Source organism: Lissotriton vulgaris, chromosome 7 (genome assembly GCF_964263255.1).
Source record: "Lissotriton vulgaris chromosome 7, aLisVul1.2, whole genome shotgun sequence".
Taxonomy (NCBI): domain Eukaryota; kingdom Metazoa; phylum Chordata; class Amphibia; order Caudata; family Salamandridae; genus Lissotriton; species Lissotriton vulgaris.
The window spans coordinates 1,587,248,005-1,587,320,093 of NC_141695.1; positions in this window are offsets into that span (position 1 = coordinate 1,587,248,005).

The window sequence follows — 72,089 nt, forward strand, 5'->3', positions numbered from 1 at the left end:
GCGTGACTCTGTGCATAGATGTGTAAGCAGTTGATTCACTAGGAGTATGAGTTCAAGAGTGCATGTGGAAACAGCTATATGAGCGGTTGACTGTGCATGGGTGTGTTGGTGAGTGAATGGATTTCTCATTGCTACATGTGCAAGTAAGTACGTATGTAAAACACAATACATGTGAGAGTTGAGATATATAAATAACTGAACATAAGAGCCAGTGAATGTGTGAGTGGCTGTATCGATCACTGTGAGCTTGTATCAGGGATTATATAAGAGAGTAAATATGTGTTATTATATGTTTGAATAAGTAAGATGTGTATAACTGTATAGTTGAGGAAATGGAGGTGTGATTGATTCTTTGCATGACTGACTAGGTGTGTGAGTAAGTCCATGGATGAGTGACAGTCTGTGAGTGTCTGTTTATACTGAGTGTATGTAAGGTTATATTAGAGTCTGAAGAGGTTCATTGTATTATCACATGAGTGATGTGATCAGTGATGACAAATGAGATGTCATCAGTGATGTCATTTGAGTTGTCATCAGTGATGTCATTTGAGATGTCATCATTGATATCATTTGAGTTGTCATCAGTGATGTCATTTGAGATGTCATCAGTGATGTCATCAGTGATGTCACTGACCATGTCATGAATGATGTAATATGTGACATCATCAGCAGTGGATTGCGGGTGCGCGATATATAGTTAGCGCTTATAGTTAGCTAACTATATATGGAATTTCAATGGTTTTATGCGAGTAAAATAAGGTTTTGTAAATGCTAATTCCTAACTATATATGGCCTATAACCTATGGTTTTTTCATTGAATTTTCAAGGTTTTGTAAATGCAAATTCCTAACTATATATCCACTATAACCTATGGTTTTTTCTGTGAATTTCATTGGTTTTTTAATAGCAAATATGAAAAGCTTTAAAATGTCAAGTACGTGATAGATAAAAACATTTTCGTATTTATGCACGCTGATGTGCTTTGAACGCTGCCCCCCCCCTCCCCTCTTTTGCCTTTGTTAGTACTCTCTCTTTGCAGATACAGAAGGGTAGTTAACGCAGGCCTTTACCCCCGTTGTAATCCGTCGTACCTCCTTGTCTCTCCATTTGATTGATTGTTGTCCAAGCATTTACTGTTTTAGAATTGGTTCTCTTTGGATCATTCTCTATTTACAAACAAGCACAAAGTCGCAATACTCTGTTTAGTCTTTGCAGATAGTGAAAAATCGTGTAAAAAAATAAAAGTAATCGAGCAAAATCAGTAGGCCACTAATTGGATCTCTTTTTGACCTCGCTAAAATAGAAATATTAGGAACAACCCTTCTTGAGAAATACGAAAATAGTGAGATGAACTGAGCTCCACACCATGAGGGCTGCAAGACAGCTCGGCTCCATCACCCATCCCGCACAAAATAATGACAAACCCTATGCAAATATTAAAAATATAGACAACACACCAGCAAAGAAATAGGGTAAAACATTTTATTAAAAAACTATTTACATAACGTTGGTTTATAAGATGATGTCAGTAGTGGACCGATGTGTGAATAGATCGAAAACAGCACAAGGCTCCAAGATCCGGATAGCAAGCTCCTGGATGTTGGGTGCCATAGTTTAGAGTTCTGAATTTCAGCCTTTTTCAATGCCTGTGCTTTGTTGAATCAAAATGGCGGCTTGACACAAAGCTGACTCAAGCGTTGTTACTGATGCTATGCAGACCAAAACTGGTTTTCAGTTTGTACATTTTTCTAGATTTTTCAATCCAAGTTTGGTTGACTTTGTAGAACGATGGCTTCAGATTTTCAACATACGGTGTGGTGGCGCTGACTGGGAGGGGGCGCTTCGCTCCTGCCCCCTCCCCAAGTAAGATTTTCATACGTGAAAGTACGTTAATGGTTTTGGTCCCCGAGATGCTTCGATGTCACTACCATTCTCAAATAGCATAAGTTCTGGATGTTGGGTGCCATAGTTAAGAGTTCTGAGCAGCGCTTGTAACACTGTCTGAAGCTTATTTCCTCCTACTGCAGCTTCACTATTCTCAAAGTAAGTGAGTGTCGTTTGTGGACCTGACTGCATTAGAAAACAATATGATATGTTACCTTCCTAAACAGCTTGACGGAGGCCCCTGAGGGGCGCTGTGATGGCCATGGACTCGGAGAAGACGCTTGGCTCCGACACCCTCCCCAAGTCTTATAGCACTGGTGTAGCCTGAGATCGCCCCCGACATAGGCGGCCGGCTCCCGGGGTCCGGCGGTACTTTTTGCCTTTTGATGACTCTTCAATTCTGGACCTTGTCCCACAATCCGTTTGACCTGAAGACAAGCTGTAGTGAGGCGCCCCTTTATCGTTTTAGTTGCCATTCCGCCCGCTTTTGCTACACTGTGCCTCTTCCGCCATTCAGCTGTTTTCCGCCCGCTCTTGCGACTACAGCGTCTCGCTCACCATGTAGTTGAGATGCGCCCGCTCTAGCGGTGCAGCGATAGGCGGCTGCCACAGGACTCTCAAAATGGCGGCCGGCTCTTCGGTTTTGGGCCTGGTCCACTAAAATGGCCCTGGGACACCTTGGAACTCGGACGCTTGTCTGCTAGGGCTTGGATCCCATTCTCGAAAAGCGTCCCCTCAGCCGTGAAGATTCTACAAAAGTCATGGGGGCCTCCGACTCCCGCAGGCTTCTGGTGGGGAGCGGCTGCCATGATTGCTCGTGGAATGGCCACGACGGAGCTACGAGATGGTAGTGGTCTCATGCTGACGCCAGCTTTAGTCTGAAACATCCAGAAACACTGTAGACTACCAATTCGATCAGTTCCGGTAGCGCCCCAACATGACCCGGAAGAGAAGAACTTGCCCTCCCCTCTTTGACTGATGGTTCTTGTTGCCTGTCCCCTCTGTTGTCATTTAACAGAACTTTTTGGACTGCTGAAAGGGGTTGTGTTCTGAACGCTGGTTGGTGGAGACATTTAGACTATATTCTTGACCTACGTTGTCGCGTAATGCGTTTTATGACACGCCGCGTTAGCGCACCCGGAAGTGATCCGAGGCGCGGCGCGCAGCGCGTAACGTAAGCATAACAGGTCATGTGACTTGTTAATAAAACTTTTCATTGGTTCATTTTACTTTTGTTAATTTAATGATGAAAAGCTTGGTCATATGACCTAAAAATTACGCTTTTTATTATTTTCGAACAATATTTTTTTTTCAAACATATGTTATAATATTCCAGGCTAATGTACTTTCCCGGAAAATTTACAACTGTCTTGCAAGTAAAATATATTCCTTTTTCGAGAAAGAGGGCGTTTCTTCCTTCCATGACGGAGCCGTTGAGTAAAAGAGATTCGGCCTGCTGTCTTAGTCGCCGATGCGCCTGATTATCAGATTCTTATCGATCACTTTATGTTGCAGACATGAAAAACACAACTGCCCTTGACCATTTATCTTTACTGCGTTCCTACATATTATACCTTTTATCCGTCATGTAATTGGACTGCTTTATTTCACTTGCCTTTTACTGATTCGAAAACAGTCACTAAAAGTAAAAACTTTACAAATGAAAATACTACTACCGTGTTTTGTTTTAAAAACCTTTATTGTGAAAATGTCAGTATACAAATACGGGCCTATAACCACGTGGGCCGGCCACGGAGCAAACTCAAATCGTATATGATGAGGAGACATTTACACTGTAGAAGAACGTAACGAGCGGGCCATTAGGTGACAAGAACAAAGGTGTCTAACAGTTGCGGTATCGGTGGACGTACATTTTGTAATTAAAATACGACAGGGCCACTTACAATAACATTTTCTAGATATACATTTGCGGGCAAAGAGTTACGAGTCCCATTTATACCGGCGCCATTTTGGGCGAGGCCGGGCAGGTCCAAGATATAGTCAAAATGTCTCCACCAACCATCGGCCAGACCAGAACCCCTTTCGGCCCTTTATGTTACAAGATGATGTCTTCCATTCAGAAAATATTGGTGGCAGCATTTTGAAAGGAAACAGAAACAGCCGTTCTCCTAGTGAGTTTCACATTGTTACATTTAGGAAGAATGTTGAAGAGTAGTATGTGGAAAATCTGAAGCCATTTTTCTACAAACTCTCAATCAGACTTGGATGGAAAAAAAAACCTGAAGAATGTACAAACTGAAAACCAATTTTTGTCTGTATAGCACCAACAGTAACGCTTGAGTCAGCTTTGTGTCAAGCCGCCATTTTCATTCAATCAATAGCGTCCCCCTGCACACATTCAGGGACCTGGTCGTGTCTTCAGATGAAACGCATTGTAGGAAAAGAAGCAGAAAGGAAAAGGAAAAAAGTTCCGCCGGACCTAGTGAAGCTGCAGCAGGTGCAAATAAGCTTCAGACAGTCTTACAAGCACTGCTCAGAACTCTCAACTGAGGCACTCAACATCCAGGACTTGCCATTCGGATCTTGGCGCCTTGTATTTTTGTTTTGTTTTTGATGGAAGGGAAAGAACAAAAAACAGACATTGAAAAAGGCTCAACAGTGCAGGGCGCCTTGTGCTGGTTCCGACCTATTCACACATCGGTCCGCTACTGACATCACCTCATAAACCAACGGGGCACCCCACGCCGACTTTCGGCGCAGCATTGTAGGATGGACACACCAGTGCGGCAATTTGATGGACACCACCTCGGTGCCATCCAGATCTCGGCGCGTTCATTCATTCAATAGCGTCCCCCTGCACACATTCAGGGACCTGGTCGTGTCTTCAGAAGAAACGCATTGTAGGAAAAGAAGCAGAAAGGAAAAGGCAACAAGTTCCGCCGGACCTAGTGAAGCTGCAGCAGGTGCAAATAAGCTTCAGACAGTTCTACAAGCACTGCTCAGAAATCTCAACTGAGGCACTCAACATCCAGGACTTGCCATTCGGATCTTGGCGCCTTGTGCTGGTTCCGACCTATTCACACATCAGTCCACTACTGACATCACCTCATAAGCCAACGGGGCACCCCACGCCGACTTCCGGCGCAGCATTGTAGGATGGCCACACCAGTGCAGCCACTTGCTGGACACCACCTCGGTGCCATCCGGATCTCAGCGCGTTCGAGTCACTGTGCCGGAAGAGTGACCGGAACTCAGCTGAACACGCCGTCTTTCGGCGCAGCATTGTAGGATGGCCACACCAGTACGGCAATTTGCTGGACACCACCTCGGCGCCATCCGGATCTCGGCGCGTTCGAGTCACTGTACCGCAACAGTGACCGCAATTCAGCTGGACACGCCGTCTTTCGGCGCAGCATTGTAGGATGGCCACACCAGTGCGGCAATTTGCTGGACACCACCTCGGTGCCATCCGGATCTCGGCGCGTTGTGCTGCCTTCGGCCTATTCGCACATCGGTCCGCTACTGACGCCGCCTCACGTGCCAACGGATTTTCTACGCTTTTTGTAGCCCTATGTCGCATAACAGGTCATGTGACTTGTTTATAAAACTTTTCATTGGTTCATTTTACTTTTGGTTTCCTAAAGATGGAAGGCTTGGTCATATGACCTAAAAATAACACTTTTCATTGGTTTAGAACATTTTTTTTTCCCAAACGATGAAAGCCCCACCTTGTTTCTGGATCATTCAGACTGAAGCTGGCGTCAGCATGAGAGCACCACCATCTCGTGGCTCCGTCGTGGTCATTCCGCGAGCAATCATGGCAGCCGCTCCCCACCGAAAGCCTGCGGGAGTTGGGAGCCCCCAAGACTTTTATACAATCTTCACGGCTGAGGGGACGCTTTTCGAGAATGGAGCCCAAGCCCTAGCAGGCAAGCATCCGACTTCCAAGGTGTCCCAGGGCCATTTCAGTGGACCAGGCCCAAAACCGAAGAGCCGTCCGCCATTTTAAGAGTCATGTGGCAGCCGCCTATCGCTGCACCGCAAGAGTGGGAACAACTCAACTACATGGTGAGCGAGACGCTGTAGTCGCAAGAGCGGGCGGTAAACAGCTGAATGGCCGCCACCTGGGGAGGCCCGTTCACGCCGCCTCCCCCCCCCCCCCGGGCCGCCGCACGCCAATTTTTGGAGCAGCATTGTAGGATACCAAAACCAGTGCGGCAGTTTACTGGACATCACCTGGGTGCCTGTCGTACATGTTGTGTCAGCCATGTGACACTGGACACAGACCGCTACTGACGAGGCCTCCCCCCGCACCACCCGGGACGCCCCACGCTGTTTTTCTGTGCTGCATTGTAGGATCCCTAAACCAGTGCGGCACCCAGGCGACATCACCTGGGTGCCGTCCAGAACTCTGCACGTTGTGCTGCCTTGGGACTATTCGCACAACAGACCGCTACTGACGAGGCCTCCCCCCGCCCCACCCGGGACGCCCCACGCCAATTTTCGGAGCAGCATTGTAGGATCCCTAAACCAGTGCGGCACCCAGGCGACATCACCTGGGTGCCGTCCAGAACTCTGCACGTTGTGCTGCCTTGGGACTATTCGCACAAAAGACAGCTTCTAACCATTGTTGCTTTTTGTGTTAATAAATGTTTAAATGTTTTTAGTTTTTGTTCTGTTCATTATCGTTAAAAGTTAATAAAGTTTTATAACCTTACTTTGTTGGAGTGTTATCTATTTTTTGAAAAACGGGTGAATGGGGCCTTGAATCGGGTTATTGTCATGTGTGGGCTTTGGAAGTGTGCTGCTGCAGGATCGGACATTTCAAACTCAAATGCACGTTCTTTTTCTTACCTTTCCGAAGCATGGAGCGCAATAGCAAGCAGAGAAAGGGTGATGCACGTGTTGAACACTACCTGACCTGGCAAGTTGCTGGCAGTGCCCCCCCGCCCGCTCCTGAAAGAGGGCACACACACACCGCCGCCCCGAGTACTTCAGAAATCTTTAAAAGACCATGCGCTTGTTCATGAGGCTTAAATGGTTTATCACCTCTTCTAGAACCCCTGCATCGACCCTCTGACGTTTCATGGAAAAATTACCATGTAACACAATACCAAGCCCTATCAGCTGAAACCCCCAAGGAATCGTGGGGCATATTAGCAAGGGGGTTTATCTCCGCTTTTTTGGCTTTAAAAACCATGAAAGCGGAGATAAAATTATTTCCCTATTATCAAGCTGTCGCTAACACCAGTTAGTGACACCTAAAAGGAGATAGCGACCATCTTGGGCCCGGCTTTGCATGTCAGTGATACTTATCACTAATGACATGCAAAGTGGCGTGCCAAGATGTTAGCGACTGGAAACAGTCCCTAACATCGCTACCTTCTATTACCAACTTTTGGAGATATTCGCACTAAGCGCGAATATCTCCAAAAGCTAACACCTGCCCTGAGCAGGTTTTAGCCATGTTATCCAATGGGAGGTGGATAACATGGCTAAGAGCATTAGGTCGATAATACATGAATATCGCTGACTTTTCTGCGATAATAGCAAGGTTTATCTGCGATAAAAATCGCCGATGTGCGGCGATAATTTTTGTCTCTAAACAAGTTATAGACAAAAATTATCGCTAGTTGTTAGTAATATGCCCCCGGGTTTTTGCTTGCAGAAATCGGGAGGCGGGAGACTAGCACTGAAATCAGTACTCACACGCCTGAATCAGGAGGATTGGCATGTCTGAATTCTCTACAGCTGGGGCCATAAACTACATCCGCAGGGGTAGGTGATAGCCTGGGACCAGCCTGGCATCTAAAATGGCTGCCGTGCACGACAAAATTGTGGCATTCGAAAAAAGGCAAGATGGCGCAGCCGCTGGAAGAGATATATCAACATATATCAGCCTCCTCAGCCACCCTCAGGAAACATAGGGGATTAGGATATGTCTCCCGCACCCCCTTATACCTAGTACTTTAATTAACGAAGCACAAAATGGCGAATTCCCGTTTCGCTACCAGTTTGCGGCCCAGTTCGCGGCCCGTGAAGCGCTTCTACCGTGAAAAATCATTTTTTTTTTATTTTCCCCACGGGACCCTTTAATAACCCCAACAACATTCCTAGGGGGTCAAGAGGGGGATACCTTGCCCCCTTTCATTAAATTCCCCCTTAGTTTTTCACCTTTTCTTCTCTCTCGATCCTACCGAGAGACAAGATGGCGGCCGCTCCGGACTGTCACGCAGCAAAAAAAAAAAAAAAGCTCACGCACAGCCGCTGGAAGAGATGTATCAACATATATCAGCCTCCTCACCCACCCTCAGGAAACATAGGGGATTAGGATACGTCTCCCGTACCCACTTATAACTAGTAATTTAATTTACGAAGCACAAAATGGCGAATTCCCGTTTCGCTACCAGTTTGCGGCCCAGTTCGCGGCCCGTGAAGCGCTTCTACCGTGAAAAATCATTTTTTTTTTCTTTTCCCCACGGGTCCCTTTAATAACCCCAACAACATTCCTAGGGGGTCAAGAGGGGGATACCTTGCCCCCTTTCATTAAATTCACCCTTCGTTTTTCACCTCTTCTTCTCTCTCGATCCTACCGAGAGACAAGATGGCGGCCGCTCCGGACTGTTTAGAATGTTGACAGACACCGGAGAGCCAATCAGCTTTCTGCGCGCAAAGTTCCGATAAGCGAAAAGTAAGCGGACCGGATCGCTGCCCAGAGCGCTGTTACAGATATATATCTTGATTTAAACGTTAATTTCTCAAAAACTACTGGAGCACATATATTGAGACCTAGCAAAGGCACATCGGGCTAACAGTCCCTACAATTTTGCCAAGTTTCGTGCAAATCCATTCAGCCGTTCGAGCTAAAAGTGAGTCCAACCGCCCTATGGAAAACTCAATGCAAAAAACGCGTTTTGGGACCCCCCTTTTTTCTCAGCCCCCCCTTGACGAAACCCCACCAAATTTTCAGGAGCTGCTCAGAAACAAAATGTGCCATTTTCCTGAAAATTTCAGCCGATTCCATCCACAAACGCCAAAGTTATTAGACATAGAATTTTCAAAAGTCCCATAGGGAATTTATCCTAACTATATATACCTACTGGCGAACGCCAGTAGGTAATATATATATATATATATATATATATATATATATATATATATGTATATATATATATATATATATATATATATATATATATATATATATATTACCTACTGGCGGTCGCCAGTAGGTATATATAGTTAGGATTTTTTCTCTATGGGATTTTTGAAAATTCTATGTCTAATAACTTTGGCGTTTGTGGACGGAATTGGCTGAAATTTTCAGGAAAATGGAACATTTTGTTTCTGAGCAGCTCCTGACAATTTGGGGGGGTTTCATCAAGGGGGGGCCGAGAAAAAAGGGGGGTCCCAAAACGCGTTTTTCCCATGTTAATTTCCATAGGGCGGTTGGCCTCACTTTTAGCTCGAACGGCTGAATGGATTTGCACGAAACTTGGCAAAATTGTAGGGACTGTTAGCCCGATGTGCCTTTGCTAGGTCTCAATATATGTGCTCCAGTGGATTTTGAGTAATTTAGGTTCAAAAAAAGATATATATCTGGGCGGAGCCTAACCACACATCTGATCTGATTGGCTGTCAGCACTTCATCCAAGAAGTGTTGGCAGCCATCTTGGGACCAATATACATGATAGCACCTCATTAAAAAGCATTGTAGTTAATAGAGGGTTTTAGGACTTTAGTTACATTATAAATCATTTGTTGATGGTACCATACTCGTTTTAGGAATTGTGGTGGGTTCTAAGGTGATTTTACCATGTGAAAAAACCTTCTGCTGTGATATCATGAATATTGTTTGAAAGAAAACTAATATCTCATGATTTTCCCACAGTGGTTTGGAAGGGGATCTATAAGCTAAACTGAAAGCATATTTTCTGTAAATTCACATTATCTTTCTCAGTCATGTGAAAATGAAGTCTGACATTCTCAGTAAAACATGTACATCCAACAAGGACAGAGACTGTCAGTTGATTCCTTTGTGTTCTACTGTAGCCTCCTAGAGTGTTCTAAAGAACAACTAGAGCGCTAACAGTCCTACTTATTACAAAGGTATGGCACACCTGAAGCCATCTTGATTGGAATAAAGTGGTAACTCTTAAAAAATTTTATTTAAAAAGAAACAACATGAGGGGGTATATTTTGCCATAGAAAGTATGATTAGTGCTGCAGAATGAAAAATTAGGGCACATTTTGAGTGACTTCTCAAATCCTTTTCTATTTCATTAAAACATTCTGACATGCAGTCTCCCAAAATGGCCACCAGAGACAAAAGAGCCCAAATGTAGCCCAAATATCACCCAGATGTAGCCCAAGTATAGCCCAATGACAGAATGTCCCAGAGTGTTCTAAAGAACAACTAGAGCGCTAACAGTCCTACTTATTACAAAGGTATGGCACACCTGAAGCCATCTTGATTGGAATAAAGTGGTAACTCTTAAAACATTTAATTTAAAAAGAAACAACATGAGGGGGTATATTTTGCCATAGAAAGTTTGATTAGTGCTGCAGAATGAAAAATTAGGGCACATTTTGAGTGACTTCTCAAATCCTTTTCTATTTCATTAAAACATTCTGACATGCAGTCTCCCAAAATGGCCACCAGAGACAAAAGAGCCCAAATGTAGCCCAAATATCACCCAGATGTAGCCCAAGTATAGCCCAATGACAGAATGTCCCAGAGTGTTCTAAAGAACAACTAGAGCGCTAACAGTCCTACTTATTACAAAGGTATAGCACACCTGGAGCCATTGTGATGGGAATAAAGTGGTAACTCTTAAAACATTTAATTTAAAAAGGAACAAAATGAGGGGGTATATTATGCAATAGAAGGTATTATTAGTGCTGCAGAAAGAAAAATTAGGGCACATTTTGAGTGACTTTTCAAATGCTCTTCTATTTCATTAAAAAATTCTGACATGCAGTCTCCCAAAATGGCCACCAGAGACAAAAGAGCCCAAATGTAGCCCAAATATCACCCAGATGTAGCCCAAGTATAGCCCAATGACAGAATGTCCCAGAGTGTTCTAAAGAACAACTAGAGCGCTAACAGTCCTACTTATTACAAAGGTATGGCACACCTGAAGCCATCTTGATTGGAATAAAGTGGTAACTCTTAAAACATTTAATTTAAAAAGGAACAAAATGAGGGGGTATATTTTGCCATATGAATTATGATTAGTGCTGCAGAAAGAAAAATTAGGGCACATTTTGAGTGACTTCTCAAACCCTCTTCAATTTCATTAAAAGATTCTGACATCCAGTCTCCCAAGATGGCCACCAGAGACAAAAGAGCCTAAATGTAGCCCAAATATCACCCAGATGTACCCCAAGTATAGCCCAATGACAGAATGTCCCAGAGTGTTCTAAAGAACAACTAGAGCGCTAACAGTCTTACTTATGACAAAAGTATGGCACACCAGAAGCCATCTTGATTGGAATGAAGTGGTAAGTCTGAAAACACTCAATTTAAAAAGGAACAACATGAGGGGGTTAATTTTGCCATAGAAAGTATGATTAGTGCTTCAGAAAGAAAAATTAGGGATCATTTTAGTGACTTCTCAAATCCTCTTCTATTTCATTAAAAAAATTCTGACATGCAGACTGAAACATGCACTTTGAATACCAGTAGCAGACGTCCCTGGTGAGCAGTAGCTTTACTACAGTGATCTAATGTGCAACTAGAGTGCTAACATTCAGAATTTATGGCAAATGTGTGACACATCTGAATGCCTTCTTGATGGAACCAAAGTAAACAAGCATTGAAAATGCAATAGATCTCGCCCTCGTTTAAGTTAAAGCCATTCTGTTTGTAATGAGGTGGCTTTTTAGCTTTGCTTTTATTAGTGTTTTTTCAACTTTCATGTAAATAACATGCATCTGTATGCATATAAGTATATGTATGCATGCATTTATGTTTGTATTTATATAGATATACAGATGATATATGTTTATATATGTATGTATATATATATATATATTTACTGAAAAAACCATAGGCTATAGACCATATATAGTTAGGAATTAGCATTTACAAAACCTTGAAAATTCACTGAAAAAACCATAGGTTATAGACCATATATAGTTAGGAATTAGCATTTACAAAACCTTGAAAATTCACTGAAAAAACCATAGGTTATAGACCATATATAGTTAGGAATTCGCATTTACAAAACCTTATTTTACTCACACAAAACCATTGAAATTCCATATATAGTTAGTTGCACTAACTATATATCGCGCACCCGCAATCCACTGCTGATGATGTCACATATTACATCATTCATGACATGGTCAGTGACATCACTGATGACATCACTGATGACATCTCAAATGACATCACTGATGACAACATCCAGTGACTGTATGTTTCTGTAAAGTTAAAATATGTCTTACATATTGAAGAATGAGTGGGTGTATAAGTGTCTGGATGAAGGATTTAGTAGGTGCATGACTGACTGTATGAGTGAGTGATTAAATGTGTCTCACTGAGTGCATGGGTTAGTGACTAAACTGTCTTAATTTGTGCATCATTATGTCTGTTGTTCTGTAAACTGTTGCATGTGTTGATAAGTAGCTATATGAGTAACTATATGGGTTATTGATTGGTTGCCCAAGTATTTGTATGGGAGACTGAGTGTGTGTGTGGGTGGCTGGGAGGTGTATGACTCTGTGCATAGATGTGTGAGCAGTTGATTCACTAGATGTATGGTTTCAAAAGTGCATGTGGAAACAGCTGTATGGGCGGTTGACTGTGTGCATGAGTGTATTGGTGAGTGAATGGATATCTCAGTGCTACGTGTCAAAGTAAGTACATATGTAAAACACAGTACATGTGAGAGTTGACATATATAAATAACTGTGCATAAGAGCCAGTGAATGTGTGAGTGGCTGTATGGATCATTGTGAACTTGTATCAGGGATTGTATAAGAGAGTAAATATGTGTTAGTATATGTTTGAATAAGTAAAGTTTGTATAACTGTATAGTTGAGGAAATGGAGGTGTGATTGATTCTTTGCATGACTGACTAGGTGTGTGAGTAACTCCATGGATGAGTGACAGTCTGTGAGTGTCTGTTTACACTGATTGTATCGAAGGTTATATTAGAGTCTGAAGAGGTTCATCGTATTATCACATGAATGATATCATCAGTGATGTGATCAGTAATGTCAAATGAGATGTCATCAGTGATGTCATCAGTGATGTCATTTGAGATGTCATCAGTGATGTCATCAGTGATGTCACTGACCATGTCATGAATGATGTAATATGTGACATCATCAGCAGTGGATTGCGGGTGCGCGATATATAGTTAGTGCAACTAACTATATATGGAATTTCAATGGTTTTGTGTGAGTAAAATAAGGTTTTGTAAATGCGAATTCCTAACTATATATGGTCTATAACCTATGGTTTTTTCAGTGATATATATATATATATATATATATATATATATATATATATATATATATATATATATATATATATATATATATATTCACCATCCTGACAGCGTGCGCAAAACAGGCACCGACTCTGTGATTCTTTGTGGCACAGGTAGCTTTTTATTCCATTAGCAAGGTCAGACGCGTTTCGGCGGTACAACTGTGTTGTTCACTGCATTCCAAACACTGCTTCATTACTTCAACATATATACAAGTGAATTTTCCCTTGGTTGCCATAGCAACCGAAAGTCAGCCATAGACATAGAAAAATGATGATTGGCTGTACTCAATGACATTGCAGTTTCAAAATTTGGTAAATCAAAATAACAATAAAATTATAATATATATATATTGATATATATATATCAAAGTTCTATTTTTATTTTTATATTTTATTTACAGTGGTAAATAAAACTATTTATCAACGTTTATGTTAATACTTTAAAAAAAGAATATTGGATACATGTTTTAAATGTTTAAATTAGCTTTGCTTTAGCAATTTAAATTTTTTTTAAAACATTGTAGTTTACATTGCATTATGTTTATAATAATAATTTTAAAAATATTACTTTACCATTTAAATGTATTAAAATGTCAATATTTTTACCTTGTTTTTGTTGATATTCTCTTCCATGATTTTTGTCACAATATTTTAGTCAATCCTGTTAACTTTTGTACGATGATATCAATGTAAATGAGTTATCCCTTGGTAATTGGCCTGCATCAGCTGTTGTACTAGACAAAAGTAATTTTATATAATAAGAGCCCAATACTTTTTGTTGTAATTCACGGCATCAAGTGTTCCACCTAAAAAGTGTTCTTTCAATGTAAAGGGCAACTTAACCAAGAGCATTTCTCCCTATAGGTCTGTGTGATATTAAAACAATGTACCAATTTTTAGTTTCTAATATGTCGAACAAGTTGTTCTATATCAAGACAATTTAGTTTTAACCTGTTTCGCCCTCATTCACCTCCTAAATAGTCAAAAATTAACCACAAACGCCCATAAAATCCCACCACTCCCTATCTACTGCAGCTTGTACATTTAGTAAGCACAGCTACAGCAGTAGACTGTTTACAAGCTAACTGTACTTCCATTTGACATATTTTGACTGCTTCATCACAGACATTTCCTGGGACTTTTAATGCTTAATTTGCGTCACTTCAACTAGCAAGGCGCAGTCAACAGGAGGCTCATCATTTTCCTCTCTTGCGATGTTCTAGGCACAAAAAGCTGCCTTTCCCTAAGGTTATTCTGCCATTTCCATAAAAAAAAATAGCGATGAAAAGATAACAGGGCTAATAGAAGCTTTAAACTGGATAATTTAAAGAGTCAGACAACGTGATGCATCTGACATTGAAATTACGCAGAACATTTCAACCAGGTATTGTGAACGTCGAAGTGGAACCATGGAAACTGTGACATCCCTTACTATTCATTGGAGAACACTTTAGAGGATCCAACTTTTTACATGCAGTTATTTATTTAATGTATTGTAAAGATAGTTCAAGTTCAAATGATCTTTATTCGGATTTTAGTGCATCCATAAAAGTACATACAGAATGAGAATACATTTAAAACACATTAAAAACATGTATAAAAATTAAAAACTGATTTATCCAGTTGGGTTTAAGCAGCATATATATCGTAAGGTGCGATGTACATAATATAAAGTGCGAAATACATAATGGAAGGAGAAATATTGATCTATTAATATACTTAGTCACAGAATTCAATTTATATACTCCTGAAATGATCGTATATATCCAGAAACACATATAATTGTAAAGATAGTTTAAAGCAATATTTAATTTTAGGGTTATTTACTGTATTATAAAAATGGCTTAAAGCAATATTTAATTTTAGGGTTATTTACTGTATTATAAAAATGGCTTAAAGCAATATTTAATTTTAAGGTTTTTTACAATGTGATGACATGTGTTAAATTGGAGAGTATTATTTTCAAGGAACTGGTGGCTGGTGGCTGGCAAAAATGCAAGTGTAGAAAAGGAAACAAAGTGCATCAGATTAAGAGAAAGATTTTGGATTTTTAGTCACCTGTGTTACAACAGTAGGGTGGGCTGCTTGCTCAGTTGTGAGAACCGTACATTTGTCAGAGGGCTTTCACTGCCTTCAGAACAGCCGCTGGTGCGGATGTTTCTATGACGGCAGAAAAGTTTGTGAACGTGGGCCATGTTGTTTTTGCCCATCCCTGCAACCTTTTCACAGATAAATGCCCAAATCAGGAGTTTAAAAAAACCCAACATAGAATGCCACTCACTCAATGGGATTTTAGGAGTAAAGCTTACCTTTATTGTACACAATGATTCCCTGGCATTCCTGGCAGGGATATCTTGTGATGCTTGCCCTGCCCGGACAGTTTGCCAGGTGTATGCTATACACTGGCTTGGCCAAATAAGGGTCCACTGGTGGAAGTCCGGCAGTTCCCCCATCTCTAAATGGGGTGGTAAAACCCCAAGTTTGGTAGTGTAGGTGAACTACAATTCAAACAGTCTCCCCCATTCTGCCACACTGTAAATGAACCTCTATATCTTGCTTGTATACAATCTATTTATAGTCTGTCAATACATTCGCTGACTATTGCATAAACTTGCCACCACACAGAAAGTTACATCAAATCTCTGACAATCAAATAAGTAGGATTTTTTTAAGAGCTATGATTGTCCACTGATTATGTTCATTGAAATCTACTTTGATGTATAATGTTGGTATAATTTAATGTATATATGTCCCATGTCGGCATCTTCCAGTGTCCCCATGCATGGACACTAAGAGATGTTGACATGGGAGGTACAGGCATTAAATTATGCCAACTCGGAGATGTGGAGTTTGGGAGACAAAGATTTTTTGGAAAACATGGACTCAAGGAGCATAGGCAAATTGGGAGATGCTGATAGTGGAAGACATTAAAACTGAGAGATACAGTGTGACACCCCACTAATGAATAATACCCACGTTCTCTTATCATAGTCTCATGGCCAACTCCTTGAATTCATATGCTTCAGCCCATTTGGAACTGCCATGTTGGATTTTACATGGGTCTATCCTGAACTCCTTCCAACTCACAGGCTTCGACTTAGACAGAAACTGCCCTTGTCCATTGACCATGGGTCCACTGTCAATCTACTGAATTTTGCTTTGAGACTAACGTCCAACACAGTGCAGATATTTCACCAAATAGAAAAATGGCCCTTATCAACTTCACATAGGTTCCTGTTAATTTGCTTTCCCTTTGCAGGTTTCCAGAAAACGCCTGTGTCGTTTCAGAAACTGGAAATCCTATTCAGAAACCGCTTTTGTATCCTAGAAAATGTAATAAACAATCATCAGAATCTGGGTATAAACAAAATGAGCAAAAAGAGCCATCAGACCAACCGTAAGCACCATATCCTTTGCAATTTCAGGATGCATTGTCAGCACATTGACCTCATGCTGCTCCAATTATGTTAACGTTTAAGTGTGCCTCTGTCTCAACAATTGAGACTGCTCATCTTGGACATTACCACACCAACTTTCTCCCCTATTACCTACTGAATCAAGCAATCATCTGAGGTAGCTCATATCCTTCTCTTGTCACTTGCTTGATCTCATAGTTAAGTCAAGTCAAGTCAAAACCACTTTATTCGATTAATTAAAATCATAAAAGTATGCTATACATTTACAAAATCATTAAAAATATCTGTTAAAAATCTGTTATACAAGATAAAAACGCGATTCAAAATCATTTAAAATACATAGACGGTCATTTCTGCATTTAAGCAATTAATTGGGATACATTGTCTGTATATTAAGAGGATTCTATTTCTTGTACAGCTTTCTGTCTAACCCTCTTATTTCTAACGGACGCGGCTAGAAAGCTGGCGACACAAAACATAGTTAACGGGGGCTCTAACAGTTGTAAAAACAATAAAGCTGGTTTACACTGAATGAAATTCATCTCTTTCAGCAATGGAAGAATAAACTTTTTCCTGGCATCTTGGTACAAAGGGCAAAAGATCATAAAGTGCATAGTGTCTTGCGGGGAAAAATCATCGCATTTGCACGGAGCAGCGTCTTCAGGTCTACTCCAACCCTCCAAATCCCAAAGAACTGTGTGTATTTGGTTAAATCGAAATTTAGTCAATAGCCATCTATGAAAATAATTTGTCACTATGGTCAAATTAGGTGACATTGCTAATGACAAGGTAACCAAAACATGGCCCCTAACCGATAGTTTACACAGTTCTACTCCTCATAGTCAAATAAATCATTTGGAGAAGAGGACCAATGTAATTGTCTTTGTAACTAACCCCTTGCTTTCACCCTGCATGCTAAAATGCGTATTTAGTTATGTAGCTTCAAAATACCAGAAGATCCATATCTAGCCCGTAGCACTGACTGTCAACATTCCCATCAGTAAAGACACAACAGCCTGTGAACAGATAGGTAACTTAACTTATTGGTACAATTTACCAGGATAACCCAGAACATCTGAGTCTGAGCACCTTTTCCTAATAGATGATAATCACAGAAAACCTGAAACTACAATACTTACTTCATGACAATCCATAGACCCCATGGGTCAGATGATGAAAATAGAGACATTAACTGGTCGGTTGGCTACTTCCACATCTGATCTAATTGTTCTCATAATTTGGGTTGCCATTATACTCATCCCTCGCCGTTCTAAGTTGATCACCTGCAGCTTGAACCTAATGTGTAAAACGTATGGCAATCTCTTTGTTTCTACTAGCCAGATTCTCAATAGCAGAATAATGAGAATAGTGATTCCAGCTGGGTTCATTGCTTCAAACCGCATTTCTGAAATGCCAACCAGACTTCCTCATATAGCGCCTTATTTAAGCTGTCATATAGCATGCACTCATAGACTCTTTTTGTTAGATCTGCAAACCTTTTGGTACTGTTACCCCAAAAGCTTTTGCCTTCATCCCTCCAATGTTGCTGAATTTGGATTTGTTGGCTTTAGGACTCTGTGCACTTTACCACTGCTAACCAGCACTAAATTGCTTGTTCTTTCTCTGTAAAACATGGTAAAATTGGCTTACATCTGAATTTTAGATTCAATGTATTTATAAGTTCCTCGTAAAATGGTATACCATATACCATGGTCCTATAAATTAAATGCTATTAGTGGAACTGCAGCACTCATTGTGCCACCTGTTCAGTAGCTCCTAAAAATAGGCTTCAGGCCTGCCATTGCGGCCTGAATGCATTTGTAAACTGCCAGTTCAACATAGCAATATAGCCCTATTGCCAAACCTTAAGCTTCCCTTTTATTGCATAAAATTCACCACTAAGGCAGGCCCTATGTATCCCATGGGGCATTGTAATTAAGGGGTTGGATGTGCACCTTTAAGTTTTACATGTCATGGTATTGTAAAATACCTAAATTAATGTTTCCACCACTCTGAGGCCTACCTCTCCCATAGAATAACATTGAGTTTCCTTATTACATTTAATACGTGCTAACATTTGAATGGAAACATGTACAACTTTTGTGTTTGCTGTCTGAGAAATTATAATTAGAAATCCTTTTTTAATGGTAAAGTCAGATTTTAAGTTACAATTTTGAACATTATACTTTTAGAAAGTAGGAGTTTTCCTGCCCCAATCATTTGATGCTTGCAGCTGTTTCATGGATCACATGACTGGATATAGCAGACAGTTGGACTTTGTTTATTTCTCCCAAACAGCCACACAATAGAGCAAATAGGTGTGCCCGGATGGGCCATCAACTGGCAGGATGGGGGGTGGAGCCGAGCAGAGCCCCACATGTAACTGAATAGGCTGTGCTCTGCCTTCACACAAAGGACTTATTACCCATGCATTGCTTATGCGGCCAAATTAGAGCCAGGGCAGGAGAAGCAGGAAACTTCAAGCACTTCAAAGGGAATTCCCTAGAAACTCCTACTCCAAAGGAGGAACCTAGTATAAAAATGGGACCTTCAGAAGCACTACTCAGTTCACTTTCTGGACCTGTGGGTGGACTTTCAGAGAACTGCCTGTTGCTGTATCTTGCTGTGTACGTAACACGTCTTCTTTGCCACACCTGGAAAGACTGCTTTGCTGCCTGGCATCTGTTGAACCCTCAGAGGCCTGCCCTGCTGCCTGAGTCCTGTTTCATTACTTGTAACCAGGACTATCAGAGTGACTTTACCAACTAGTTGGCTGGCCTCCACATCAGAGCCTGAGGGACATTAAAGGCTCTAACCATCTTAAACCTGTGCCTGGACCCAGCTTAATGGAGTCCTAACCCCCAAGTGGTGCCTCATCAGTCCTGGACACTTGCTGATGATGCTAAAGGTGCTGAGATAGCACAAAACCTGGCACTTAGGTCTTTTTTTGGATGAATACCGCTCCGAGAACCGAGAGAAGACCGGGACCAACCTGCTTGTCTATCCGCAATAGGTGCATCGCCAGTAGGCTTTGCTTCACAGTAGCTCACGCTACATACTTCTTCACAGCAGCAAATCCTGTTCAGTGGTCCTTCAGCGAAGGGGTATCCAGGCTCCTGGAACTCTCGTTGGCTACAGCGTCCAGCTTCATTCCACTAGAGGTTCTCTACTTCCAAAAAGAGACTAATTCGGAACGTAGAAATCTTCCCCTTGACTTTGTCCAGTGGTTCCCCAACGACAATGCTCCCTCCTCAGACACCATCTGCAGCTGTTTGATCTCAAATAATGTATTAAAACTTTCTCTATTTTTCTAAATTGGTGTGGGATTTCAATCAGGTCGTGTTTTCACTTTATTACAATTTGTGTGCTGCAGAAATACTTTACACTTTCTCTCTAAATTAAGCTTGCCTCATTTTGTGCCAAGCTACCAGAGGGTTAAGCACAGGTTAATTTAGTGACTTTTGTTGTTCATGGGGATTGCGGCTGTTGTTTGAACAGGGGTCACACCCTATTCAATCAATAACCCAGTTTCTCACACTTTTCAAAGAGGTACTGACTCTACATCGACCTTAAGCCTTGCAGGTATGCTGTAGAGGAAACGTACTCTTCTCGGTCAATCCACAGCCCAGCACAGCGTCCTTCCATCATGGGGCCACAAACCCAGGCCCAAGTGTTGCAGAACACACTTTAGAAATCATTGCTGCTGTGAATGTAATTTGTTGACGCAATCAGCATGAATTCGGGATCTCTAATACTTAACACTACATAGAGCACCAGAAGCCTCTGTTTTCATGGTTAGTCAAGGTGCAAAAGCAATAAAAAGTATCACAGGAATAGATAATAATTTCCAAGGGCTTTCTAATCAGATACAAAAGATACAAACCACACAGAAATTACAGCCACGAGCCCAGGCTGAGAGACAGTATTTGTTACTGCATGCCTATTGGAATAACAATTGTAGTAACTATTCTGTCTGTCCAAGTAGTACACCCTATTCTCTGAGACAGCTTTTGAGCTCCCAGAATGCTATTCTTGGTAAGTTTAAAAAGCTTAATTGAGCAATATGAATGATACAATTCTTCGGAAAAATACAGAAGTGTACAGTATATCATCGATTTAGGTAGAATTCAAACATTTTACAGAGCGGATATATTAATATCAAGCTGCAACTAATGTAAAGAAAGCTTTTTATATTTTCATTGTTTTCTATGAGTAAGAAACATGTGGGGGAAGAGGAACCAAGGAATGACTACAGGGAATATGAAAGGAATCTATACTACTATAATAAAGGAGAAACTTTCAGGCTTTGAGGCGGGTAAACTCAGGAACCACTGCGCCAATCTACACACTCGATACACCGTTGAAATCGGCAGGGTGTGTAGATGGTTATAGGCTAGATAAATGTAAAAATTAACCGGTATTTACAATATTTATATATTTTTTAAAAGTAGTCTCCCCCAAAGTAACCCTGGCCGCGACGTGCGTGCTCACGTCAGCATGGGGAGGAGAGGCGTTTGAGGAGCGGCGGACATGGCGCAGGGGAGGAGCGGTGACGTGAGGCCAGCGGCGGTGGGAGCAGCGGAGAGGCGGACATGGCGTGGGGGAGGAGCGGCGGCGGACAGGCGGTGAGGAGCAGAGCAGCAGCTCAGGTAAGGCTCGCGGACAGGCGGTGAGGAGCAGAGCGGCGGCTGAGGTATGGAAAGCCAATGTCGGGGCAGGCGGGAACATTCCAGGTGGGGGTCGGGCCAGGCGGGAAAAAAGAAAGCAAGAGGAAAGGCAATGTCGGGCCAGGTGGGGGTCGGGGCAGGCGGGGAACAGGGAGGGCGGGGGCACGGGCTGCTGGGCAATGTCGGGGCAGGCGGGGGTACGAGAAGCCTGAATGCTCCCGACAAGGTCGGGACGGGCTGCTAGTATGCAATAAAAACATAAATTAGGAAAGACCAGTAGAATAACAGATAGGTCTAATAACCACATTTTATAGTTTGTCCAGAATACTATTCTTCCTACAATCACCCTCATATTCAATAAGCTTCTCTGGCTCCTACCTACCAATGATAAGGTAAAGTAAAAGCATCCAAAGCCCCTTTGAGAACTGAACTGAATACCATTTCTCAGCTACCAATCTTTCATGGCTATGGTTCTCGATTTCTCCAACAAGGTTAGTAACCTGCTCTGGGAGCAAGATCATCTAAGCAGAAACAAACATATGGATTAAGGCCTCTCCCCAAACCACCCCACTACATCAGTGGGGCAGGTGCCTGTAATACTTGTGGAGCCTGGCTTCCCTAAAGGCAGAGAATTTATGATAAATTCAGCAAATAAGGATGTTCTTGTTTGGGGACCTAAGGCTGGAAGAGCCGAAACATGATTGCATTAGGCGTATTGAAGGTTTGTGCTGTTGTCCTGCTGTTGTCCTGCTTGCAACACAAGTATGCCTTAGGAAGGTCTTGTGCAGCAGGATACAAGCTGGCTGCTGTACGAAAGAGCTCACTTGCACTTCCGTGCACTGTTCTGCCAGATTCACTTCCATCTCTGTTCATCTTCAGCTGTGGACAATGCATGAAGCTCTATGATAGGATCCTAAAACGCATCCGTTTTGTAACATTTGCTTTCCTGAGTCCCCAAAAAACTTAAGAGCTAACAATCTAGAGCCTTACCGGCAGGACCATTTAAAATAAAAAAATCTGGCTCCCCACATTGAGCGGCGTTCCCATACTCACTGGTTAAAGACAGGATTCCTTCCTGATTAGCATGTGGCTTAGTAATGACGGGGCATGTTATCAAGGGGGTTTATCTCCGCTTTTTTGGCTTTAAAAGCCAAGAAAGCGGAGATAAAATTATCTCCCTATTACCTAGCTGTCGCTAACACCAGTTAGTGACAGCTAGTAGGAGATAGGGACCATCTTGGGCCCCACTTTGCATGTCAGTGATATTTATCACTAATGACATGCAAAGTGGGCGTGCCAAGATGTTAGCGACTGGAAACAGTCGCTAACATCGCTATCTCCTATTACCAACTTATGGAGATATTCGTGCTGAGCGCGAATATCTCCAAAAGCTAACACTTGCCCTGAGCAGTTCTTAGCCATGTTATCCAATGGGAGGTGGATAACATGGCTAAGAGCATTAGCTCGATAATGCCTGAATATCGCGGACTTTTCAGCGATATTCATGCATTGCGGCCGATTTTTATCGCATTTGCGATAAACCTTGGTAATACCAAGGTTTATCTGCGATAAAAATCGCCGCAGCTCAGCGGTAAATGTTTGTCTCTAACCAAGCAATAGCGATAATTATCGCTATTGCTTGGTAATATGCCCCGACATTTACTGATTTTCAAAAGACAGCTGATGGAAAATTCCATCGTTCTGAGGCTGGTTTTTCTTGCGGAACATTAGGAATAGGATTTTTTTTTAAATTGGACCCTTATGTGTGGTGAACCACTTATTCCTTTGGATTTCGGACCGCACCCTCAAGATATTTACTTTATAATTAACATTTAAAACATACTTGTGAAATAGTGATAGTACTCAGAGGGTACTTCAAAGTTATATATAGTGACTTACTAATGCTCCTGAATTTTTTTTCTTGCATAAGTGGCAGGCATAGAAATTGGAAGTCCGCCCAAACTTCCTTTTTCAGGATGGTGTTCTGACTCCCAGGAATGGTTGCAGCTGAATTAGTTATACTCTTTCAATAATTTTTACTTCCTGGCTAAAATTGTTCAGTAATTAAAAAAAAAACTCACCACTCTTTGTTGTTACTTACCATTATATATCAACAAATTCAATGGCTTAAATCCATATTGGCAAAACATCATATCTTTGACATAATGTGGATCACAGAAATATAGTGATATAGAAATATTGTATCAAAAATATAATTTGCACAAAAAAAAATCCCTATACTTATAAAGGTAAGCACAAAAATAATTTTAAAAAAATGCTTCACACTAATATAAAAAAATACAAATATATTGTTTTTAATATGTGTATAGTTTTGAAAAAATTATTTTTATTGCCATTTTCCAAATAAAAAATAGAAACACAGTATGCAACTAGCCAGCATGCTAGTAATGCATAATCAGGAGTAAAAGCTGCACAGTCTGAACATTACAAGTGTGGTACAATATGCGCCCATCTCACTAGTATTAAACAGAAATTTGTAAATGATCACCACATTGCAATACCAATCAAGAAATAAGCATTTGGGGAGCATCATCTTGTATCATATGCACTGGAGGTGGGTTAACTGTAAAGAAAGACGACAACAACATTTCACAATAGCCCATCAATTGACCCAGTGTACGTCGAGGTGTCCCCATCTGACCCCTGCTTCTCCCGGGCCCAAGTGAGGAAGGGTTCCCAGATGTCTCTAGGTCTTGAAATGGGGGAAATTCATTCCCAGAATGTGGGTAATTGGGAGTGACCACACGTGACGTCCTTGATTCACTCCTTAATAGAAGGCACCCTCTTTCTCCCCCAGTGCATGGCAACTTAGCGCTTGGCAAACAGGAGGAGCAATGCATGCAGTTTGCATACCTTAATGGGAGTGTCTTTGACATAACGCAGCAAACCCAACATGGGGGTGGGGAACACAGATGTACCAATGATCTGGTTGATCAGTGTAAAGACCGTGGACCAGAATGTTGTTAGCTTCGGACAATCCCAAGCCATGTGTAAGAATGACGCAGGAGTAAGCCTACAGTGCCAGCAGCTTTCATCGTCTCTCAACCCCATACGGTGCAAGCCAATAGGTGTCCTGTAAAATCGATGGAGGAATTTGAATTGTAGCAGGCGAAGCCTATAATTGGGGGATACCTCAGTGAGCTGGAGGCAGCAATACGAGCAGAACAAGGAGCTCATCGTTCCACCTTTGTAATGCTCTAGGCATCATCAAAGGCGCTGTGTTTTGCATGTGTGTGTAAAATCGTGTGACAAGCTAATGGAGCGAGGGTGAGCTTAACAGATTTTCTAACGCTTCCAAAGGTGGAGGGGGCTCCGGAAAGTTGTTGTGCAGGGAGCGACAGGTGGGCCAGAGCTTATGATATAGAAACCTTTTAGCAAAGGGCATCTTTTGTCCCTCTGCTGCAACTGGTTGAGGTAGAAATGTATTCTCCGGGTATAGGTAATATGTGTATTGGTAACCTTAAATATTGTAATATATAACATTAATATAAAGTAATTTAAATAAATGTAAGTAACATTTAATACTCTATATAAATATATACTTATATATAGACATAAATATATATGTGTGTCAGTATGTTTATATATACATATATAAAACATAACACTATTATTAAAAATATATATTTTGCATTATATTACATTTTTGTGTTTTTTATAATGTACTAGTATAAAAAGCATATATGTTTATATATATAGATATTACACAACTCTCCTTTGTCAGGAAGAATTAGCACGCACTCACAGGGTCCCAAAATTTCCCACGAATTCTTTACGGTGACCAACCGTGATCAAGTTAGTTGTGACTAACGAAACGCGTCGGTATTTTCTTTGGAACCAGATGCTTAACTGAAAATAAAGAAATCGTGGGAAATGTTTGGACCCTGTGAGTGCGTGCTAATTCTTCCTGATGAAAGAGGGTTGTGTAATACAAATCAACGTGGCTCTGTCGACAAGCTACGCACCGGGAACAGAGCACCAGAGGTCCGTGAACCGGAGCCTTTTTGTGAAATATATAGATATATATATTACCTACTGGCAGTTGCCAGTAGGCAGTTATATTTAGGACCTTGTTTCTATTCAAAAAGAGTGTTTTCTTTTGCCAATATCTTTGGTGCCCTTTGAGGAATCTTCACCACATTTTTAAAACGAATGCCCTGCTCCGGTCAGCTCCTGTCGTGAAAGTTTCGGGGTGATTCATCAAGCAGGGCTGAGGAAAAAGGGGGGTCCCAAAACGCGCTTTCTACATGTTCATTTCCATAGGAAACTTTAGACAAAGCTACAGGCCGAACTGTTGAATGGAGTTACACCAAATTTGGCCAAAAAGGTAGCTCTTGGTTCAGAAAGCAACCTTTTTTAATAAATGGTGTAAATCCGTTCAGTAGTTCCTGAAATATTTATATTTAAAATATTTACATATCCACTGCGGTGGATCCCTGAACCCTCCTGAGCACGAGCTTGATTCTGATTGGCTGCCAACACTCAAAACCAAAAAGTGTTGACAGCCAGATTGTGACTCGGTTGAACCAAGTAACAAGAAAAAAGGTTAACAAAGAAGAAAAGGGGGCAGGGTAGAAACAATCTGACCCCCTAGGCCTGCTCAGGGGCACCCTGCCAAAAGAAGCCTTTTTTAAAACAAATTTTTGGTGGGATTCACACTGGGTTCGCGAATCCCACCAAATTAGTTTTTAAAAATGCACTTAATTTTCTAGTAGCCCTTGCCCTTGGGTGGGCCAGGTCCCGGGGGTAATGCACAATTATCATGCGGGAGCCCACGGCGGCCCCCGCAACCATGGGGATTGCCACCTCCCTGGGGCTTTTGATTAGAACTTCATGTGGGGCTCCTCACTGGGGCGATCCTTTATTATGGGCAGGGGACCTCGTGGCCACCCCAAGGCTCAGGCACTGACACCTCCCTAGGGTGACCCTTTATTATGGGTGGGGGGCCTCCCGGACCCACCATGCCCCAAGGACCGCCACCTACCAGGGGCTTTAATTTTAATAAAGAAGTGTGGGAGGCTCCTGCCCCCCCACACTGACCCAGGGACCACTCGCTCCCCGGGGCATTGAGTATGTAAATACAGGGGTCTGTTGTGGACACCTGGCCCCGGAGACCACCACCTCCCCAGGGCTTTAAACACTAAGGGGCCCATTAGGATGTCGGGCGGATTGCCTCCGCCATGGTAGCGGTGGCCACCGCCACCCTGGTGGAGGCAATCCGCCCGACATCCTTCCCTGCATTCCCCCCGCCATATTACGATGGCGGAGGGGACCGCAGCGGTGGGAAACACCACCCGCCTGTTTTCCGCCCCGGTCGCCTTGCGGCCGGGGCGGAAAAGGGATAACATATAACATAGTGGCGGTGTCTATCAGACACCGCCAGCCATATTAGAATAGGCATTTTTCAATGCCTTTCCGTGGCGGCAATGCCGCCACGGAAAGGCATGCGGTGTTCACTCTGGGGGGCCCCTGTGGGCCCCCAGAGTGACGGCCAAAGGGGGGTGGCACACGGGGGGTACCTGTGGTAACCCCCTGCATTTGCATAATCGCAGCGGCAGGCACCGCGCGGTGCCTGCTGCTACGATTATGCAAATGCGTGCATTTGTTTTTAACATTGTGGCGGGCGGTGCAGTGAGCACCGCCCGCCACAATGTTATTTTGAGGAATGCGCCCGCCACTGTGGCGGGCGCATCCTAATGCCAATGTCGGGACCCCCGCCCTTTAGGCGGGCGGTCCCGATCTCCGTTAGGGTGGCGGGCGGACTTTTTCCGCCCGCCATCCTAATGGACCCCTAAGGGAGGAGGGCCGCGCAGCCCCCTTACTGGAGCACTCCTTGGTCCTGGGGACCACCATCCCCCCAGGACCGGCTCCAGCAATGACCCGGGGTGCCCACCCCCGGGACATTGCAGTTTGCAATGGCAGGAGGGGAACTTCGCATTAAAAAAGGCAAAAAACAAATAAATTCGATTCATGGCCCCAATGAAAAAATTGCCATATCGCAAAATGATATTGTTAATGAATTTATAAATTATTATACTACTTTATATATTCAACCTAACTTTGTTGATTCGTCTTTAATTGATTCTTTTTTAAATCCATGTGGATTACCCAAGATTCCCCTTTTAACTAAAAATAAATTAGATCTGCCCATTACTGAAGATGAAATCCGATTAGCCATTAAATCTCTTAAACAAAAAAAATCCCCAGGACCAGCTGGCATTCCAGCAGAATTTTACAAGGAATTTCAATGACACTTATTCCTCATTTATTTAAATTATTTACCTTTTTTAGCTTTACAGTGACTACTACAGGTTCTTTTACCGAAGCAGTAATTGTTGTTTTGCCTAAACCTAATAAAAATCCATCACTTGTTTCCAAATTCCGTCCTATTTCCTTATTAAATCACGATTGTAAGCTCTATGCCAAAGTACTTGCAACTAGGTTAACCTCTGCTTTAGATTCTATTATTTATCCAGATCAATCAGGGTTTATGAGAAATATGTATGCTGCAAATAATACAAGAAAATTACTGCATGTTATTGAAGAAGGGTCCAATTTACCTTTACCAGCAGGAGTGTTAGCATTGAATGCTGAAAAAGCCTTCAATAAAGTACATTGGCAATTTTTATTTCGTAATTTATTTGCATTTAATTTTGGTGACATATTTATCGTGTGATATCTGTGCTTTAATCTACTCCTACAGCTCGTTTATTTATTAATGGCTAAACTTCAAACCAATTTTCTCTTTTCAGAGGTACCAGACAGGGTTGTCCCCCTACCCGCTCCTATTTCTTCTTGTAATTGAACCTTTGCTTGTTTCAATTAGAAATTGTAATGATATTAATGGTATTAATATTAAGGAGGTTAATGTTAAAAGGTTAGCCTATGCAGATGATGTACTTTTATTTATTAGTAATCCTATCTCCTCACTTCCTCCTTTATTTGAGATTATTTCATCTTATTCCATACTTTCTGGTTATAAGTTAAACACTAAAAAAACAGAATTATTTCCGATAAATATTTATTGCACCTCAGATATGTCACCCTTGAAGGATATAATTTGGCAAAGAGAAAATTTTAAATACTTAGGCATTTTGTTTTCATCTTCTATGAAAACTATGCTATCATTAAATTGTGAGTCTATTTTAAGTTACATTAAGTATTAAGTATCTAAATGGTCGTCACTTTATCTTTTGTGGTAGGGGAAATAGACTCCACCTAAAATTTTTTACTCCTTAGCCATTACTCCTACCAAATTTCCTATGAAGTTTTACAAAGATATAGAGCAGCTTCTTACTAAATTTCTTTGGAGCAATAACGCACCTCGTATTAGTTATAAAAAATATAAATTGCTTAAGGTAATGGAGATTTTGGTGTACCACATTTCTTGTGTTAATACAAAGCTTTTATATTAAAGCAAAGTTCTCTGTGGTTTAATCATACTCATTTGAATAATCCCCCTATGTGGCGTTCTATAGAAAAGAGTTTAATAAAACAGTTTCCTTTACCTTCTTTGTTAACTATGTCCAATAAATCTATATTTTTCAATAAATCTTTTATTTTGAAATCCACTAAATTAATACTATATGATTTCGATTTAATTTTTCAATCACCCATGTCCATTACTGCAGATATGTCCTTATGGTATAATTCGAATATAAAACTTACCAAAAATGTTAGATTGTGGAACTCATGGATTAAGGCTGGTATTTTTTGCCTCAAAGATATTTAGCATAACAATGCTTTTATCTCTTTTGATGTTTTAAAGGAGACATTTAATTTACCTTCCTCTGATTTTTTTAAATATGATTTTTTATGCAATTCTATTTTAGATTAATTTCCTAATTTTATACCTTCTAATGCTCAGTCAGATTTAGCAATTTATATTCAAACTCTTTCTACTTTGGCTCATGGTGTTTCAATATTGTATAAAAAGATGACTACACTTAAGGATGACAATATTAATATGCTTTTGACATTTAGGAATAATGAGCTTTCTTTATCTTTACCTTATGAAATATGGAAAACTATTTGGCTTAGTAGTATTTCATGATGGGTACCTGTTTCGCTTTTTGTCAAACAAACTCAGATATTTTATATAATTGCCCATGGTCTCCACTGAGATTGTTTCAAGCTAAACTCCTCCCAACTTCAAAATGTTGGCACTGTAATTTACATACTGGTTCGTTAAAACATATGCTTTTTGAATGTCCTTCTATTTTTAAATTTTGGACTGAAGTTTGAATGTTATAAAAAAAATACTTAATATTTATGATGATTTATCATTTAATTTGCTAATTTGTAAATCTGTCTTTTTTTCTCATAAATTAATTGACTTAGAAGGTCAACTTTTTAATTTCCTTTAAAATCCATCACTTCATGTTGGAAAGTCGTTTCATTTTTATCTGTTCATGTGTGGTGGTCATGGGTTATTTTTACTAGAATAGGAGCCCTTTTATCCTTGAATGGTGTTATTTATAATTGTAATTCTTTTCACTTATTCTGGAAACCTATTGATATCTATTTATCTTCTTAAAATTTATTTTTTCTATAGGTTAAATATTCATTGATATTTTTGCATTGTTACTATTTAATAGTAGTTCTATTTTATCATATGTACAATTGTTCTTTCTCCCTACCTTTATAATATTCTGTAGTAATATAATAATATATTATATTATATTGTACCTGTTATAACTTAATAGTGTTGATAATTGTCATATTTTATGATTAGGTACTTTTATTGTACTATTTTTAGTATTGTCTATCTGTTAACTAAAAATGTCAACACAATATTCCGGAAACAAAAGAAGCATTTGCAACTTAATAGGTCTCGCATTTGCTAGAGTTAGAAGTATTGGTATTGTAAATGTAAACGTTTGTTACTAATGTTTTTTGGAGTGGATGTACGTTGTGTGAAGTGGAACTATGTGGTATGCTGTGCGGTGAAAGTATGTGGTATTTAGTGAATAGGAATTATGTAGAGTGGGATTATGTGTTATGGAGAGAAATTATGTGGTATGTTAGTCTGTGTTGTGGAGTGGTAACCTCAGGTTTAGTCTTCCTCATTTCCGTAAAACCCAAAATATAAACTCAATGAGACAAAAAAAAGAAGGAACCACTAAGGAGCAGTTCTGAAATTAGTCAGAGGTATGAGCAGGGCCACTGGAATTATGTGACCGTTTGGCTGCACTGACTTTTGCATAATTATACATTTTCTGCATTTACCACATAATCCATAATCTGCAGATTTGAACAAAAAAAACTTGCTTGTAGCTCAAATGTTACCAAAAATGCAGCGACAAGTGTTATAGTGTGGTGGAAGGTCATTTGCAAACATAGAATGGTCACCTGTTAGTCATTGCTAAATGTGGGTGTTACATTTGTGCTAATGGTGTGTAAACCACAACTGCTTGTTTCTGCACCTCTCTTGTCTCTTTCTTCATTACTATTTCTTCTTTTTGCACCTTTCTTCCTCTTTCTGCTCATCTCTTCCACTTTCTGCACCTCCCTTCTTCCTTCACCTCTCTTGCATCTTTCTGTACCTCTTTTTCTTTTTTCTTTTTACTGAACTTCTTTTGCCTCTTTCTGCACCCTCTTCCCTCTTGCTGCACCTCACTTGACTCTTTGTGCACTTCTCTTGCCTCTTTCTGCACCCTTCTGCACCCCTGCTCCCTCTTTCCGCACCTCTTTAGCCTTTTTCTGCAACTCTCTTGCCTCTTTTACCTCTGTTGCTTCCTTCTGCACTTCTCTTGCCTCTTTCTATACCTCTCTTGCTTCTTTCTGCTTCTCTCTTGCCTCTTTCTATACCCTTCTTGGTTCTTTCTGCACTTCTCTTGCCTCAGTCTGCACCCATCCAGCCTCTTTCTGCATCCTTCTTCCTTCTTTGTGCACCCCTCTTGCCTCTTTCTGCACCTCTCTTGCCTCTTTTTGCACCCCTCTTGCCTATTTCTGCACCTTTATTGCTTGTCTCTGCACTTCTTTTGCCTCTTTCTGTACCCCTCTTGCCCCCTTCTGTACCTATGTTATTTCTTTTTGCACTGCTATAGCTTCCTTCTACACTGCTCTTGCCTCCTTCTGGACCTCTTTCTGTTCTTTCTGCACTACACTTGCTTCTTCCTGCACCTCTTTTGCCTGTTTCTGCAACTCTCTTGCCTCATTCTGCAATTTTCTTGCTTCCTTCTGCACCCCTGTTGCTTCTTTCTGCACTTCTCCTGCCTCTTTCTGTGCTCCTCTTGCCTCTTTCTGTACCTCTGTTGCTTTTTTCTGCACTTCTCTTACCTCTTTCTGCACCCTTCTTGCCTGTCTCTGCACCTCTGTTGGGTTTTTCTGCACTGCTCTTGCTTCTTTCTGAACCTCTCTTGCATATTTTGGCACCCCTCTTGCCTCCTTCTGCACATCTGTTGGTTATTTCTGCACTAGTTGGCTGAGCTAACTATAACTTGTGCCCCCGCAATGCACTGCTGATGACGTCACACATTACAACTCTCTTGACATGGTCAGTGACATTACTGATGACATCACTGATGACATCCCAAATGAAAATGAAAACATGATTTCTAAAGCACACTACTGCCCTTGGGTGTCTAGACGCTGAATTTCAGAGGGTTGCCAAGATAAGAAGAACCGGACAACAGAGTGTGTGGTCCAAGTGAGTGCCAACACTGAGCTAGTTGCTAAACAACCAGTTTTTAGACGCCTTGCAAAAGATAAGCAGGTTTTTTGAAGATTTTAGTGTCATAAGCATCGAATTCCAGAGCTTGGCTGTGGCCATTGCAAAGCTCTCGCTGGAAATGACATCACTGGGTATATCATCCACTCAATATCTGATGTACCTCCTCACACCCTAATACAACCTTTGATACACCCACTCTAAAATACAGACTCCTGTTCTTGAAACCATAGACACACTAATACCAGTTAGTACATGCCCACTCACTGATTGATAGATCAACATACATATCCACTCACTAACCCATACAGTCACTCATGCACACAGTCACTCATCAATACAGCCATTGATAGATGCACTCATACACCCATACATACACTCACACACCGCCACTCACCCATAGTGTTTCTCACACACCTAGGCAGTAATGGAAAGAATCAATCACACTTCCATTCACTTACCTATACAGTTATACACACACCACCTCACCTATTCATACAGATACTAACACATACTTACTCTCATACAATCACTGACATAAGCACACACTCATCCATAGAGCCACTTACCTAATCACTCACTCTCACATATAGTCACTTATGTACTGCAACACTCACATATACTGCCTTTCACATATGTAAGTACTCACACATGTACCACTGAGACATCCATTTACACACTAAACAGTCATACACACATTCATACACCCATAATGCCCCTCGCAGACGTAATCATGAACCCATATACCCAATCAATCACCCACTCACACATCCATGCAGGGAGTCCTACCAACCACCCACCCACACAGACACTCAGGCACCTATACAGGTACTCAAACAACCAATCATTAACCCATATAGACACTCATGTAACTACTCACCAACACATCCAGCCACTTACACACCAAATGACTGACTGATACAGACAGTCACATAGATTAGTCATTCACCTATACATTCACTAAGCCACGTTTAATCACTCACTTATACAGTCAGTCATGCACCCACTAAATCATCCCTTTAGAAACTCATACACCCACTCCTTCTTCAATATGCCTTGGCAAACATATATATAACATACTTTTTAGAAACACAGTCACTGGATGATGTCATCAGTGATGTCATTTGAGAAGTCATCAATGATGTCACTGACCATGTCACGAATGATGTAATATGTGATGTCATCAGCAGTGCATTGTGGGGGCGCAGGTTATGACAGCCAACTTTCTCTGGTTTTGTATAAGTGAAATGTCCGACTAACTATAAAATCCCTGAAACCTGTGTTTTTTCAGTGAATTTCCAAGGTTTTTTAAATGATATTTTCTAACTATAATGTCCCTGAAACCTATGTTTTTTTCAATGATACAATATATATATATATATATATATATATATATATATATATATATATACATATATGTATATATATATATATATATATATCCATACACGAGAGGCAACTCCTTCTGGACCTCCGCGACCCGTGAAAGGTGGCGTGCACGTCGGCGGAGTGAAGCCGACACGTATTATTTTTTCTTCCACAAAAAAGTCTTAAACACGCTCTCAGGGCAAGATCGAGCGAGCACCGGTATACAGAAAGTGCTGGTTAATCCACAACGCGTTTCGCCGTGAAGACGGCTTGATCACGTGGAAATATGTTAGAAAGACATTGGTTATATCTATTCAGATCATAGACACGAAAACAGGACTTGTAAACCACATTGAAAAACTGAATATAAACCTTGTGTCTATACGTAAAATGAAGCGTATGACTGTTTAAATACATGAGGTCACATAATTCAGGTACATTGTGTGTACTAGACACCACAAATCTAATTAATCATAATGTTGTTGTTGTATGCATAATTCATAAGACATTACAATGAATATATGAAATAAAACGGAAATATCCGTGTGTGTGCATCGACTCAAAAAACAATCCTCCAGAGTAGGGCTGGTGTTAATTTAACCAACAGTACGCAACGAGCGTGTTTTACCACTCTCAACCTGTGATCACGGGATGAGCCTCAACTCAGAGTATCCCTAGCCCTCCCCACGTGTGGGTATAGAAAACAAGGATAATGGCAAGTGCCCAAGTAAAACAGAGTCCGGGTTGGCACAGGAAAGCATACTTTGTGTGGTGCATGAGAACATGGTGATATGTCAATGTACAGAAGTGCAGTATTCGCAAGTGCTCGAATACATCATAACAGTAATTTACCGTCCTTCAACTTTCAGTCTTTCAAACATGCAAAGTGCCCATGTGGTAAGGAGACAGAGAAGGGGAGAGGTCCCGTGAGGTGAAGTGCTGGTGAAGTGGGCCCCCTCTCTTGCTCCTGAAACAAAACAAATAAAAGCAGGTTAAAACACGTAGTTGGTGGCATAACGCCATTCCTGTGATGTTCAACATAGGACTTAAACAATCATAAGGTATGAAGACAACGAAGATTGCAGGTTAAACATTGCATATACAAATACACTAAGGGCCCGATGTAGGTAAGCGGGATTTTCCGATTTCAAAATACCGAGGCGGGCCGAATCGGTATTCTGAAATCGGAAAACGAGATGTAGGAAAAAAATACCGAATGAAAACCGATTCGGTCGGCAACGGTAATGAGATTCGGTACGTTCCGATTCAGCTCGGTCCGAATCGGAAATTACCGAATCGGCCAACAACGAATCGGAAAATACCGAATCGGCTACCACCGAATCGGATATTTCCGATTCGGCGAATACCGATTCGGTAAAAGCCGATTCGGTAAAAACCGAATCGGCAATCATAGACCCATGGCGAAAAAGCCCATAGGAATGCATTGCATGACCCGATTCGGCTTTTACCGAATCGGATAATACCGAATCGGATTTTACCGATTCGGATTTTACCGAATCGGTAAAAGCAGACTCGGCAATAGGCGATTCAGCCAATGAGGTGGCTCCCCCTCCCCCACCCAAACAGGGAGTGGCAACCCTGGCAGGTGCAGCCAATTAAGAAGTTTCTAGAAGTTTCTGGAAAGCCTGCCTGAGCCCAACACACAGTTAGCAGCAGTGGGAGAAGGAGGTTGCAGACTGAGCAGGAGCAAGAGAATATGGCAGATCAGGCAGGAAGCCAGAAGTCCTCCCAAAAGAGGAAGCCCAAATTCACCACCACAGAACTACAGGTGCTGGTTGAGGAGGTGGTGAGGGTGCACCGCCAGCTCTTTGGCAAGCTGTCCCTCAACGTGCCAGACAGCACCAAGAGGAGATTGTGGGCAGACATCGCCCAGAAGGTCAATGCTGCTGGAGTCACCCCCAGGTCCATTGAGGAACTTAAGAAAAGGTTTTATGACCTCCGCAGCCTCACGAAGAGGAAGCTGGCCGACCTCCAAAGGCAGGCTGGACTCACCGGAGGAGGCAAGAACCCGGCGCCACCCCTCACCGAGCTGGAGGAAATTGTCTCCAGCACCATCGAGAGGGAGAGCATCGTAGGGATCGGGACCCTGGACAGCACTGCGATGGCCACAGCTACAGGTAAGAAGCATGCGCATCATGACACACCCTACCAGACACCTCCCCATTAGACACAATGCATAGGCAAACACCAGCACTGTACTGTCACCAACATACAAGAGACAAGCATCATGGTACATGTAGTCAGCAGAAGTTAGCCAAATATGTCAGTGCAGAATCACAAGACAGGAAACAGTGTGACACGGTGTAAGGAGATGCAAGGACATGTGGAATGCCATAATTGTACTGACTGTAATACATCGGCACTCAGTTTACAAATGCTTCTTTGTACCTAGGGGCACCATCAGGCGGCACCACTGTGGCAGCAGAGGGAGCTTCGACATCACATACTGCAGTGGCAGGGCCGAGCACCAGCCAGCCTGGCCAGGAGGAGGAGGAAGAGGATGAGGAAGGAGACACCCCAGGGCTTGGAATGGAGGGAGTCCTGGTGATTGATTTCCAGGCAGTGCACTCCCCAGTACTGCCCAGCTCACCCCCCTTGCAATTTTCACCATACAACTCCCCAACAAGGCAGACCATTCCGCCGACAACAGCTCCTGCCACAACCGTGGCCTTGCCACCCGTCCTACCTGTCCTGGGAGCAGGGGCTCCGGGACCGGCCAGCACCACACCACCACCAGTGGCACCCCAGCCCACTCAGCAGGCCGGAGGCAGCAGTGCCAGACGCCGTGCCACCACCACCACCACCACCACCACCACTGCTGCACCAGCACGGGAGGGCAGTGTGTTCCTGGGCCTGGAGGGCCAGATGGTCAAAATCCAGTGCCAACAGGCCAGATCCACCATGGCCTGCCAACGCCAGCTCCTGCAGCACAACCTGCAGATGGGGGAGTTGGTGAAGGGGTTCCAGGCTGTTGTGGACAGCAACAAGGAGGTGGCAGCAGGGTTGGGCAGGCTGACCACTGCCATCACCCACTCCTCTGCCAGGCAGGAGGAGCATGAGGTTGCGCGCAGGAGGGATGCCCGGGTGCTCAACCGGGCCATGGCCCGCCTTGCAGCGGCGACCGCACAGCTGTGCCATCGTAGCTCAAATCAGGAGTCGGTGCTGAGTCAGCATACGGCTGAGCTGACCAGGGGGATGGCCAGGATCACCACGGCCATGGAGGCCATGTTAATATCAAACGCCGCCTCAAATCCTGCCCTGGACCTGGGTGATGCTGGAGACAGCAGCAGCCGCAGCAGCCCGGCCAGCGCTGCATCAGAGCCAAGGAGGAGCACCAGGCGATCCGCTGATGCTGCAGGCCATTCGGAGGGGGCCGAGGGACACCCCAGTGGGTCTGGAAAGCGGGCCAAAAAATAGGCTGGCAAGGGGGGATGATCAAACCAGAACCCTGGACTTTATTTGTTTTGACAGACTCCATTTTTTGATGCACTTCAGTGATGTAACTGTGGTGCATCACTATTAAAAATTTTATTTTCCAAGCAACATTTAGCTGTCTTTGCATCTGTACTCAGTCAGAAATAGTTCTCAGTGATCTCCTCACGTCTGTATCTGCCATCACATGGCGTACACACCCCAGCTGGCTGTGTCAGTGGCACAGCTTCGTCGTCGTCATAGTCCTCGTAGTCAGACAACTCCACCTCAGTGCCCTTCTTGACCGCATGGTTGTGTAACATTGCACATACAGCTATGATCTTGCAGCAGGTGATGGGGGTATACTGCCTTGCACCTCCACTCTTGTGCAGGCATCTGAATCTACTTTTCCAGATGCCAAAGGTCCGTTCAACAACATTCCTGGTGCGTATGTGGGCACGGTTATACCTCCTTTGGCTGGGTGTGGAGGGGTTGAGGTAGGGGGTGAGTATGAATGAGCGGAGGGCATATGCACTGTCGCCTGGAAGAGAAAGGGGTCACATTAGACACATGCATACATGTATTACACCTACCTACTATGTGTTATGGGGGTCTGATGATGTGGCTCACCTAGGAGGTATCCTTCTCCAAAATCGCCAGCCATCAGCCGTGCATATATGCCGCTCTGTTGGAATATATAGGAGTCATGGGTACTCCCTGGAAATTTTGCTACCAGGTCTGTGATGGTGCACTTGGCATTGCAGATCACCTGCACGTTGATGGTGTGTGTCGATTTCCGATTGCGGTATATGTATTCGGTGTCCGCTGGTGGGCAAATCGGAATATGCGTGCCATCTATGCAACCGATGACTTGGGGAAAGTGTGCCATCTGGTAGAAGTCCGCTTTGGTTTGTAGCAGTTCTGCGTGGGTTGCAGGGAATGAGATGTATTGGTCCATCCTGTCTATCATGGCGTCAAGGAATATGTGGAAGAACCTTGACAGGCTGCTCTGGCTCACCCCTCCTGCTGCTGCTACTCCACTTTGATAGCTGCCAGACGCTACCAGGTGTAGGCTGCATAGCACCTGGACGTGCGCAGGGATGGCGTGTGCCCTTGGGGTGTGGTGGTCCAAGTATGGCTTAAGGTCCCTGATGAGCTCAAGTATGGTGTCAGAGTCCAGCCTGTATCTCTGTAGGATCTCAGCCTCAGTGAGCATGAACAGGGTTATCCTCTGTCTGTAGACCTGTTCATTTCTTAGCCATTCCCTCAGTCCTTCCTGCTGTAGCCGTAGCCGCCTCGCAATGACATAGAAAGCTGCCATCCTGCAAGTTGCAATGCATTTTGGAACTGTTTATATGGGTTGGAGTTGGTTACCACCTGATTGCAATCCATGGTAAATACCGAGTGAATTCTACCGATTTTGAGCCGATTTCGGTGTTTCTGTGCCTCCCTACATCTCCCCAACTGTCGGAATCGGGGAATTTCCCGATCGGAGATTCATACGAATCGGCATGTTTTCCGATTCGGATCATGTCCGAATCGGTATTTTTTCCGATTCGGTACATGGACCGAATCGGTGATTTTCCGAATCGGTGTCACTAACGAATCGGTAGTAGGACCGATTCGGTGATTTTCCGATTCGGTGTCACTAACGAATCGGTAGTGGGACCGAATCGGTGATTTTCCGATTCGGTGTCACTAACGAATCGGTAGTGGGACCGAATCGGTGATTTTCCGATTCGGTGTCACTAACGATTCGGTACATGGACCGATTCGGTCTTTGTAACCGAATCGGTGTTTTTCCGATTCGTTACATATCCGATTTTCGGTATGTACGTATCGGATTATTTCACATTCGGTACACATTCCGAATCGGTTTTCTATCCGATTCGTTCTGTTTTTGGTTCCCTACATCTCGATGGCTGTTTACCGATCGGTAAGGGCCAAAAATCGGTATTTTCGGCCGATACCGATCGGGAAAGCCCTACCTACATCGGGCCCTTAGTCAGAAAACAGTGATCTTAAATCTGTTAATCTTTTAGGTGTACGGCTAATTCTTCATCCTGGTTGAGGCCTCCCGGAACCTTACTTTGGAAATCTATGATTAATCTCGACTCCCTTTGGCGCAGTTTCAGAACCCTATTACCCCCCCTCGGATTCTTGGGTATCTGTTCCAAAATTATGAAACTCAGGTATTTGACATTAGAGAAATGTTGTTCTCTAAAATGTCGTGCCACCGGGTATTTTGAGTCAAAATTAGTGATGGCCCTAGTATGCTCCAGAATGCGTTTCTTAGCCATACATGTTGTGCTGCCTATGTACCATTTGTTGCATGTACAAAGAATTGCATAGACAACAAATGTGGAACTGCACGTGAGAAAAGACATGATTTTCCTGTTTATCCCATTGTAGGTGACTTCTTTGCATGATTTGCTATTGGCATATGGCCGGGATGCCCGTCACCCCCTCCCAACACAATCCCCAAAGGATGGGAAGTCGGACGCAGTCTTGAACTTTTGGAAGGCCGGAGGGAGTCACCCTCCCGGCCGTATTTATTAAAATATGAAACAAAATTTAAAACATTAAATAAAAGTTTCATAATCATGTACAATTTTACATTTATACATTTCGATGAAGACATGTTCTTTGGCTAACCTTAACAGATCTCTAATACAAAGGTTTCCTAGCCGAGTCTAACATCCTGCAAATGCATACATTCTAAATTAAAATTGTACATCCTAGCATTAAGGGCCAACGGCAAGGTCTTAACCGGTGTCAGATCCCTACTACCAAAACTCTCGCCCTCACGGTGTGAGTGGCGCATGCGCAGAGGACTGTACCCTCATTGCCAACTGTAATTTCCCTTGTCTTGGTGGGGGCCCCCCTTTCCACTCAACGCCATCTTAAAGGTCGTCCGAGTTCCCGTGTGAGGTATCTGTAGGAAGGACAGCGTGGACTCCCCCCATCCCCACACTCTCTATCCGCCGTCGCGGATATCCGGCCCCCGGGAAATTAGTAGGAGGGGCATATAGCCGCCTCCTCCCCTGGAAGGGGCCTATGGCTGTCTCCCCTTAGGCGACCCATCCTTAGTGGGTGCCGCCTCCCAGTGGGAGGGGCCAATGGCCGCCTCCCCCCGGGCGCTCCCATCCATACTGGGTGGCGCCCCCCTCTAGGGACCTTGAAATTACTGCTCACCGATCATGACCTTACCGCCACAGGCCGGATAGTTGACCGGCTATCCGGCCCCCCCAAACTCCTAATAAAGGCCATGCCTCCTCAAACCCCTTAGCCATGCTATGAAGTCTCCTATGAGTAAAACATTCCCCTCCCGGGACAGGTGAACCCCATCATTCATATACATGTGATCACCCTGAATACACCCATGAGGAATGCTATGCAACTGCGCAGAGCGAAACAATCTACCAATTTTATTGTTTACCTTCTTCACCAAATGGTTCAGTGCTGACACCGAAAGGCCCCCCCGCCATACTTTCCTGGGAATCATGTGGGACCAGGCAATCGTGCACCCCGGGATTCTTTTTGCCAACCAGCTAACAGCAGACAAAACTTGCTCAAACAACACTCGTCTACCCAGTGTCACCAAGTCATTGCCCCCCAGGTGTACTATGACTACAGATGGCGGTGACCTTTGCCGCCCTAAGAGACCCTCAACAAAAGACTCGAATTGGTCAAAACAGAGCCCGCCCTTCCCATGGAAGGTCACTCTGTACCCGTATTCCCCAGCTGCGCGAGTCGCATCACCTGCTTTGAATACGTCCCCGGCGCGCCTCACGTATGAGTGGCCCACGACCCACACCACTCTCTCTTTAGACGGTGATCCATGACCGCTGGTCTCCTGGTACTGGTCGACTGCAAATTCCGCCCCGCGTGACAGGCTCGCGAAACTGTAATTCAAACAAAAGACAAGAAGCGTGAGTGCATGTCAATTGACTTACAACATGTGCAATCGCACATACCTTCTGAAGCAATTCGAGGACCATCGTCCCAACTGTTTCACTTTATCCGCACTCTGACCCCTGGCTGTAGCCTCAGTAGCAGCCCCTATCCTAAAGGAGTGGGTCCCAAAATCGCTCGGGTCCATGCCTGCGGCAGCGATTGTCAGTGCTAGCACCCTCTGGAACTGAAACATCATCAGTGGGGTGCCATCCTTGTGCCTCAGCAAACTCCCCCCCATGTAGCAGCCCTCAGTGCCAAGTATTCCTCTATACACATTATCGGGCACGTGGGGGACCCTCGCATGCGCTGCACAATAACACTAGTTCCTGTAGCCCCCTGGTCGGTCTTGGACCTGGCTATCGTGACTACCATCGAATCACCCCTAATTAGGATGTGATCCCTGCACAAGCCTCCCTCAACGTCTTTCTTATTCCTTGCGACCAGTTCGCTCACCCGCATAGCCCCATGGAACGCTAATAAGAAAGCTGCCCGGAACAGAACTGCTTCGAATTGGGAGGAGCATGTCTCGACTAGTTTCGCCATGAGTAGGGACAACCTTTCTAAGCCAATCGGGCGCCTCTCGTCTTGCTTGCGACCCTCAAGGCGCTGCCAGCCGCGAAGGGCTTTTTTCGCCAAAAAGGAACCTGTTGGGTCTTTTATGCCATGCACCTGCGCCATAAATGAAATGGCCGCCCTGTGCCTATTGGCCGTTGCCGCTGATCGGCCTTCTCGGTGTAGAGCTACCAAGAACCCCAGGAAGGACTCCTCCTGACCCCAGTTCTGATTCCCTGTCGGACCCAAAAATGTGCAATAGGAACGAAACGCTCCTTAGTATGCTTTCCTCGTCCTGGGGGCTAAGCTTGCTGCCACGAGGTCTTGTAATCCGGGGCACCGATTAGCCAAAGCGCTTCGGGGAATGGTGCTGCCACTAGGTCCGCTGTAGGTAGATAACCCCTGAACGCCTGCATATGTGAACGAGAGAGTGCATCAGCTGCATGATTCAGTACGCCCGGCACATGTTTCGCCCTGAACTGTACATTCAGTCTCATGCAAAGCAGCACAACTTCTTTCAACAATCTCAAGATCCATTTGCAGCGTGCTGCCTGTTTGTTGATGCATTCGACAACAGTCATATTATCAGACCAAAATACCACAGAGCGGTCTCTGAAATCGTCTGGCCATGCCATCAGAGCAACAAAAATAGGGAATAGCTCCAGGAACCCAATGTTACTTGTGAGACCGCTGGAGTGCCACCACGCCGGCCATGTTTGCACCGACTAAGCATGGGCGAATTTTGCGAATCTCGCGTTCGCGAATTTTGCGGATTTGCGAACTCGCAATCCGCAAAAATCCGCGAATTCTCGCGAATTTGCGGATTTTTTTTTTGTGTGTTCGCGCGGGTTTCTGCCAGTTCGCGAGGGTTTTGTACAATTTCGCAAACGCGAACTTACCTGTCGGGTCGCAAGTTTTGCGAACTTGTTGTTTCTACGTGTCCAGCCTGTTTGGGACACTCTTCTTCATCACTGCCACCCTCTGTCACCACTGCCACTCTCTGACTACTCATGCCACCCTCTGGCCCACCCATGCCACCCTCTGTTTCATCACAGCACCCTCTGGTTGTCCAGTGTACATTATTGTGGCAAAGCAAAGCACACCTTCCCTGCCTAAAGTGACCTGAATTAATTTGGGGCTGATTAATGTGTCACAGAATATTTTTTTAGCTGGCACCTGCTTCCTTAGTGCTTCCTGATTAGTGATCTTTTGCACTTGCTAAGTGCTTTCATTGTTGCAAAATTAGTTACAACACCTGCCCTGCCCCAACTGACAATAATGAATTAGGGGCTGATTAATGTGTCACTGTTGGATTTGAACTTCCAGCCTGGCTCCTGCTTGTCTCCCTTAGCTGTAATTCAGGACCTTTGTGGCATATGTGTAACTATTCTGAGGGTCAGAGCAGGGTCACATAATAGTTGCAAGTAGGCAACTGAACTCTGGAGGGGCCCCTCAGGAAGCACTACAGGAAATGGCTACTAATGATGAGCTTGAACTTTTGAACCTGGTAAGTAGTTTCAGTTTTGCTAAGATCGTATTTCTGCAATTTAGCGCTTATTCGCGGGGCGCGAAGTTGAACTGGGAAGCCGCGAACTCACGCGAACAGTGCGAGCAAGCCATAAAATCCGCTGCTCGCGGATTTGCGGATTTTGCGGGAAATTCGCGAATCTCGCGGATTGCGAATTTACCGAAAATCCGCAAAATCCGCGAGCGGAACGGATTTTCCGCCCATACTTAGCGCCGACCATCGGTTACCAAAAATGGCGCCAAATCCCACGCTCCCCGCCGAATCAGTCCACAAACCTAGCTCGTCTGACGATGCTGGCGGCTTGCTCCATACCACTCGACCGTTGAAGTCCGCCAGAAATGCCAACCAAATGCGCATATCCTGGCGAACCTCTGCAGACAGTCTCGTGCGGTGGTGTCCTTCTTTGAGACCCAATTCGTTATCGTTTCATCCACCCTGAACTCCGCCATCTTGGCGCGCCACACGCTCGGGTGCCACAAGTTTTTCTGGGTTTTAGCATATTCCATCTCGCGATGGTCAGTTAATAATGAAAACATATTGACATACTTGTCTCCCCATATTAACTCTTTTGTGGCAATAGGGATGTGCTGTGCCACCCTCTCCCGCCTTGAGGGTAATGAGCCCTCCCCCGCCATTGGCAAAGCGAGCTTACCCGGTTCGGTCGTTGTTCCCGCCGTTTTCTCTAGACCAACTGCCGGTCCTACCGGTGTCACCTGTGGGGAAACAAGAGGAAGATTCGCCTTCGCGGCATCTCGCGACTGCCGCAACTGCTGGATTAGTAACTTGGCCTCTTCGGCCGTGTCTCCGGGCGCCGTAGCACCCCCTGCCTTTTTATTGAGCCATGCGGCCAACTGGGTGGCCAATTCGGGAGGCATATCCTCATCGTTAGCAGGGGTGATCACAACCGGGATCGGTTGACCCGCGTCTGGGATTGGTAACGGGTCGTTAGCTGGTGTGACAGGGGTGACCGGGGGCACCTCAGGGACCGGAACCTCCCCTGCAACCGCCCTCTTCTTGACCCGCTTCCCTCTACCCTCGGGGACGATTCCCGGCAAGGCCGGGCCTATTACCTTCTTAGGGTTACCAGGATTGCTCAGTGCAGCCAGTTGCTTTTTGACGTCCGCCAAACCTCGACCGATCGCTGGGACTTGTCCGATTTCCCGCTCCATGCCAGCCATTCGGTTCACCAACATGCGTAGCACCTTATCTGTCTCGGAACCCTTTCCTGCCTTCTTGCCAGCCATGGTTTCGATTATCCGCTCCGAGTCGATCAACACGGTCCTGGACTCTTCGCCTTTAAGTAACTGAAAGAAAAACACAAGAATTACAAGTTCTCAAAATTGCTGCTTGTTCCGTCGAGGGCTCACGAGCAACGAGTGGGTGCAGCCTTCAGAGCACAGGAACAAGAGGACGCTTCTTCGGATTCCCGCTCTATTTATTCTTCTGTGGGAGGGCGTGTACCCTCCTCCGGTACGCCTACTGGGCGTGGCCATCGGTGTAGGTGTCTAGGACAACCCCTCTTGGGCGGGAAAAAGCGCGCCCCGGCTACGCCGCTTCGGGCATACCAGCCGAGACACGCCCCCCGCCCAAAATGGTTTCCCGGGAGGATCGGGGCACCCAACCATACGTTCGGGGGGACCGAGTGGTCGCCCCTTTCCACAAGCCTTGCAATGGCCACATGGAAAAAAGCCATCTAGGCCCTGTACATTCGCCGGAGGATATGTGGTGATATCACTGCGGACTAGCAGGTCCCTAATGCTTTTCCCGCGTCTGTATGTGATGCTGGGTCTTTTGGGTAGTTCCTTGCAAAGCCGACAATGTCATTGGCATGGAACTACCCAAAAGAGCGTGTTTAAGACTTTTTTGTGGAAGAAAATATATATATATATGTAGCACAAATCCTCGAACCTCCACGCTGGCAGCGCGGCGAAAGAAGAAGGCAGACCCCACGTTTTACAGGCAGGATGATATTTTTATTTGAGACCCTTCAAGTGACTCGTTTCGAGTACGTTGTACTCTTGTTCACACACCTTTGAAACAGTCCGCCTTCAAATTTATATGCTTTTTTTTCCCCTGACCCTTCCTAAGGGCCACACCTCCTGTTGTGTATCACATGACTGAGTACATAGAAATAGAAATAGGTACAACCATAAAAATAGGGAATACAGACGACTGAAAATGTAGTGTAATCACTAAATCACAATAGTGTCATACAAAAGATAATATATATGAGCATATAGTGTATAATACATTATATACAAAAATACATATTATAAACACATGTGAAATCAGTCGTAATGTAAAAAACCCAAAAATGTATATATATCATTTTTGAACATTGTCCTTTTCCCAATTGATGTTAATGCACAAATCTCTATACAGGCCTATAAGAATATCATAACTGCTTGAATGCAGAAACGCCCGACCTGCGGGCTATAAAAGAGACTGGTACTGGAAAAATCTCTGCCTGAATGCAGTAGTCCAAAGGACAGATATAAAGTGCCTAGTGCAAATTGTACAAATTCGCAATCCAGTATCAAAATTTGAACGTAAAAGCCTTAAATCATGAGATGGTACATATAGGTGACAGCTAAATTGTGTAATGCCCACGAGCAAATGTCTACAATATTTATTAAAAATTCATAATTCATGAATTTACACATTTCATAAATATTAAGACCTATGTACAAATATTTACAAAAACTATAAGTGACTAAATATGTACACTTAATGTGACTTAATCACCTCTAACTAAGTGCTCCTATGAGTTTGTGCCCGTGTAGGTGACAAAAATGATAAAATAGCAAAAAGGAAAATGGAATAATAAGATATTATGTACAGTCCCAGCAAAAGACTAGGAAAAAGAAGTATTAGCGGTGTAGATAAAACACACATATAGTCAGTGTATATAAAATATATACGAATTATCGTTGTTTGGCGTGTGTGTTTGATACAAAAGCTCAGTGGGCTATCAAAAATCAGAATTTTCAATACATTCTGAAATTAATATACATAGCCAAAGTTAATTGGTGATTCAATAGGCAGGAAGGCCTCGCCCTTCTAGATGTAGCTGGGGGAGACATATATACAGGTGGGGATGTTTACTGTCCTAGGAAAACCCTTACTTATAGGAAGTTATGTAAATCCTCAGTCGCGTTAAGTCCATTTGGTTGCTTACTATCTAACGCCACAATGTACTGAGTCTCTAATCTTCTAAGGATTTTGTCCCTATCTCCCCCCGTCTCAAGATAGGTACTGCATCTATGACATAGTATTTTAAACACGCCAGATCCCTGGCGTGAACCATGTCAAAATGACGTGCCACGGGGTAGGTGGAGTCATGATTGACTATTGCTCGGAGATGCTGCAATATCCTCACATGCACCTGCGACCTGGTGCTACCTACATAGTTCAGGCCACAGGTGCACGCTAAGACATATACAGCAAACTCCATACGGCAATTGAAGTTACCCCTAATGGCCACCTTGGTGCCGGAAAAAGGATTGTCGTAGTGGGTGGTGTTTTGCCCAAATTTGCAAGCACGGCACGAGCTGCACTTGAAAAAGCCCTTTTTGGTGAGCCAGTCACTGCCACTGACTAGCTCCGGGCTAGATATAACTAGTTTGCTGTGCATGCTGTAGGCTCTTTTGAAGGTAACAACAGGTTTGTCAGATACTCTAGAATTTAAAATACCATCAGTTTTTAAAATAGGCCAATGCCTATTGATGATCGCTTTAATTTGTCTTTGTTGACAGCTATATGAAATGATGAGCCTGGGCGCTAGATCACTGTTGTCAACCTCAGCGGGTTTGGGTGACAGAAGGGACACTCTAGACCTTTCTTGCGCTTTTGTTAAAGCTCTTGAAAGGGTGGATTCCTTATAGCCTCTGGCCCTCAAACGTTCCAACATAGCTGTCGCTCCTTCTTTGAACTTTTCTTCACTATTGCAGATTCGCTTTAGTCTTAAAAGTTCCCCTAGGGGGATACTCTCGATTACATGCCTTGGATGACCACTGCTGGCATGTAAAATACTATTGCCAGCAGTGGGTTTTCGGTGTAAAGAGGTTACAATGTTGTTCCCCATGATGTCAACCTGTACATCCAAAAATTGGGCTGAATGTCTGCTTATGTTAGAAGTGAAAAAAAGATTACTGGAGTTGGTGTTAAGTGCATTGACAAACTGCTGTGCATTAGTTGTGTCACCATTGTACACACAGAAGACATCATCAATAAATCTCATCCAGTACAGGACATTATTAAAACCCGGTGTGGCCACAAGATCCCGCTCCTCCCACCAGCCCACGTGTAAACACGCGTAGCTGGGGGAGAAGCAGGAACCCATGGCAACACCCCTGGTCTGCCTCCAAATATCTTTGCCATACAGGAAAAAATTGTTATTTAGACACCAGCTTACTAGATCACTAAGCATTTTGTTGTGACCATAGTACTCACATGTTCTCTGTCCTAGGTAGTGTTTTATCGCCTCAATACCTTTACTGTGTTCAATACAGGTGTACAATGATTCAATGTCCAATGTAATAATGCACCACTCTGCTTGCCATTGAATCATGTTGAGTTTGGACAGAAAATCGCCGGTATCCTTGATGTAGCTGGCAAGACCTTTGACGTGGCCCTGTAGAAAGTAATCAATGTAGCAGGAAACATTTTCACCCACACTTCCAATTGCAGAGATGATTGGTCTGCCTGGAGTTGGGTGACGCATTTTATGGATCTTAGGAATTAAGTATAAATGTGGCATCATGGGATTTTCCACATGTAGAAATCCGAATTCTTCAGATGAAATCAACTGTTCCCGTTTGTAGGACAATAGCATGCGTTTTAAAGTGTCCCGGGCTCGCTTATATTCAATTCCGCTGCTGATCGTATAACAATCATTGTCACTCAGTTGCCTGGATGCCTCCATCATATAGTCTTTTCTAGGCCAAAGAACGATGTTTCCTCCTTTATCCGACGCATTGATTACTATATCTTGATTTTTGCTGAGCTTTGCCATTAGTTGGTTGTACTGAACAAGTTGGGAGCTGTGTTTCTTCTCCCTTGTGTGCCTTTGTCTGTGTATTTGACGATTGAGTGTTTTCAAATCCTCCACCACACACTCGTGGAATATATCCACGGCATCCTTTGGCATGATTGGGACAAATTTACTGACTGTCTTAAAAGGGCTTTCCCCTGCTCCTCTTTGTGCCACATCTATGGCGCGAAGCTGATCCTGGGTATTGGATGTATCATCATCATTCAAGTTAGCAGTAGAACCAGATCCTAAGTCACACAGAGTTAAAAGAGTTCTTGCGTTACTTGCAGTAGTTAGAGTAGCCTCACCAGGCAGATGACTGGTTTCAGTGCGGTTGGTTTCTTTTGCCTGTGGTTTAATTGCAAAGAACTTTTTGAGTTTGAGTTTTCTGATAAACAGAAAAACGTCCGCTCTGGTGCCAGTATAGTTGAAGGAACTTTCTGGACAGTAATTTAATCCGAGGGACAACAGCTGTTGTTCTGCTGTTGATAGAGTTAAATTTGATAAATTGGTTATGGTGCTGGCCATGTCTATTGTTGTTTGTTGTTCTTTCTCTTTTTGTACCAGGGCTTCTTTTTGTTTTGCGGCTGATTTGGCGCGTTGCCGCCTTGCTTTGCACCTGAAGTTGCGCCGCTTCCTGCGCCATTGTTCCGCGTTCTCGGTCGTAAGGTTCTGAGTCGGTCCTCTACTAAAAAATCGACCTCCTCTCCTAGGTCCAAAACTGTTTGTGACTCACTGTCCTGGTTAAGACTGGCTATTGAACCATTGGTACTACATGAGCTGGAAAGAGACACAGTGTCTTGGTCATATATATATATATATATATATGCTGTTAGTGAAAAAGGGGGAGGATCTGTACCGGAACAAAAAACAAATAGTAGACAAATCAACTCAGTCGCGCCAAAAGAAAATAAGAGTAACTCACACTATAAGCCACCCAGAGTATCCAAGAGGAATGTAGACCTTCCACCCCAGGCAGCACCATTTGTAGTAATTATGACAGGGGTACCAGAACTTGAAGATGGTAAGCGAGAAAACTTCCACACTCTGAAGAACAAGGTTATATATTGGCTGGCAAACAATAGACCATTGCCTCCAAACCTGAATGGGGAAATACTGAATGTGAGAAGGGTCGGGTGGTTGGGTCGTAGACCAAAGGATCAAAATGGGGATGTGATTATCATAAATTTTAGAGACCATAGAGTCTCCAAATTCATTGGGGAATGGTACGAAGGGAGTGAAAGGGAGGGAATCACAACTAGAGACCTTACCTATTTCTATCCACAATCATTGTTGAAAAGACCAGTACATCCCCCACCAACACGTGGACGTGAATTTCTTAGCTATGGTTTTAATGTCCCCACATTCAACCGCTATTCTATGTTTGAAGGGATGGAAGGGATTGATTGACTGTGTGGTGGGACCTTGTGTGACAATATAGTCAAATTAGCTGATCACAATATTGAATGTTCGGGGAAACATGATAGGGAGGATAATGATGGGGTCATTGTCCCATTGAGGGAGGATATCTCCAGGATTGCGCCAACACTAAAAGAATCCCAATACCAATATAATGGAGGAAAAGAAACAGGAGTACACATAAAGAAGGTAAACCCTAACATAATTACATTATAAGCAAGATTTCAATAAAAAAATTTCAGCACCCACACTTTGCACTGGTGAGAACATTGATACTGCTTTAAATAGATACGAAGAGATGCTTCTCAAAACCATTGATGGGATTATCCCACTAAAAACTTTTAAGCCTAGACCTGCACGCAAACAGGAAATCTGGTTTTCAGAGCACCTGCGATTGCTTAAACAAGCCACCAGAAAACTAGAGAAAAAATGGAGATCCTCCCGCCAAGACAGAGATAAGCAAATGTATAGAAGTTCCTTGACAGCATACCATAAAGCCATTCGCATGGCGCGGAAAAATCATATTGCATCTCAACTATTGACGGCCGGAAATAACCCCAAAGTACTATATCAGATTTTAGAGACTTTTGTTAAACCTATACCTTGCGAAAGCACGGATGTGGCCTCACAGCAATTATGTGGCAATATCTCCCAGTTTTTCACTCAAAAAATAGACGCCATTTATGATAAAATCATACACTCCAATCAAACTAGTAGGAATGTCAATGACCCTATCTTAAATACAGAAATACAACCTCCGGTCATGCATTCCCTCTCTGCATTTCCTCCTATTCAGATTGAGGAAGTACTAGCACTCATCTCCCAGATGAAGAGTGGCTGCCCGATGGACATTGTCCCTGCACGGATTATGCCCATTCTGGCAAAGGATCTGGGTCCTACTATTCAGAGGTTGATTAACCTTTCGCTGAGCACAGGACAGGTCCCGAAAGGATAGAAGAAGGCTCTGGTCAAACCACTCAGGAAAAACACAACAATTCCCTGGAATGAGTTAGCCAACCTCAGACCCATATCACTGCTCCCGTTTCTGGGCAAAATTACTGAAAAATACGTAAACAGAAACTTATCTGAATACATTGAATCCGCAGGAGTGCTGGACCAATCACAGTCGGGTTTCAGGACTCGACACGTACTGAGACCGCCTTGATGTCAGTTGCAGACGATCTTCACATGTACCAGGACAGGGGCCACTCCGTTATCCTGGGGCTGTTGGATCTGTCTGCGGCGTTTGACACCGTATCTCATTCCATCCTTACTGCTAGACTGGCTAACATCGGCCTGAAGCACAAAGCTCTGGCGTGGTTAAGGAGTTTTCTAGCAAACCGCACCCAGCAAGTAACCATGGGTACGTATTGGTCAGAGGAAGTTGACATCTCCAAGGGGGTGCCACAGGGCTCATGCTTGAGCCCCACGCTTTTCAACATATATGTTGCACCCCTGGCTAACATCATGAAAACTTACGGATTCATCCCGATATCTTACGCGGATGATACGCAACTCCTCTTCCCCTTTAAGATCTTTACCCCTGAGGTGAGGAACTCTTTCTCCCAGGGCATGAAAGTGGTAGCCCTCTGGATGTCTTCCAATTACTTGCAATGCAATGTTGGGAAGACAGAAGTCAGGTTGTTTGGTGAGGCAAAACTACTTTGGACTCCAGACTGGTGGCCACAAGACCTTGGACCAGTACCTAAACCCAAACTAATAGTTAAGAACCTGGGAGTCAGACTAGATCAAGAACTTACTCTCAAACAACATGGCAACCAGGTGGTGGGAGCCTGCTTCCATGTGATTGGCATGCTGCGTAAAATCTTCCCCTTACTACCAGACACAGCTAGGGAGACTCTGGTACAGGCGCTAGTCCTGAGTCGATTGGACTATTGCAACGGCCTGCTCCTGTCTGTCAACGAGGGAGTCACAAAAAGACTTCAGGTAGTCCAGAACACGGCCGCCCGCTTGGTTTTGAACGCCCCTCCACGTACGCCTTCCAAACCTCTGCTGACAAAGTTACATTGGTTATCCGTCAAACAGAGAGCCAAGTTTAAAGTATGTTGTACCATACATAAAAGCATTACCGGGAAGGGCCCAGCATACCTGGCCACCAAATTCATCCCTTACATACCCTCCCGGACTCTCAGGTCAAGTGAACAAGGCCTTCTTTGTGTACCTAGAGCAAAGAAGGCCAGCCTTGGAGCTAAATCTCTTTCTGTAGCAGGACCCTCCCTTTCGAATAGTCTCCCTGTATCTCTCAGGTTATGTACAGAACACTTCTCTTTCAGAAAGATGTTGAAGACCTTCTTATTCCTACACTAGACTAGTATAGCTGCACATACAGTTCTTCCCCTAAACCTATGTGGTAGGAGCCAAAGGCGCGGAGATACTCCTCTGGGAGTCGAAGCCAGCGCGGTACAAACCTGTAAATAAATAAATAAATAAATAACATAGGGGGTCATTAGGATCGCGGACGGACTTGAGTCCGTCCGCGACCCCTGAGTAGGAGGGAACGTCCGCATGGGTTGCGGCGTTCCCTCTGTGCAGATTAGGATGTGACCGCCAGGGTGGCGGTCACATCCTCTATTTTTAACATTGCGGCGGGTGGAGCTTCAAGCTGCACCCGCAGCAATGTTAAAAAGGCACGCATTGCATTTGCATGTTGAAAGTGGCAGGCACCGCGTGCTGCCTGCCGCTTACTGCATACAAATGCAGGGGGGTACCATAGCTACCCCCATGTGCACCCTCCACCCCCCCCCCTTCACCTAGGGGGCCCGCAACGGGCCCCCGCAGTGAAGGTACACATGCTTTTCCACAGCGGAAAAGCTGCAGAGGAAAAGCAGGTTTCCGAGCACATCCTAATCTGGCTGACGGTGTCTGAGAAACACCGTCACCATATTAGTGCTTTTCCGCCGCGGTTGTAAGCCTACCGCGGAGGAAAAGCTGCGGACGGAAACCAGGACCCACCAGCCATCCTAATGTGGCGGTGGGTCTTGGTGGGTCCGCAGAGGATTTTCCGCATCCTCCAGGCCGGCGGTGGCTTCCGCCGGCCCAGAGGATGCGGAAAATCCTCCATCCTAATCAGCCCCTTAGGTATAATTACGTTAATTTTGTGGAATATAGCTGGTCTGTTAAAAAACATGTCCAAACCAGAATGGAACACATTTATAGATAAATTCGACATCTGCTTATTCCAAGAGACCTGGAGTACAACCCCTCAGTATAAATGTGGATACACAACTTATTTTATACCGGCTATCAGTACTGGGCGGGGTCGGCCATCTGGAGGCCTACATATCTGAACCAAAATTTCACTTAACTTGGCCATCACCATTCGTTCGTGGTCATCAGATGATATATTACATATCTCGATTAAGAGTCATAAAAGTTTTGAGTTGTTCAATGTCTATGCACGTGGGACGCCAGGAGGCCGAACGTCCCCAACTATAACACTCCTTGAGGGGGCATTGGCAGGTATTCGTCCACTATCCAGCATTGTCATTGGAGGTGACTTTAATCGTACTTATGAACCCTTAGAGATATATATATATATATATATAAATATATATATATATATATATATATATATATATATATATATATATATATATATATACATACATATATATATATATATATATATATATATATATATATATATATATATATATATATATATATATATATATATATATATATATATATATATATATATATATATATATATATATATTATCAAGTGCTACTCGGGTATGAGGCCGCACACCACTCGCAGGTTGGTTGCAAAAACCCTTTATTTAGAAACATGCAGCTCACAAGTCCTGTATTTTCTTCCTTGGCCTTACGCGTTTCGAAGCATTCTCGATTCTCATCAGAGGCCGCATCCCAGGAAACCAAATCATTGCGGCCACATTTCCCACATGATTTATATCCATTGTAATTGGCCAGCTGTGCCGCGGAGGGATCGCACTGCCGAAAGGGAAAAGGACTGCAGGAGAGGTAGCGTTCCTCTTCTGCATTGGCACGGCAGGCAGCAGAATTGAACATGTAAGTTACAAGCCTGGAGCACACTGGAGGGCTAAAAACAATCCTGAAATGGCATACAGGCAAACAAACCCATTGGAGGGTATGAAATGCAAACAAAGGACTACATTTCCCAGAATGACAATGTTTCGAAATTGAGGCACAGCTGGCCAATTACAATGGATATAAATCACGTGGGAAATGTGGCCGCAATGATTTGGTTTCCTGGGATGCGGCCTCTGATTTTTCCATAGGGCGCTTGGCCTCACTTTTAGCTCGAACGGCTGAATGGATTTGCACGAAACTTGGCAAAATTGTAGGGACTGTTAGCCCGATGTGCCTTTGCTAGGTCTCAATATATGTGCTCCAGTGGATTTTGAGAAATTAACGTTCAAAATAATATATATATCTGTGACAGCGCTCCGGGCAGCGCTCCGGTTCGCGTACTTTTCGCGTAACGGAACTTTGCGAAGCGAAGCTGATTGGCTCTCCGGTGTCTGTCAACATTCTAAACAGTCCGGAGCGGCCGCCATCTTGTCTCTCGGTAGGATCGAGAGACAAGAGGAGGCCAAAACAAAGGGGGAAATGAAGGAAAGGGGGCAAGGTAGACCCCTTCTGACCCCCTAGGATTGATGAGGGGGATATTATAGAGCCACGCGGGGCAAAAAAAAAAAATCCGATTTTTTCGCCGTAGTGACGCGTCTTGGTACGCGAACCGGGCAGCTAACCGGCAGTGTAACGAGAGTCTGAGGAGTAGCTGATTGGCTGTCAACATTGTAAACAGTCCGGAGCGGCCGCCATCTTGTCTCTCGGTAGGATCGAGAGACAAGAGGAGGCCAAAACAAAGGGGGAAATGAAGGAAAGGGGGCAAGGTAGACCCCTTCTGACCCCCTAGGATTGATGAGGGGGATATTATAGAGCCACGCGGGGCAAAAAAAATTTTTTTTAAAAATGCGATTTTTCGCCGTAGAGGCCCGTCCCGGTACGCGAACCGGGCAGCTAACTGGGCAGCTAACCGGCAGCGTAACGGGAGTCTGAGGAGAAGCTGATTGGCTGTTAACATTGTAAACAGTCTGGAGCGGCCTCCATCTTGTCTCTCGGTGGGATCGAGAGACAAGAGGTGGAAAAAAAAAAGGTGTAAATGAAGGAAAGGGGTAAGGTAGACCCCTCCTGAACCCCTAGGATTGATGAGGGGGCTGTTAAAGTTCCCCGCGGGGCAAAAGAAAAAAAAATGCGATTTTTCGCGGTAGAGGTGCTTTCCGGTACGTTAACCGGGCAGCTAACCGGCAGCGTAACGGGAGTCCGACATATTGTGTTTTTGGAACGTTTGTGATATGTGCACGTGTGGATTTTGTCTAATTAAGGTTAAAAAAATATATATATATCTTTAAGCGTGCTCTGGCGCGCTTACGTTACGGGTTTTGTTTGCGCTGCAGAGACGATACGTCACGGTTATGCGATGCATCATGAGGCGTCTCACGGGCTACGTGATACGTCACGTAATAAAGAATATATTTTACAGCTATAGATATTAGCTTTTAAAAAACCAATGAAATTCACTGAAAAAACCATAGGTTATAGACCATATATAGTTAGGAATTTGCATTTACAAAACCATGAAAATTCACTGAAAAAACCATAGGTTATAGACCATATATAGTTAGGGATTAGCATTTACAAAACCTTATTTTACTCGCACAAAACCATTGAAATTCCATATATAGTTAGTTGCACTAACTATATATCGCGCACCCGCAATCCACTGCTAATGATGTCACATATTACATCATTCATGACATGGTCAGTGACATCACTGATGACATCACTGATGACTTCTCAAATGACATCACTGATGACATCACTGATGACATCTCAAATGACATCACTGATGACATCACTGACATCTCATTTGACATTACTGATCACATCACTGATGATATCATTTATGTGATAATACAATGAACATCTTCAGACTCTAATATAACCTTAGATAGAATCAGTATAAACAGACACTCACAGACTGTCACTTATCCATGGAGTTACTCACACACCTAGTCAGTCATGCAAAAAATTAATCACACCTCCATTTCCTCAACTATACAGTTATACACACCTTACTTATTCAAACATATACTAACACATATTTACTCTCTTATACAATCCCTGATACAAGTTCACAATGATCCATACAGCCACTCTCACATTCACTGGCTCTTATGTTCAGTTATTTATATATGTCAACTCTCACGTGGACTGTGTTTTACATATGTACTTACTTTGACATGTAGCACTGAGATATCCATTCACTCACCAATACACTCATGCACTCAGTCAACCGCCCATACAGCTGTTTCCACATGCACTTTTGAACCCATACATTTAGTGAATCAACTGCTCACGCATCTATGCACAGAGTCATACACCTCCCAGCCACCCACACACATACTCAGTCTCCCATACAAATACTTGGGCAACCATTCAATAACCCATATAGTTACTCATATAGCTACTGATTTAAACATGCAGCAGTTTACAGAACAACATATATAATGATTGCCAAATTAAGACAGTTTAGTCACTAACCCATGCACTCAGTGAGACACATTTAATCATTCTCTCATACAGTCAGTCATGCACCTACTAAATCCTTCATCCAGACACTTATACATCCACTCATTCTTCAATATGTAAGACATATTTTAACTTTACAGAAACATACAGTCACTGGGTGTTGTCATCAGTGATGTCATCAGTGATGTCATTTGAGATGTCATCAGTGATGTCATCAGTGATGTCACTGACCATGTCATGAATGATGTAATATGTGACATCATTAGCAGTGGATTGCGGGTGCGCGATATATAGTTAGTGCAACTAACTATATATGGAATTTCAATGGTTTTGTGCGAGTAAAATAAGGTTTTGTAAATGCTAATCCCTAACTATATATGGTCTATAACCTATGGTTTTTTCAGTGAATATATCTATATATATATATATATATATATATATATATATATATATATATATATATATATATATATATATATATATATATATATATTACCTACTGGCGATAGCCAGTAGGTATATATAGTTAGGATTTTTTCTCTATGGGATTTTTGAAAATTCTATGTCTAATAACTTTGGCGTTTGTGGACGGAATTGGCTGGAATTTTCAGGAAAATGGCACAGTTTGTTTCTGAGCAGCCCCTGAAAATTTGGGGGGAGTTCGTCAAGGGGGGGCCGAGAAAAAAGGGGGGTCCCAAAACGCGTTATTCCCATTCATTTTTCCATAGGGCGGTTGGCCTCACTTTTAGCTCGAACGGCTGAATGGATTTGCACGAAACTTGGCAAAATTGTAGGGACTGTTAGCCCGATGTGCCTTTGCTAGGTCTCAATATATGTGCTCCAGTGGATTTTGAGGAATTAACGTTCAAAATAATATATATATCTGTGACAGCGCTCCGGGCAGCGCTCCGGTTCGCGTACTTTTCGCGTAACGGAACTTTGCGAAGCGAAGCTGATTGGCTCTCCGGTGTCTGTCAACATTCTAAACAGTCCGGAGCGGCCGCCATCTTGTCTCTCGGTAGGATCGAGAGACAAGAGGAGGCCAAAACAAAGGGGGAAATGAAGGAAAGGGGGCAAGGTAGACCCCTTCTGACCCCCTAGGATTGATGAGGGGGATATTATAGAGCCACGCGGGGCAAAAAAAAAAAAAAATCCGATTTTTTCGCCGTAGGGACGCGTCTTGGTACGCGAACCGGGCAGCTAACCGGGCAGCTAACCGGGCAGCTAACCGGCAGTGTAACGGGAGTCTGAGGAGTAGCTGATTGGCTGTCAACATTGTAAACAGTCCGGAGCGGCCGCCATCTTGTCTCTCGGTAGGATCGAGAGACAAGAGGAGGCCAAAACAAAGGGGGAAATGAAGGAAAGGGGGCAAGGTAGACCCCTTCTGACCCCCTAGGATTGATGAGGGGGATATTATAGAGCCACGCGGGGCAAAAAAAAAAAAAAAAAAAAGGCGATTTTTCGCCGTAGAGGCCCGTCCCGGTACGCGAACCGGGCAGCTAACTGGGCAGCTAACCGGCAGCGTAACGGGAGTCTGAGGAGAAGCTGATTGGCTGTTAACATTGTAAACAGTCTGGAGCGGCCTCCATCTTGTCTCTCGGTGGGATCGAGAGACAAGAGGTGGAAAAAAAAAGGTGTAAATGAAGGAAAGGGGTAAGGTAGACCCCTCCTGAACCCCTAGGATTGATGAGGGGGCTATTAAAGTTCCCCGCGGGGCAAAAGAAAAAAAAATGCGATTTTTCGCGGTAGAGGTGCTTTCCGGTACGTTAACCGGGCAGCTAACCGGCAGCGTAACGGGAGTCCGGCATATTGTGTTTTTGGAACGTTTGTGATATGTGCACGTGTGGATTTTGTCTAATTAAGGTAAAAAAAATATATATATATCTTTAAGCGTGCTCTGGCGCGCTTACGTTACAGGTTTTGTTTGCGCTGCAGAGACGATACGTCACGGTTATGCGATGCATCATGAGGCGTCTCACGGGCTACGTGATACGTCACGTAATAAAGAATATATTTTACAGCTATAGATATTAGCTTTTAAAAAACCAATGAAATTCACTGAAAAAACCATAGGTTATAGACCATATATAGTTAGGAATTTGCATTTACAAAACCATGAAAATTCACTGAAAAAACCATAGGTTATAGACCATATATAGTTAGGGATTAGCATTTACAAAACCTTATTTTACTCGCACAAAACCATTGAAATTCCATATATAGTTAGTTGCACTAACTATATATCGCGCACCCGCAATCCACTGCTAATGATGTCACATATTACATCATTCATGACATGGTCAGTGACATCACTGATGACATCACTGATGACTTCTCAAATGACATCACTGATGACATCACTGATGACATCTCAAATGACATCACTGATGACATCACTGACATCTCATTTGACATTACTGATCACATCACTGATGATATCATTTATGTGATAATACAATGAACATCTTCAGACTCTAATATAACCTTAGATACAATCAGTATAAACAGACACTCACAGACTGTCACTTATCCATGGAGTTACTCACACACCTAGTCAGTCATGCAAAAAATTAATCACACCTCCATTTCCTCAACTATACAGTTATACACACCTTACTTATTCAAACATATACTAACACATATTTACTCTCTTATACAATCCCTGATACAAGTTCACAATGATCCATACAGCCACTCTCACATTCACTGGCTCTTATGTTCAGTTATTTATATATGTCAACTCTCACGTGGACTGTGTTTTACATATGTACTTACTTTGACATGTAGCACTGAGATATCCATTCACTCACCAATACACTCATGCACTCAGTCAACCGCCCATACATCTGTTTCCACATGCACTTTTGAACCCATACATTTAGTGAATCAACTGCTCACGCATCTATGCACAGAGTCATACACCTCCCAGCCACCCACACACATACTCAGTCTCCCATACAAATACTTGGGCAACCATTCAATAACCCATATAGTTACTCATATAGCTACTGATTTAAACATGCAGCAGTTTACAGAACAACATATATAATGATTGCCAAATTAAGACAGTTTAGTCACTAACCCATGCACTCAGTGAGACACATTTAATCATTCTCTCATACAGTCAGTGATGCACCTACTAAATCCTTCATCCAGACACTTATACATCCACTCATTCTTCAATATGTAAGACATATTTTAACTTTACAGAAACATACAGTCACTGGGTGTTGTCATCAGTGATGTCATCAGTGATGTCATTTGAGATGTCATCAGTGATGTCATCAGTGATGTCACTGACCATGTCATGAATGATGTAATATGTGACATCATTAGCAGTGGATTGCGGGTGCGCGATATATAGTTAGTGCAACTAACTATATATGGAATTTCAATGGTTTTGTGCGAGTAAAATAAGGTTTTGTAAATGCTAATCCCTAACTATATATGGTCTATAACCTATGGCTTTTTCAGTGAATATATCTATATATATATATATATATATATATATATATATATATGTATATATATATATATATATATATATATATATATATATATATATTACCTACTGGCGATAGCCAGTAGGTATATATAGTTAGGATTTTTTCTCTATGGGATTTTTGAAAATTCTATGTCTAATAACTTTGGCGTTTGTGGACGGAATTGGCTGGAATTTTCAGGAAAATGGCACATTTTGTTTCTGAGCAGCCCCTGATAATTTGGGGGGGGTTCGTCAAGGGCGGGCCGAGAAAAAAGGGGGGTCCCAAAACGCGTTTTTCCCATTCATTTTTCCATAGGGCGGTTGGCCTCACTTTTAGCTCGAACGGCTGAATGGATTTGCACGAAACTTGGCAAAATTGTAGGGACTGTTAGCCCGATGTGCCTTTGCTAGGTCTCAATATATATGCTCCAGTGGATTTTGAGAAATTAACGTTCAAAATAATATATATATCTGTGACAGCGCTCCGGGCAGCGCTCCGGTTCGCGTACTTTTCGCGTAACGGAACTTTGCGAAGCGAAGCTGATTGGCTCTCCGGTGTCTGTCAACATTCTAAACAGTCCGGAGCGGCCGCCATCTTGTCTCTCGGTAGGATCGAGAGACAAGAGGAGGCCAAAACAAAGGGGGAAATGAAGGAAAGGGGGCAAGGTAGACCCCTTCTGACCCCCTAGGATTGATGAGGGGGATATTATAGAGCCACGCGGGGCAAAAAAAAAAAAAATCCGATTTTTTTTGCCGTAGAGACGCGTCTTGGTACGCGAACCGGGCAGCTAACCGGGCAGCTAACCGGCAGTGTAACGGGAGTCTGAGGAGTAGCTGATTGGCTGTCAACATTGTAAACAGTCCTGAGCGGCCGCCATCTTGTCTCTCGGTAGGATTGAGAGACAAGAGGAGGCCAAAACAAAGGGGGAAATGAAGGAAAGGGGGCAAGGTAGACCCCTTCTGACCCCCTAGGATTGATGAGGGGGATATTATAGAGCCACGCGGGGCAAAAAAAAACAGGAAAAAAATGCGATTTTTCGCCATAGAGGCCCGTCCCGGTACGCGAACCGGGCAGCTAACTGGGCAGCTAACCGGCAGCGTAACGGGAGTCTGAGGAGAAGCTGATTGGCTGTTAACATTGTAAACAGTCTGGAGCGGCCGCCATCTTGTCTCTCGGTGGGATCGAGAGACAAGAGGTGGGAAAAAAAAGGTGTAAATGAAGGAAAGGGGTAAGGTAGACCCCTCCTGAACCCCTAGGATTGATGAGGGGGCTATTAAAGTTCCCCGCGGGGCAAAAGAAAAAAAAAATTGCGATTTTTCGCGGTAGAGGTGCTTTCCGGTACGTTAACCGGGCAGCTAACCGGCAGCGTAACGGGAGTCCGACATATTGTGTTTTTGGAACGTTTGTGATATGTGCACGTGTGGATTTTGTCTAATTAAGGTTAAAAAAATATATATATATCTTTAAGCGTGCTCTGGCGCGCTTACGTTACGGGTTTTGTTTGCGCTGCAGAGACGATACGTCACGGTTATGCGATGCATCATGAGGCGTCTCACGGGCTACGTGATACGTCACGTAATAAAGAATATATTTTACAGCTATAGATATTAGCTTTTAAAAAACCAATGAAATTCACTGAAAAAACCATAGGTTATAGACCATATATAGTTAGGAATTTGCATTTACAAAACCATGAAAATTCACTGAAAAAACCATAGGTTATAGACCATATATAGTTAGGGATTAGCTTTTACAAAACCTTATTTTACTCGCACAAAACCATTGAAATTCCATATATAGTTAGTTGCACTAACTATATATCGCGCACCCGCAATCCACTGCTAATGATGTCACATAATACATCATTCATGACATGGTCAGTGACATCACTGATGACATCACTGATGACATCTCAAATGACATCACTGATGACATCACTGATGACATCTCAAATGACATCACTGATGACATCACTGACATCTCATTTGACATTACTGATCACATCACTGATGATATCATTTATGTGATAATACAATGAACATCTTCAGACTCTAATATAACCTTAGATACAATCAGTATAAACAGACACTCACAGACTGTCACTTATCCATGGAGTTACTCACACACCTAGTCAGTCATGCAAAAAATTAATCACACCTCCATTTCCTCAACTATACAGTTATACACACCTTACTTATTCAAACATATACTAACACATATTTACTCTCTTATACAATCCCTGATACAAGTTCACAATGATCCATACAGCCACTCTCACATTCACTGGCTCTTATGTTCAGTTATTTATATATGTCAACTCTCACATGGACTGTGTTTTACATATGTACTTACTTTGACATGTAGCACTGAGATATCCATTCACTCACCAATACACTCATGCACTCAGTCAACCGCCCATACAGCTGTTTCCACATGCACTTTTGAACCCATACATTTAGTGAATCAACTGCTCACACATCTATGCACAGAGTCATACACCTCCCAGCCACCCACATACATACTCAGTCTCCCATACAAATACTTGGGCAACCATTCAATAACCCATATAGTTACTCATATAGCTACTGATTTAAACATGCAGCAGTTTACAGAACAACATATATAATGATTGCCAAATTAAGATAGTTTAGTCACTAACCCATGCACTCAGTGAGACACATTTAATCATTCTCTCATACAGTCAGTCATGCACCTACTAAATCCTTCATGCAGACACTTATACATCCACTCATTCTTCAATATGTAAGACATATTTTAACTTTACAGAAACATACAGTCACTGGGTGTTGTCATCAGTGATGTCTTCAGTGATGTCATTTGAGATGTCATCAGTGATGTCATCAGTGATGTCACTGACCATGTCATTAATGATGTAATATGTGACATCATTAGCAGTGGATTGCGGGTGCGCGATATATAGTTAGTGCAACTAACTATATATGGAATTTCAATGGTTTTGTGCGAGTAAAATAAGGTTTTGTAAATGCTAATCCCTAACTATATATGGTCTATAACCTATGGTTTTTTCAGTGAATTTTCATGGTTTTGTAAATGCAAATTCCTAACTATATATGGTCTATAACCTATGGTTTTTTCAGTGAATATATATATATATATATATCCACTGAAAAAACCATAGGTTTCACACAGTTATAGTTAGCTGGAAATTTTATTGACATAAAACCATTGAATTTCCCACGTTATAGTTAGTTGGACTCACTATAACTTGCGCGCCTGCAATGCACTGCTGATGACGTCACATTTTACATCACTCATGACATGGTCAGTGACATCACTCATGACATCACTGATGACACCATCCAGTGAATGTGTGAGAAGTGGTGAGTGTGTGCTCCATGGAAAATCACAAGAGTTTTTTCAGGATTAATATCCGTTCCTTCAAGTTGTGGTACAGAGGACAGAACTATATTTGATTGCAGGAAAATATCTTTATTATTTTTTGTAGAGCATGGACAGCCGACACGTGTTTCGCCCCCTCTTGGCGATTTGCGCCGGGCCTTTCTCAAGGCTGTAGAAGAAGATGAAATGGATTATTTAGTTGTGCGAAGAGATAGCAGTTAACCCCAAGAGGAAGAAAGAAATCACCTAGAGTGAAGGAGTGATTGGAATGGTTTGTGGTATCACAGCATCAAGGCCTTATCTACATCATCAGGTAACCGTGAATCGTGAATCAAGTACAGTGGTTGTGACTTGAGTTTATAATGAAACAACGCAAACGAAAGAGTGCAAAGAAAAAGTGAATCAAGTGTTAAAACAGCGGCAGAATATAAAATATGCTGAGAGTAGTTTCTCGATGTTCAGATTTCTTTTGGCAACCCAGAAAGTGTCCCAAGGTACCAGAGTGATGTTGGTAGACAAAAGATGGAGTAACAGCATAATAGACAGTGTACAATAGTAATACCTAATTTTACATTTATGGCGTAAATTATTTTGATTTCCAAATTTTTTTCAATGTCCAAGATACAGTAAGTACAATTCTTCAGGAGCAAAGATTCTTCTACACAACAACAACAAGTGAGGAGGGTCTGAGGGCAAGTTTACCGACCAACCAGATATACGCCCCTTAACACAATATATCACAACAACTAATATCTGGGGGTCAAAATAGAAAAGCAAGTTTGACAGTAAGAATCACTATACCGGATACACACAGAACAGTATCAGTGAGAGATGAAAGTTAGAGAATGGTCAAGTCGAGACTCAAGAGTACCAGGAGAAAAATATTGTTCCCATCAGAAGCCACACTGTACCGCCCTTGTTGTCATCATATGGGATCTCCTTACCCAGGAGACAAGACGGCCGGTAAACCTTACCGTGACCGAAATGTAGTATGAGAGCAGAACAGAGGAGTGTGGTAGTGGCTAATGAAAAAAGCAGTGTATGGTGATTGGAGTGAAAAAAGTGAAGGGTACTAAAATTAGGTGAATGGGTGGTAAAAAAGAATTTTATTAATAACCCCCAAACCCTAAGGTTAAAAGGCAGGTGTGGGTGCAGGTTTTAAATAATAACCGCACTTATTGGTGGTCGACATGTTTCAGCATATTATAAGATTGTCTTGATGCATTCCTCAGGACCTATACATAATACACTACTGCTTTCGAAAAAATAAATGAATTAAAAGATGTCTCCTGGAAATCCAGGCGTGCTCAACCGTATACTGTCAGTGTAATGGTAAGGGATCCAACATGTAAAACAAATCAACAAACAAACAAATAGAACACAACAAGTTATTATTTGTATTCATAGTGGCATTGCAATATGTTCAATCATACCTGATCATTATTTCGGGTATGCACTCACCCTTAGGTGTAGGCTGAGGAGCTTCACCCCACCTGGCTGCAGCGCAGGTAAAAGGAGCACCGCTCTGTGAGAAATCATATAATGTTTAGCGAGCGGCTAGTGATAGGACACTAACCCATTTGAATAGTAAAATATACTTTGAGATGGAAGGTTATCTGAGCCTCTTATAACCAGGCTGGGCGTAAACGCCGTACTCTGTCACAACTCAGAAGCAATGACCACACAGTGGGGATAAATAGAGCATAAGAGCCGATCCGAGTCAGTTGAATTTGGGAAACACACACGGAATCCGCTTCGTATTATAGATATTATAGATAGCGGGATAACATCTAGCAGCGTGTCAATTAACTTTAGAAAACACACTCGGAGAATCCGCTTCGTATTATTGATGGCGAGATACCTAGCAGCGTATTCGCACAGAATGGGGAAGCGCGCATGAGAAACGCTGCGTGTTCTTGATGGCAGGCTGGCCTCCAGCGGCATATACGCGCAGAGCGAGGCAGCCGAATGTTACGCATAATGCGTGTACTCACCTAACCGTCGGCGTCTCCAGGCAGTCTTCAGTACTGCTCGGGGGGGCGCCGACCGCCGAATGAGCTAGTATTTTGTATGCTTCACAAGCCAAACGTGATGTGGAACAATCACGTGACGGTGAGACTTCTGGGGGTTGTAGTCCACTACCCAGTATTGACTCTATATGATGAAATATTCTTCAAGGTGCTGCCAATGTGACTGGTATAAGTCCTATGATATGTGCAATGATGCGCAGTGGATTACAAATGACTGTTAATAATGAGTTACTTGAACACAATCATAATGGCATAAATCCTATGGGGTGTGCACTAATGCGCAGTGGGTTATAGATGAATGTTAGAATTACAGACGACTGTTTATATTAATGCGCTCTAAGAGGGAATGCGCTATTGAATGCTGGCTCTTCTTGGAAGGAAGGGACCTTGTTTAATGTGTGTTCACTAATGTACGATGGTTTACCAATAGGTGTTTATTTTCATAGGCAGTGCAAACAGATTACCAATAGGTATTTGTTTTCGTATACAGTGCAAAGGCGTCAATGGGAGGAACATAATGTTTACGACCATTCAGAGGGACATCCAGGGTATGGGTTCGTTGAGGCCCTCCTTGTCACTGTTGAGACGATATACCCATTTCTGTTCTATCTTGAACAAGAACCGACTTATGTCCGCACATGAGTCTGGAATGTGTGGTTGTTCGAGAACTGTCCAATAGAAATCTTCGGGACCGTGGCCCTTCTCAAGGAAATGTGCAGTCAGTCTGGTTGCTTGCTTACGGCACCGCACAGTGCTTTTATGTTCCTGGATACGTGTGCGTACCTTTCTGGTAGTCATACCGACATACCGTAGTTCACAAGGACATTTGATCAAATATATCAAGTTACTGCTGTTGCAATTAGTAAACTTGTTTTGTGTCCATGGACGATTAGTGCCAATGTCGACTTCAATAGATTTATTAGTCTGGGGGCAGACAGAGCAATTACCGCATGGGTGGTGACCGACCACAGCTGGTAAATCCCAAAGGGTACCCACTTGTCTCCCTTCTTTGCTGCGTGGGCGTGTGTGAACCAGTTGATCCTTCAAGTTAGGTCCTCTTTTATATGCGAACATGGGCTGAGGAATATCATCACCTCCGGTGTTAAGGATGGACCAGTGTTTCTTTATAATCTTCTGCAACTGGTTGGATCGGCTGTTAAAGGTGTTCACAAAGGCAATCCGGTCTGATTTTTCTTTCGGAGGGTTGATTGCAAGAAGGGCGTCCCTATGGTTGTTTGAGGCCCTCTTTTTGGACCTACGAATGATTTTCTTAGGGTATCGTTTCTCCTTCAGTTGTTCCTCCAAGTTTTTAGAGTGTGCTTCGAAAGATTCCTTCTTGGAACAGTTTCTTTGTACCCTTAGGAACTGGCCAAAAGGTAAGTTGTCCCTCAGGGCTCGTGGGTGGCAACTGTCATACCGCAACAATGCGTTCCTGGCCATGGGTTTGCGATATAACTCAGACTCGATGCCGGTTGGAGTTGCGTGTAGTCTCAAATCAAGGAAAGCCAGTGATGTTCTACTGTGCTCGATGGTGAACTTCAGATATTGGTTCACACTATTCAACCAACCATGAAATGATATTAGTTGTTCTTCAGTGCCACGCCACACCACCAAAATATCATCAATATAGCGTTTCCACACATATATTGATGATAGGTAAGGGTTGGTGGTGGTAAATACACTCTGTTGTTCAAAATGGTGCACATACAAATTCGCCAGGCTCGGCGCGAAAACACTGCCCATACTGGTCCCGGACGTTTGTAAATACAGAGTGTCTTCAAAACGGAAGTAATTTTCCTTCATCGCCATTTCTGCTAATTGCATTATAAAGGGTATTGGTGTCATCGATTGATGGTTATTCTGCTCCAGAAGTGCTCCCACTACTTCTAGGGTGAATGGCTTGACATCTCTTTTGTATAGATCCGTGACATCCTTTTCAACAGCCGTTTCAAAGGTAAGAACTTTAGGCGGTAATGTGGCACTAGGTGGATTAAACGAAGAAGGTCTCTTCAAACCAGTGTTGTTGTCCATGGTGATGGTTTCCAAAGTGGTCGTTTTCGCGAAAAAGTAATGCAACCTTATCTTCCTGAATAGCTTGGATAATTCAATTTGGGCCAAAAAAGGATCACCTTTTTGAGTGGCCACGAATCCCAAACCTTTGTTCAGGAGGAGTTCCTCATTGGTAGACAAGGTGTGTGAACTGAGGTTGATCACGATGCCGGTTGGTTGCTTGTTCCCGCAGCGTCTTGGGGGACTTTCTTCCCGCTGCGTAGATCCATCCTCGATTGTTGCGGGATGTTGGTATCCGTGTTCCAATGGACTTGCTGTTGCACTGCTCCTTGTCTCCTCCTGCCTCGGCCTCGTCTCTGGCCAAAACCTAAAAAAGGAAACGATCCCGGGCCTTGTTGCATCTGTGGTGGATAGAAGGGCGGACCCATTTGTGGAGGGCAATTTGGACCCATCATCCATGGATTGATAGGCCACCATGGTTGGTGGTTACCAAAGTTTTGTGGTTGGTTTCTCCAATTTCTCTTATTGCCACGACCCCGCGGGGCTTGATTGAATGATCCGGTCTGTGATGCATCTGAGTCACTGGATGTCCCATCTGAACTGGAAGTGCCATAATTAGAACCTCCCCTTTTGCCACTGCGACTAAATGTAGGTGCTGTATAGCTATCGCTACTGTAAGGGTATATTGTCTCCATTGAGAATTTCGCCAGATCCTTTTTGAACTTCTCTAATTTTATGGATAAGATCGATTCCTTGAAATCTTTATTAGTCTTATCCGTGTCGTCCTGTCCCTTTTTAAACTGTCCACTTTTAAGAGAGGCTTTTATATGGCCTTCGAGGACCTGAATCTCAATCAGAATGTTGTCGGCGATTCTTTTCGCGGTTTTTATGATCAGGACTAGCCAGTCTCTCGTACATCTCCAGGCTATCAATGCCCAATCTTTAAGAAATTGTTTGTCGTCAAGAAAGAGGCGTGGTGCATTATTGACGATGAGGCCTGTGGGTGCACAATTGCCCCTAAGATATTGGGCCATGATGATGCCATGAACAGAAGTTCGGGAGTGGGATTTCTTTAGGATCAAGACTTTGTTCCAGCTGTCATCATTGTTTGCTGCCTGGGGTGGAACGGGCACATTATCCAGAAGGCTAGGGTTTTCATCTAAGATGTTTTGTACTTCGGCACTCTCAAATGCTAACCCCCAGTTGGTAGCCATCGCTCCGAGTAGACAGGTGAGACAGTCAAGCCTCAAAGCGAGATACTCAAAGTATATTTTATTGCATTGGTGACTGGAGTGGTCAACCAAAAAATTAAAAAAGACCCACAGCCTTAGCTGTACTAGTAACACAACAACAACAAGTGAGGAGGGTCTGAGGGCAAGTTTACCGACCAACCAGATATACGCCCATTAACACAATATATCACAACAACTAATATCTGGGGGTCAAAATAGAAAAGCAAGTTTGACAGTAAGAACCACTATACCGGATACACACAGAACAGTATCAGTGAGAGATGAAAGTTAGAGAATGGTCAAGTCGAGACTCAAGAGTACCAGGAGAAAAATATTGTTCCCATCAGAAGCCACACTGTACCGCCCTTGTTGTCATCATATGGGATCTCCTTACCCAGGAGACAAGACGGCCGGTAAACCTTACCGTGACCGAAATGTAGTATGAGAGCAGAACAGAGGAGTGTGGTAGTGGCTAATGAAAAAAGCAGTGTATGGTGATTGGAGTGAAAAAAGTGAAGGGTACTAAAATTAGGTGAATGGGTGGTAAAAAAGAATTTTATTAATAACCCCCAAACCCTAAGGTTAAAAGGCAGGTGTGGGTGCAGGTTTTAAATAATAACCGCACTTATTGGTGGTCGACATGTTTCAGCATATTATAAGATTGTCTTGATGCATTCCTCAGGACCTATACATAATACACTACTGCTTTCGAAAAAATAAATGAATTAAAAGATGTCACCTGGAAATCCAGGCGTGCTCAACCGTATACTGTCAGTGTAATGGTAAGGGATCCAACATGTAAAACAAATCAACAAACAAACAAATAGAACACAACAAGTTATTATTTGTATTCATAGTGGCATTGCAATATGTTCAATCATACCTGATCATTATTTCGGGTATGCACTCACCCTTACGTGTAGGCTGAGGAGCTTCACCCCACCTGGCTGCAGCGCAGGTAAAAGGAGCACCGCTCTGTGAGAAATCACATAATGTTTAGCGAGCGGCTAGTGATAGGACACTAACCCATTTGAATAGTAAAATATACTTTGAGATGGAAGGTTATCTGAGCCTCTTATAACCAGGCTGGGCGTAAACGCCGTACTCTGTCACAACTCAGAAGCAATGACCACACAGTGGGGATAAATAGAGCATAAGAGCCGATCCGAGTCAGTTGAATTTGGGAAACACACACGGAATCCGCTTCGTATTATAGATATTATAGATAGCGGGATAACATCTAGCAGCGTGTCAATTAACTTTAGAAAACACACTCGGAGAATCCGCTTCGTATTATTGATGGCGAGATACCTAGCAGCGTATTCGCACAGAATGGGGAAGCGCGCATGAGAAACGCTGCGTGTTCTTGATGGCAGGCTGGCCTCCAGCGGCATATACGCGCAGAGCGAGGCAGCCGAATGTTACGCATAATGCGTGTACTCACCTAACCGTCGGCGTCTCCAGGCAGTCTTCAGTACTGCTCGGGGGGCGCCGACCGCCGAATGAGCTAGTATTTTGTATGCTTCACAAGCCAAACGTGATGTGGAACAATCACGTGACGGTGAGACTTCTGGGGGTTGTAGTCCACTACCCAGTATTGACTCTATATGATGAAATATTCTTCAAGGTGCTGCCAATGTGACTGGTATAAGTCCTATGATATGTGCAATGATGCGCAGTGGATTACAAATGACTGTTAATAATGAGTTACTTGAACACAATCATAATGGCATAAATCCTATGGGGTGTGCACTAATGCGCAGTGGGTTATAGATGAATGTTAGAATTACAGACGACTGTTTATATTAATGCGCTCTAAGAGGGAATGCGCTATTGAATGCTGGCTCTTCTTGGAAGGAAGGGACCTTGTTTAATGTGTGTTCACTAATGTACGATGGTTTACCAATAGGTGTTTATTTTCATAGGCAGTGCAAACAGATTACCAATAGGTATTTGTTTTCGTATACAGTGCAAAGGCGTCAATGGGAGGAGCATAATGTTTACGACCATTCAGAGGGACATCCAGGGTATGGGTTCGTTGAGGCCCTCCTTGTCACTGTTGAGACGATATACCCATTTCTGTTCTATCTTGAACAAGAACCGACTTATGTCCGCACATGAGTCTGGAATGTGTGGTTGTTCGAGAACTGTCCAATAGAAATCTTCGGGACCGTGGCCCTTCTCAAGGAAATGTGCAGTCAGTCTGGTTGCTTGCTTACGGCACCGCACAGTGCTTTTATGTTCCTGGATACGTGTGCGTACCTTTCTGGTAGTCATACCGACATACCGTAGTTCACAAGGACATTTGATCAAATATATCAAGTTACTGCTGTTGCAATTAGTAAACTTGTTTTGTGTCCATGGACGATTAGTGCCAATGTCGACTTCAATAGATTTATTAGTCTGGGGGCAGACAGAGCAATTACCGCATGGGTGGTGACCGACCACAGCTGGTAAATCCCAAAGGGTACCCACTTGTCTCCCTTCTTTGCTGCGTGGGCGTGTGTGAACCAGTTGATCCTTCAAGTTAGGTCCTCTTTTATATGCGAACATGGGCTGAGGAATATCATCACCTCCGGTGTTAAGGATGGACCAGTGTTTCTTTATAATCTTCTGCAACTGGTTGGATCGGCTGTTAAAGGTGTTCACAAAGGCAATCCGGTCTGATTTTTCTTTCGGAGGGTTGATTGCAAGAAGGGCGTCCCTATGGTTGTTTGAGGCCCTCTTTTTGGACCTACGAATGATTTTCTTAGGGTATCGTTTCTCCTTCAGTTGTTCCTCCAAGTTTTTAGAGTGTGCTTCGAAAGATTCCTTCTTGGAACAGTTTCTTTGTACCCTTAGGAACTGGCCAAAAGGTAAGTTGTCCCTCAGGGCTCGTGGGTGGCAACTGTCATACCGCAACAATGCGTTCCTGGCCATGGGTTTGCGATATAACTCAGACTCGATGCCGGTTGGAGTTGCGTGTAGTCTCAAATCAAGGAAAGCCAGTGATGTTCTACTGTGCTCGATGGTGAACTTCAGATATTGGTTCACACTATTCAACCAACCATGAAATGATATTAGTTGTTCTTCAGTGCCACGCCACACCACCAAAATATCATCAATATAGCGTTTCCACACATATATTGATGATAGGTAAGGGTTGGTGGTGGTAAATACACTCTGTTGTTCAAAATGGTGCACATACAAATTCGCCAGGCTCGGCGCGAAAACACTGCCCATACTGGTCCCGGACGTTTGTAAATACAGAGTGTCTTCAAAACGGAAGTAATTTTCCTTCATCGCCATTTCTGCTAATTGCATTATAAAGGGTATTGGTGTCATCGATTGATGGTTATTCTGCTCCAGAAGTGCTCCCACTACTTCTAGGGTCTCAGTTTGAGGGATCGATGTGTATAGGGATTCGACATCGAACGATACTAGGATGTCAGTCTCGATGTTGTATTGTATCGTCGGAAGGAGTCTTAGGACATCTTTGGTGTCTTGGAGAAAGGTGGGCATAGCTTTGACCATCGGGTTAAGGAAGTGGTCCACAAAAGTTGAAAGGGGTTCTAATACTGACCCAATGCCGGAGATAATAGGCCTACCGGGTGGTGGCCTTGTTGGCTTGTGGACTTTGGGCAAGCAGTAAAAGTAAGGAATAGTAGGGTGTTGTGTGACCAAATACTGTCCTTCCTGTGAGGTTATCCATCCCTCACTCGTGGCTTCTTCTACTAAGGCACTTATTCTGTTTTGTAAACCTTCAGTTGGATCCGATCTCAGTGGTAAGTAGGATTTGCGGTCACTGAGCTGCCGCAGACACTCATTTCTGTACACTGTAGTGTCTAAAATTACAGTTGCTCCGCCTTTATCGGCCGGTTTAATGGTAATGTTTTCGTTAGAAGTGAGTGAACGCAAAGCTTGCTGTTCATCTCTGGAGAGATTCATGAATGGCTTGAC